This window comes from Zea mays, chromosome 6 (assembly GCF_902167145.1).
Source record: "Zea mays cultivar B73 chromosome 6, Zm-B73-REFERENCE-NAM-5.0, whole genome shotgun sequence".
In the NCBI taxonomy this organism is placed as follows: domain Eukaryota; kingdom Viridiplantae; phylum Streptophyta; class Magnoliopsida; order Poales; family Poaceae; genus Zea; species Zea mays.
In genome coordinates, this window is record NC_050101.1 from 139,833,484 (window position 1) to 139,905,572 (window position 72,089).

Below are 72,089 nucleotides of genomic sequence, written 5' to 3' on the forward strand. Positions count from 1 at the left end.
AGTAGTAGAATGGAGTGGAAGCCTTTGTCTTCGCCGAAGACTCCAATTCCCTTTCAATATACCTATGACTTGGTTTGAAAGACACTTGAAAACACATTAGTCATAGCATATATAAAAGAGACATGATCAAAGGTATACTTGTGTGCTATGTGTGCAAATTAGCAAAAGAAGTTCCTAGAATCAAGAATATTGAGCTCATGCCTAAGTCTAGTAAAAGATTGTTCATCAAGTGGCTTGGTAAAAATGTCGGCTAATTGATCTTTAGTGTCAATGTATGAAATCTCGATATCCCCCTTTTGTTGGTGATCCCTAAGAAAATGATACCGAATGGCTATGTGTTTAGTGCCGCTATGCTCAACGGGATTATCCGCCATGCGGATTGCACTCTCATTATCACATAGAAGAGGAACTTTGGTTAGTTTGTAACCGTAGTCCCGTAGGGTTTGCCTCATCCAAAGCAATTGCGCGCAACAATGGCCTGCGGCAATATACTCGGCTTCGACGGTAGAAAGAGCGACCGGATTTTGCTTCTTTGAAGCCCAAGACACCAAGGATCTTCCCAAGAACTGGCAAGTCCCCGATGTGCTCTTTCTATTAATCTTACACCCCGCCCAATCGGCATCCGAATAACCAATCAAATCAAATGTGGATCCCCGAGGGTACCAAAGCCCAAACTTAGGTGTATAAGCCAAATATCTCAAGATTCGTTTTACGGCCGTAAGGTGTGATTCCTTAGGGTCGGCTTGGAATCTTGCACACATGCAAACTGAAAGCATAATGTCCGGTCGAGATGCACATAAATAAAGCAATGAACCAATCATCGACCGGTATACCTTTTGATCGACGAATTTACCTCCCGTGTCGAGGTCGAGATGCCCATTGGTTCCCATGGGTGTCTTGATGGGCTTGGCATCCTTCATTCCAAACTTGGTTAGAATGTCTTGTGTATACTTAGTTTGACAAATGAAGGTGCCCTCTTGGAGTTGCTTGACTTGGAAAATCCTAGAAAATACTTCAACTCCTCCATCATAGACATCTCGAATTTCTGTGTCATGATCCTACTAAATTCTTCACATGTAGATTCGTTAGTAGATCCAAATATAATATCATCAACATAAATTTGGCATACAAACAAATCATTGTCAAGAGTCTTAGTGAATAAAGTAGGATCGGCCTTGCCGACTTTGAAGCCATTTGCAATAAGGAAATCTCTAAGGCATTCATACCATGCTCTTGGGGCTTGCTTGAGCCCATAAAGAGCCTTAGAGAGCCTATAAACATGGTTAGGATACTCACTATCTTCAAAGCCGGGAGGTTGCTCAACATAGACCTCCTCCTTGATTGGTCCGTTGAGGAAGGCACTCTTTACGTCCATTTGGTAGAGCTTGAAGCCATGGTAAGTAGCATAGGCCAATAATATATGAATTGACTCAAGCCTAGCTACGGGTGCATAGGTTTCACCAAAATCCAAACCTTCGACTTGTGAATACCCCTTGGCCACCAGTCGAGCTTTGTTCCTTGTCACCACACCATGCTCGTCTTGCTTGTTGCGGAAGACCCACTTGGTTCCTACAACATTTTGATTAGGACGTGGAACTAAATGCCATACCTCGTTCCTAGTGAAGTTGTTGAGCTCCTCTTGCATCGCCATCACCCAATCCGAATCTTGGAGCGCTTCCTCTACCCTGTGTGGCTCAATAGAGGAAACAAAAGAGTAATGCTCACAGAAATGTGCAACCCGAGATCGAGTAGTTACCCCCTTATGAATGTCGCCTAGGATGGTGTCGACGGGGTGATCTCGTTGTATTGCTTGGTGGACTCGTGGGTGTGGCGGCTTTGGTTGTTCATCCTCCTTGTCTTCATCATTTGCATCTCCCCCTTGATCATTGCCGTCATCTTGAGGTGGCTCATCTCTTTGATCTTTACCTTCATCAACTTGAGCCTCGTCCTCATTTTGGGTTGGTGGAGACGCTTGCGTTGAGGAGGATGGTTGATCTTGTGCATGTGGAGGCTCTTCGGATTCCCTAGGACACACATCCCCAATGGACATGTTCCTTAGCGCTATGCACGGAGCCTGTTCTTCACCTATCTCATCAAGATCAACTTGCTCTACTTGAGAGCCATTAGTTTCATCAAACACAACGTCACAAGAAACTTCAACAAGTCCTGAGGACTTGTTAAAGACTCTATATGCCCTTGTGTTTGAGTCATATCCTAGTAAAAAGCCTTCTACAGTTTTAGGAGCAAATTTAGATTTTCTACCTCTTTTAACAAGAATAAAGCATTTGCTACCAAAAACTCTAAAATATGAAATATTGGGCTTTTTACCGGTTAGGAGTTCATAGGATGTTTTCTTGAGGATTCAGTGTAGATATAACCGGTTGATGGCGTAGCAGGCTGTGTTGACAGCCTCGGCCCAAAACCGATCCGGTGTCTTGTACTCATCAAGCATAGTTCTTGCCATGTCCAATAGAGTTTGATTCTTCCTCTCCACTACACCATTTTGTTGTGGGGTGTAGGGAGAAGAGAACTCATGCTTGATGCCCTCCTCCTCAAGGAAGCCTTCAATTTGAGAGTTCTTGAACTCCGTCCCATTGTCGCTTCTAATTTTCTTGATCCTTAAGCCGAACTCATTTTGAGCCCGTCTCAAGAATCCCTTTAAGGTCTCTTGGGTATGAGATTTTTCCTGTAAAAAGAACACCCAAGTGAAGCGAGAATAATCATCCACAATAACTAGACAGTACTTACTCCCACCGATGCTTATGTAAGCGATCGGGCCGAATAAATCCATGTGTAGGAGCTCCAATGGCCTGTCACTAGTCATGATGTTCTTGTGTGGATGATGAGTCCCAACTTGCTTCCTGGCTTAGCATGCGCTACAAATCCTGTCTTTCTCAAAATGAACATTTGTTAGTCCTAAAATGTGCTCTCCCTTTAGAAGCTTATGAAGATTCTTCATCCCAACATGGGCTAGTCGGCGGTGCCAGAGCCAACCCAAGTTAGTCTTAGCAATTAAGCAAGTGTCGAGTTCAGCTCTATCAAAATCCACCAAGTATAGCTGACCCTCTAACACTCCCTTAAATGCTATTGAATCATCACTTCTTCTAAAGACGGTGACACCTCCATCAGTAAATAGACAGTTGTAGCCCATTTGACAAAGTTGCGAAACGGAAAGCAAATTGTAATATAAGGAATCTACAAGGAAAACATTGGAAATAGTATGGTCAGGTGATATAGCAATTTTACCCAATCCTTTGACCAAACCTTGATTTCCATCCCCGAATGTGATAGCTCGTTGGGGATCTTGGTTTTTCTCATATGAGGAGAACATCTTCTTCTCCCCTGTCATGTGGTTTGTGCACCCGCTGTCGAGTATCCAACTTGAGCCCCCGGATGCATAAACCTACAAAACAATTTTAGTTCTTGACTTTAGGTACCCAAACGGTTTTGGGTCCTTTGGCATTAGAAACAAGAACTTTGGGTACCCAAACACAAGTCTTGGAGCCCTTGTGTTTGCCCCCAACAAACTTGGCAACTACTTTGCCGGATTTGTTAGTCAAAACATAAGATGCATCAAAAGTTTTAAATGAAATGCTATGATCATTTGATGCAATAGGAGATCTCTTTCTAGGTAATTTGGCACGGGTTGGTTGCCTAGAGCTAGATGTCTCACCCTTATACATAAAAGCATGGTTAGGGCCAGAGTGAGACTTCCTAGAATGAGTTCTTCTAATTTTGCTCTCGGGATAATCGGCAAGGTACAAAATGTAACCCTCGTTATCCTGAGGCATGGGAGCCTTGCCCTTAACAAAGTTAGACAAGTTCTTAGGAGGGGCATTAAGTTTGACATTGTCTCCCCTTTGGAAGCCAATGCCATCCTTGATGCCAGGGCGTCTCCCATTATAGAGCATACTTCTAGCAAATTTAAACTTTTCATTTTCTAAGTTATGCTCGGCAATTTTAGCATCTAACATTGCTATATGATCATTTTGTTGTTTAATTAAAGCCATGTGATCATGAATAGCATTGATATCAACATCTCTACATCTAGTGCAAATAGAAGTGTGCTCAACAGTAGATGTAGAGGATTTGCAAGAATTAAGTTCAACAATCTTAGCACGCAAAATATCATTGTTATCTCTAAGATTGGAAATTGTAACATTGCAAACATCAAGATCTTTAGCCTTAGCAATCAAATTTTCATTTTCTACTCTAAGGCTAGCAAGAGAATCGTTCAATTCCTTAATCTTAGCAAGCAAATCATCATTATCATTTCTAAGATTGGGAATTGAAGCATCACAAACATGAGAATCAACCTTAGCAATTAATCTAGCATTTTCATTTCTAAGGTTGTCAATAATCTCACGGCAGGTGCTTAGCTCACTAGACAATTTTTCACATTTTTCAACTTGTAGAGCATAAATATTTTTGACCTTAACATGCTTTTTGTTTTCCTTAATAAGGAAGTCCTCTTGAGAGTCCAAGACATCATCCTTCTCATGAATAGCACTAATCAATTCATTTAATTTTTCCTTTTGTTGCATGTTTAGGTCGGCAAAAAGGGTACACAAATTATTTTCCTCATCACTAGCATTATCATCACTAGAGGATTCATATTTAGTGGAGGATTTAGATTTAACCTTCTTCCTTTTGCCGTCCTTTGCCATGAGGCACTTGTGGCCGACGTTGGGGAAGAGGAGTCCCTTGGTGACAGCGATGTTGGCGGCGTCCTCGTCGTCGAAGGATGAGTCGGTGGAGCTCTCGTCCGAGTCCCACTCCCGGCAAACATGGGCATCGCCGCCCTTCTTGTAGTACCTCTTCTTTTCTCTCCTCTTTCCCTTCTTGTCGTTGCCCCTGTCACTGTCACTAGATATAGGACATTTTGCAATGAAATGACCGGGCTTACCACACTTGTAGCAAACCTTCTTGGAACGGGATTTGTTGTCCTTCCCCTTTCGTTGCTTGAGGATTTGGCGAAAGCTTTTGATGATTAAAGTCATCTCCTCATTGTCGAGCTTGGAGGTGTCAATTGGTTGTCTACTCGGTGTAGACTCCTCCTTCTTCTCCTCTGTCGCCTTAAATGCCACCGGTTGTGCTTCGGACGTGGAGGGTTCGTCAAGCTCGTTGATCTTCTTTGAGCCCTTGATCATACATTCAAAGCTCACAAAATTCCCGATAACTTCCTCGGGGGTCATTAGTGTGTATCTAGGATTACCACGAATTAATTGAACTTGAGTGGGGTTAAGGAAAATGAGAGACCTTAGAATAACCTTAACCACCTCGTGGTCATCCCATTTCTTGCTCCCGAGGTTGCGCACTTGGTTCACCAAGGTTTTGAGCCGGTTGTACATATCGTGTGGCTCCTCCCCTTGGCGAAGACGAAAACGACCGAGCTCTCCCTCGATCGTTTCCCGCTTGGTGATCTTGGTGAGTTCATCACCCTCGTGCGCGGTCTTGAGAAGGTCCCAAATCTCCTTTTCATTCTTCAACCCTTGCACCTTGTTGTATTCCTCCTTGCTTAGAGAGGCGAGGAGTATGGTTGTAGCTTGAGAGTTGAAGTGCTCGATTTGGGCCACTTCGTCCGTATCGTAGTCTTCATCCCCTACGGATGGTACCTATGCTCCAAACTCAACAACATTCCATATACTTTTGTGGAGTGAGGTTAGATGAAATTTCATTAAATCACTCCACCTAGCATAATCTTCGCCATCAAAGGTTGGCGGTTTGCCTAATGGAACGGAAAGTAATGGAGTAGGTCTAGATGTACGAGGATAGTGTAAGGGGATCTTACTAAACTTCTTGCGCTCTTGGCGCTTAGAAGTTACGGACGGCGCATCGGAGTCGGAGGTCGATGTTGATGAAGTGTCGGTCTCGTAGTAGACCACCTTCCTCATTCTCTTGTGCTTGTCGCCTTTCCGATGCGACTTGTGGGAAGAAGATTTTTCCTTCTTCTCTTTGTGGTGAGAAGAAGAAGATCTTTTCTCCTTCCGTTTGGAGGAGTCCTTCTTCTTCTCCTTCCTCTTGGTGCGGGACTCTTCCGATGAAGTGCTTCCTTGGCTCGTAGTGGGCTTGTCGCCGGTCTCCATCTCCCTCTTGGTGTGATCTCCCGACATCACTTCGAGCGGTTAGGCTCTAATGAAGCACCAGGCTTTGATACCAATTGAAAGTCGCCTAGAGGGGGGGTGAATAGGGCGAAACTGAAATTCTCAAAAATAATCACAACTACAAGCCGGGTTAGCGTTAGAAATATAATAGAATCCACGAGAGAGGGTGCAAAAACAAATCGCAAGCAAATAATGAAGTGAGACACGCGGATTTGTTTTACCGAGGTTCGGTTCTCTCAAACCTACTCCCCGTTGAGGAGGCCACAAAGGCCGGGTCTCTTTCAACCCTTACCCTCTCTCAAACGGTCCCTCGGACCGATTGAGCTTTCTCTTCTCAATCACTTGGAACACAAAGTTCCCACAAGGACCACCACAAGATTGGTGTCTCTTGCCTCAGTTACAAGTGAGTTTTGATCGCAAGAAAGAATCAAGAAAGAAGAAAGCAATCCAAGCGCAAGAGCTCAAAAGAACACAAGCAAATCTCTCTCTCTAATCACTAGGGTGTTGTGTGGAATTTGGAGAGGATTTGATCTCTTTGGTGTGTCTAGAATTGAATGCTAGAGCTCTTGTAAGTAGTTGGGAAGTGGAAAACTTGGATGCCATGAATGGTGGGTGGTTGGGGGTATTTATAGCCCCAACCACCAAACTAGCCGTTTGGTGAGGCTGTCTATTCGATGGCGCACCGGACAGTCCGGTGCACACCGGACATGTCCGGTGCGACAGCCACGTCACCAAAGCCGTTGGGTTCCGACCGTTGGAGTTCTGACTTCTGGGCCCGCCTGGATGTCCGGTGGCGCACCGGACATGAACTGTAGATTGCCCGGTGCGCCAGCATGGGCGTGCCTGACCTCTGCGCGCGCAGCGCGCGCATTAAATGCGTCGCAGGTAGCCGTTGGCGCCGAAATAGCCGTTGCCCCGCTGTTACACCGGACAGTCCGGTGTACACCGGACAGTCCGGTGAATTATAGCGGAGCGGCTAGAACGAATTCCCGAGGCTGGCGAGTTCCGGAGGCCGCTCTTCCTTGGAGCACCGGACATGTCCGGTGTACACCGGACAGTCCGGTGAATTATAGCGGAGTGGCCTCTGGAAATTCCCGAAGGTGAGCAGTTTGGAGTTGGAGTCCTCTGGTGCACCGGACATGTCCGGTGGCACACCGGACAGTCCGGTGCGCCAGACCAGAGGTGCCTTCGGTTGTCCCTTGCTCCTTTGTTTGAACCCAATATTTGGTCTTTTTATTGGCTAAGTGTGAACCTTTGGCACCTGTATAACTTATACACTAGAGCAAACTAGTTAGTCCAATATTTGTGTTGGGCAATTCAACCACCAAAATTAATTAGGGACTAGGTGTAAGCCTAATTCCCTTTCAGGGGGGACCCCCTAGATCGACGTGGAAACATTCACGGCTCGGGCCGCAGTCCTCGTCGCCGAGGCTACGGCTACCGTCGGAACAGTCGGAAAAGCAGCAGTCGCATGCGGTCATGAGGTCCCGCATGGCACTGGGGTTGCCAAGTCTGGAGAAATCCCAACGGAAGCTGGGCTCGTCGTCTTCCTTGGACCCAGAGGGCCCATAGGTCGAGACGTCTGTCAGCCGGTCCCAAGGTGACCGCATACGAGACCCCAGAGGGTTCGGATTCACCTCTACGAAAGTGTCCGCCAAAGCAGAGCCGCCAGGCGGGTCGAGGCTAAATCCGAGAGGCGTGGGATGAGAATCGGTCGGTACCTCTTGGTCGATGGGCGGTGACAAGGTCGCGTCGGGGGCTGACTGCACCGTCGTCTCAGGTACGAGGGTGACACCCAGCAAGCCTTTCGCGAGCGTGCTGGCGTCGTCCGTTTGCTCGGGATTGACGTGTCGCGGGGGGACGGCGCTCGTCTTCGTCTCAAGCGCGAGGCCGATGCCCGGCGCGCCCCCCGTTGGAGTGCTGGCGTTGTCGACTCGCTCGACGGCCGACGAGGCGCCGCCTCCTGCTTGGCCTTGGTCGCCCCGCCTCCTCCTCCTCCGTCGACGGGGAAGAAGACGGGGCGAGCTCAAAGGTTGTTCTTCCACGACGCGGGGAAGACGTCGTCGATCCCGCCGCCGGCGGGAGGACTGTCGGTCGCCATTGTCGTTGTCGCCCGGCGGTGGAAAGAGTATCATGTCGTAGCTGCCGTCGAGGGACATGAACTCAAGGCTCCCGAAACGGAGCACCGTCCCAGGCCGGAAAGGTTGCTGGAGACTACCCATCTGGAGCTTGACGAGAAGCTGTTCGTCAACACGCAGCAGGCCCCTACCTGGCGCGCCAACTATCGGTGTTCCGAGACCGGGGGGTCCCTGAGCCGACGAGTGAAGTGTCGCTGCGTGCCCCAGCCCAGATGGGTCGACGCAAGGCAGAGCACGAAGGGGGGAAAGCGAGGTGGCCGGAGATGGGCGTGAGAGAGGTGGAAATCCCGCGGCCTTCGTGTTCGTCCCGCGCCCAGGTCGGGTGCGCTTGCAGTAGGGGGTTACAAGCGTCCACACGGGGGAAGGAGCAAGTGGCCTCACGCGAGCGCCCGTCTCGTCCTCGTCCCCGCGCGGCCAACCCTCTCTAAGAGGGCCCTGGTCCTTCCTTTTATAGGCGTAAGGAGAGGATCCAGGTGTACAATGGGGGGGTGTAGCAGAGTGCTATGTGTCTAGCGGAGGAGAGCTAGTGCCCTAAGTACACGCCATCGTGACGGCCGGAGAGATTTTGGTGCCTGGTTTGTGTGATGTCGTGGCCGTCGGAGTAGCGCTGGAGCCTGGCGGGGGGACAGCTGTCGGGGCCGTCGAGTCCTTGCTGACGTCCTCTTGCTTTCGTAAGGGGGCCGAGAGCCGCCATCGTTAGGGAGCGTGCGGGGCACCATCATCGCCTATCTGGCGGAGCGAGCCAGATGGGACGCCGGTCTTGTTCCCTGTAGCCTGGGTCAGCTTGGAGTAGGGTAATGATGGCGCCTCCTGTTGACGTGGCCGGTCCGCACCCTAGGTTGGGCGATGTGGAGGCTTCTCCGAGGTCGAGGTCGAGTCCGTCTTCTGTGGCCGAGGCCGAGTCTGAGCCTCGGGGTCGGGCGAGGCGGAGGCCGTTGGCTGAGGCCAGGGCGGAATTTGAGTCCCGGGGTCGGGCGAAGCGGAGTTCGTCGTCTTCTGGGGCTGAGCCCAAGTCCGAGCCCTGGGTCGGGCGGAGCGGAGTTCGTCGTCTTCCGGGGCTTTGCCCGAGTCTGAGCCCTGGGTCGGGCGGAGCGGAGTTCGCCGTCTTCCAGGGCTTTGCCCGAGTCCGAGCCCTTGGTCGGGCGGAGCGGAGTTCGCCGTCTTCCGGGGCTTAGCCTGAGTCCGAGCCCTAGGTCGGGCGGAGCGAAGTTCGCCGTCTTCCGGGGCTTAGCCCGAGTCCGAGCCCTGGGTCGGGCGGAGCGGTGTTTCCTATGGTGCGCGGCCGGACCTGACTGCCCGTCAGCCTCACTCTGTCAAGTGGCACTGCAGTCGGAGCGGCGCAGGCGGCGCTGTCTTTCTGACAGACCGGTCAGTGGAGCGGCGAAGTGACGGCGGTCACTTCGGCTCTGTCAGCTGAGGGGCATGTGTCAGGATATAGGTGTCAGGCCACCTTTGCATTAAATGCTCCTGCGATTTGGTCGGGCTTGCTTCTTGGCGAAGACAGGGCCTCGGGCGAGCCGGGAACGTGTTCGCCGCTGGAGGGGGACCTCGGGCGAGGCGGAGATCCTCCGGAGTCGGCTGCCCTTGTCCGAGGCTAGGCTCGGGCGAGGCGTGATCGAGTCCCTTGAATGGACTGATCTCTGACTTGATCGCACCCATCAGACCTTTGCAGCTTTGTGCTGATGGGGGTTACCAGCTGAGAATTAGGAGCCTTGAGGGTACCCCTAATTATGGTCCCCGACATTTACCTTCGCGTATTCTTTCCTAAATAGCACGCAACCCTTCGAACAAGCAAGTATCTGCTCATACATCATCTTGAGTGCACGAAGGAGTATATGTGCCTCGTACATGGTCTTTGGCAGAACGTGATCCTTTGGAAGCAGGCTGCTAATAACTGTCAACAAGACATTCGAATGCGTCTCGACTCATGTTGCACTGCGATTTGAACGCCATTGCACGCCCAATGGCATCCGGTTGAGAAACCTTTGTGTGGTCGTGAAGGGGCTTCTGTGCCGCATCAAACATGTCGTAGAACGCCTTTGCAGTCGGCTCTGGCTCGTCCTCCGTACATCCTCCGGCGAACTGTGGCTCGTGATAGTCGTTCAACATATCCGCTACTCCGGCATCAGCATCATAATCCTCGACGTGTTGTCTCACCACCTCCTCTCTCGTACGATGCGCTTCACCATGGAAGATCCACCGAGTATAGTTCGGTGTAAATCCATTCTTCCAAATATGTTCTGCCATGGCCTTCTTTGATTTTCTTTTTCGGTTGGCACATTTGCTGCATGGGCATGTGACTAGACTAGCTCCTTTAGCAGCTTCGCCATATGCCCGTTCTATAAAATCATCGGTCTTTCTAATCCATTCAGGGGTGACATCATTCCTTCCTACACGGCCCGTGTACATCCACTCACGGTCCTCCATCCTCTAACATATATAACCGAAGCCTATCAATAGAAAATTTCGGCAGCACCTCCCCTGCACGGGGAGGTTTCCAAAACCTGCAAATACTATCAGTACGATAGATGACATCCACGCATATTTCAACAACACGATGGCCGACAATCACATCTATATATATTCAATCCATGAGAGGCTACATAACTACATACAAACTACATTTATATTATATATACTATATGGAAACTACATTTATATGGAACATAAAGATTGATTCGCATGTGTGTTAAACATTTACATAACTACATTTATAGTATATATAATACATTAGTTTACATAACTACGTATAAACACGGGACAAAAAACGGGAGGAGAGACTCACGGACGTGTCGACGGCGAGGCGGGCGCGACGGCAGCGGCGGGGCGGCAGTGCGCGGGCGCGGGGAGGCACAAGCCGGGCAAGGCCACGATGGGGCGGTGACGGCGGGGGCGCGGGCGCGGAGGCGGTGAAGGCGGCGCAGCGTAAGAAAAACAATGAAGGTGGGCTGTACACAACACTATGTAAGTGTTCTTTGCTGAGTGCCCGTGATCCGGCACTCAGTAAAGATTTTTTTAATTTAAAAATATATTTTGTCGAGTGCCCTAGATCTAGAACTCGGCAAAGACGTCTTTATCGAGTGCCACTGACAAGCACTCGGCAAAGAGAGGTTTAATATTTTTAAATAAACTTTGTCGAGTGTCCCACGCTGGACACTCGACAAACAAGGCTTTGCCGAGTGCCATTTTGGACACTCGGCAAAGCATATTTTCATTTTTTTTCTTTTCCCAACCAAACTTTTTGTGGTATGTTCCTACACTATGTAGACTTACATGTTTTATTTTTGCACAATTATAAAAATGTTTGCTAATAACTATTAGATTTTGTTTGTTTAATTGAATTTCCTCAGATAATTCAGATTTGAATTGCAAGTCACTCGAAAAATGTAAAACTATGAATGCAAAAATAGTATCCATGTTATTTAACATAAGTTACGGTCGATTTAAGTAGCAGACCGGAATTTTCGAGCACCATACTCACTAAATATGACCGTGAACTTGCCATCCAGTTGTTTAAAAATTGTATAAAACACAAACAAAGTTAGAAAATTATGAAACTTCTCCACATGTCATGATATCATATGTAGAGGCTGTGATAAAAATTTGAGAATGTTTTGAGAAAGTTGTGACACACTGTGTGTAGAAATCTAAGTGGCCTACACATGAAATCATAGAGTTTCAATGTATATCGGCTAGTTTTCTATCCATGGTGCGTCATAACTTTTTCGAAACATTCTTAAATTTTTATCACAGTCTCTACATATGATATCATGACATGTGGAGGAGTTTCATGATTTTCTGACTTTTTTTGTGTTTTATACAATTTTTAAACAACTGGATGACAAGTTCACAGTCATGTTTAGTGAGCATGATGCTCGAAAATTCCGGTATGCTCCTTAAATCTGCTGTAACTTATATTAAATAACATGGATACCATTTTTGCATTCATGGTTTTACATTTTTTGAGTGACTTGCAGTTTAAATCTGAATTATCCGAGAAAATTCAATTAAACGAACAAAATCTAATAGTTATAGCAAACATTTTTATAATTGTGCAAAAATGAAACATGTAAGTCTACATAGTGTAGGAACATACAACAAAAAATTTGGTTAGGAAAAGAAAAGAAAAATATACTTTGTCGAGTGTCCAAGAATGGCACCTGGCAAAGCCTCAGGCTTGGGACACTCGGCAAAGATAACAGCCGTCAGCTATAGACGGCGGCTGACGGCCCTTTACCGAGTGTCACTGTTCGTCGAGTGTTTGGCACTCGGCAAAGCCGTCTTTGCCGAGTGTCTCCCTGTGCCGAGAGTCCCGCTCTCGGTAAACGTGGTCATTACCGAGAGTAGAACTTTACCGAGTGTGACACTCGACAAAGACTTCTTTGCCGAGTGCCTGACAAAAAGCACTCGGCAAAGCGCCAGATTCTGGTAGTGCGCCACCAGAATTATCCCAATGCGAGTTAGGTTTTTTGCTTCTGCTGTCTTCTGTGCCGTCGGTGTAGTCCTCTTCATCCTGAGCGCCGACGTGCATATGCGATCGGAAGAGCATGCCTTTGAAACCAGTTGCCTTCGAGATCCTGCACGAGGAGGCAAATATGGTTTTTGGGAAGTGTCTTCACGTGACTGCTCGTTATCTTCTCGTCGACCCTACCGCCGACGTCGTCGATCCTGCTACATCGACGCTGTCGACCATACTGCTTCAACCCACGTCGTCAAGCAGTATGTCTGATCAGTACGCATCATCTGATTTAACTTCATACTTCATTTATATATTATGATAGAGGTGTGCCGTATTTTTATGATTAGTCTGCCCGTTAGGTTACTTGTTAGGTAACAATCACCTAGATTATTTATTGTTGGCCATGGTTTATATTCTGAATTTAACCTGAAATATGTCTAATTACTCAACAGGAACACACTGAGAACAATGTTCATTATCTGGGAAACGCTGCAGCAATTTCCATCTTTGGCAAGACTTTGTCTGCATATTTTTAAAATAGAAATTTTCATCGTTGGGCTTATTATTATAATAATTTTACTTTCGAATATTTATCGTCTGATAGTTAATTTTTAAACTAAAACGCGATAAATAAAAAGTAGTTTTTTATGTGGTGGTCATGTTCTAGACTTTAGTACAAGGCCCCGAGTTTTGTCGGCACAGCCCTGATCACATGAGCAATATTCTATCTTCGCAAGAAACTTTTTAACATTCAGGATGCAGTAATCTGTCCTCCAATCTAGAACATTCTACCTTCACAAATCGGATATTTCATTTTCATATAAAAATTGAAGTTTTAAAAATTATATTCATATACTAGAAGTAAAAAAATAAGGAAAAAAAAATAAAAACTCACGCAACGCAACACTATGGCGAACATCAAATACAACAGTGCGGGTCGGGGCAAAATTAAATACAAAGATATTTTGGATGGAACTAGCAGCCCAAAATGCAGTTTAGAAAGAGAGCAGGTGGATGGGCCACTAGTCCACCAGTGGCCAGAATGATTCCCGAGCAGCGTTTCGTACCCCGTTGACACTTTTGATGTTGCGACATGGCGTCGTCATCGGTGGTTGCCGTCGCCTCAAAAGGTGAAGGAGACCCTGTTGGCGATGGTTGCGATAGTCTGCTACTCTGCCTGCCACTCTCTGGTGGTGCTGATTCCTATTTCCTGGTGTATCACCAGCTGTGCACACGGCCACACGCCCTTGTAACTTTAATTACTACTCTCTATGTTCTACTATTAAATTCATTTTAGCATTTGCTTTTTATCTTTATATTCAAATAGAAGATGATGAATATAAACATGTATATAAAACACATATATCAAATGTCGTATGAATCTATTAATTTTCTAAAACAAATTTTAATTTGGTACAGAGAAAGTATTTCATACTTAAAAATATTATATATCTTAATTTTATAAGAAATATTCTACATTATATGTGTATTTTATATCTTTACTTGTGATATTAAAACAAATAAACTTTCTTTGCGCACCGATACCCATGGTCATTACGTGATGGCGCCACTGTAGAGGACTCAGAGTGGCAAAGGTCTTCGAGTGAACCGTAGGCAACCGTAGAGTTGACTAGGGGTCTAAATTTGGAGTGAACTCAAGGTAGAAAGGGTGGGTTTTACTCCGAGTGAAGTGGAGGCAACCCGAAAGTTGACTTGGCCTCTAACTTAAGAGCGGACTCGAGCTAAGGAAGGTTAGTTTGATGGTTTAGACCAAGCCACCTTCTACATCTAGGCTCATAGGTTCCCTTAAGCATGTATCTAGTTTCCTCATCGAGCTTTTGTTTGTGATTTTCACTCAAGTCATACTTTAAGGGCTTCTTTGTACCTCAAGCACATTCAGAGTGTCCCTCTAGTCCACTTGGAGAGCTTTTGATGCAATCACTCATCACACCAAGGAGCCTTGAGACACCACCACTAGTTCCCTTAAGTATGTATCTAGTTCCCTCATCCAGCTTTTGTTTGTGATTTTCACTCAAGTCATACTCTAAGGGCTTCTTTGTACCTCAAGCACATTCAGAGTGTCCCTCTAGTCCACTCGGAGAGCTTGTGATGTAATCACTCATCACACCAAGGAGTCTTGAGACACCACCACTAGTTCCCTTAAGCATGTATCTAGTTCCCTCATACAACTTTTGTTTGTGATTTTCACTCAAGTCATACTCTGAGGGCTTCTTTATCCTAGAGCACATTCGGAGTGTCCCTCTAGTCCACTCGGAGAGCTTGTGTTGCAATCACTCATCACACCAAGGAGCCTGAGACACCGCCACTAGTACATGCGGTTGTGAATCTATTTGTACAAACGGTTGGGCTAAGAAAACCGTCAAGAGAAATCGATCCACTGGCGGTTCTCAGTTACACGCCTGCAAAATAATTATTTCTACTGGCCCCAACCGCTAGTAAAAATCCTTTGTAGGAAACATAAAAATGTGTTTTTAAAATAGTAAAAAAAATATTTTCATTAGGAGAGTCCTCGCGCAGGCCTCGCCTAACGGCTCTGTCAAAATCGCAAGTCGTGACATTTGTCGTGCAAAATTCGCAGCTACGCAACCCGTGGGAATCAAACCCCGAACCTCACTCTCGCATCTAACCCTCTCTACGACTCCATCTATCTTTTACTTCATGTCTATATTGCAGTTTTGTTGCTCACATATTAGAACAATCCGAGTATAAATTAACTATTTGAGGTTGTAAACAAATTCAAACGAACAAGTTGCCAACTACAAAGTTCCATAACTTTTGAAGTTTTACAACTTTTATTTTGGTACTTTCCTCATCTGAAATTATTTGTAAAATTTGCATTTTAAATTTAACAAATTGATATGCAATTTTTGAGAGCCGAAATGATTTCAAATAAAAAGTTGTCAACTATAACGTTTCATAAATTTTAGAGATTTACAACTTTTATGTTGGTGGTTTTTTTTCATATAAGGTCATTTGGAAAACTCAAACAATTCAGAATAAAAATGATTTTTTAGTGGCGGTTTCTTAAGAAACCATGTAAAAATCGATTTTTACAGGTCCGCCTCTAAAAATCATGGATTTCTAATGACTGTTTTCTTAATGAACTGTCTGTAGAAATATGATTTCTACATGTGGTTTTCTTAAGAAACCGTCACTAGAAATAACACTGGTGCTTGATAACCGAAGTTGCCTGTAAAAATTAAACCCCACTGTAGACGCAGAGATCTTTCCTACTAGTGCACGACCACGCCTAGCTTCTCATACTTAAACAAGTACTAGTCGAATGCCCGTGCGTTGCGACGGCTAACAACAATACCCACGTAAACTATCCACCAAAAAAATCTCAAGATTTTTTATTGATTATCCCCGTTCTCCGTATAATATTTTTTGATTTAGCTAACTGTTGTTATTGTTTACTCCATCCAATGTGTCTTGGTACAACACGACCAATGAAGTGAGTGATTAGAAGAAAGTTCACAACGACTGACTAAACGAACAGAGATTATATAATGACATAATTCCACCATACAAAGACCAAATAAGAGAAAGTTTGTGAGCTCAAGTTCTAAAATAAGTCATATGAACTCAAACTTATAAAAAAATAGATCAAAATATGGAGTGGTTGCTAAAGTCAGGCATCAATAAAAACTGGATGTGCTCTATATAAATTATGCTACTTCGTCCAACTCGGTGTCATTCCTCAGTGACTCAATCAAAGCTAGAACCGCAGATGACTCAAGCATCCAACCTAAGCTTTTCGGGTGTGTTGAGAGGTTGAACAATACCATGACTGTGTCTTTTTGTCCCTGGGTGTCCCTTTGGTCATCATAGACGCAAGCTCCTCCACAGCCCCTGGCTCATTCATTATTTTTTTCTTATAATCATGGACTATAGATAAACTGAATAGCATAGTTGTAGCATTCTCCTTGGCCTCTGTTGCTAAATCATTCTTCAACACACTGACGATAAAATGGAGTAATCATCTTGTTCCATAATCTGTCTTTGTTCGGCTCAAAGATTGATAGATTGAGCAAAGCAGACACTGTGTTCTCCTACGCCATCCAATCGGATGACAGCAGCAGCCTGCATAGCAATGGTATCGCGCCCAACTCAGCAAGGAACATCCGATTTTGCTTCTCAGTCTTTGCCAGCAACCGGATTTCCCTAGCTACGACTGGCTTTGCATGCATTATCGGATCCCTCCATCAGCGTCTTCACCAAAATCCTTGTTGTGGCTTTGTTTGCCTCAATTGATGCCTTGCTGCTGCACGACGTTTCAATCATCCTTTTCGTTGCTCTCATGCAAATCAAATAAAAATTAGGACTAATTTTTTTGTAAAGGGAAGCACATAGATAGAATGGGACATCTTGGTTATTTTCTCTGTAGAGGGCGATGTGGCCCTTTTATCTCTTATTCCTATGAAGTTTGCATCATCTAAAGTTTGAAACCTCTTACGACGTTTTTAGATTGGGTAATAGCTAACTCTTTTGTGGCAGTCCGAGTATGCATTGGTTTTGTTGTCTTAATATCTAAAATGATTTATTGTAAACACAGTTGAACATGAAAATTAGCAAATCAATAATGGTAGAGAGATAGATGCATTCAAGCATTCTTTCTTTCTTTTATTCAGATTGGCATACGTGTATTTTTTTTTGAAAAGCATGGAGGACCATACCAACAGTATTAAACTTAGTTATTTGTTGATATATGAAAATATCAAAGGTCAAACTAACCGAAGCATAACAAAAACAAACAAATGGAACCCATTTTGGTACAAAGGTTGGCCTTCTTAAGGTTAAGTGCAATGGAAACTTTCTTGACACCATGATTATTTGTGACAAAGAATAGGACGCACTTATTTCTTGAAGTGGGTCTCGATGTGTTTGCAAATAGTTGGATCACAGAGTCACTGCCATTCAGCACCAGTGGAACACCGGGCCCATAAGCACTCCATTCCTTGAATGATTCCCAAAGATCTTCGAGTCATAAAGAAAGTTGTGAATCCATAACAACAACACCTCGTCACATCCTTAGGCTTGTCTGTAGTGGAAAAAAATTGAAGCTAGTCAGCAACACAAAATCAAGCCGGTTCTCTAAAACAGGAATGATATTTCAACCAAAGAATAAAAATTGTCACGAATAAAGAATATAGTAGTACAAACATTATTACTGCATACATGATAAGAAACAAACAACATCATTCAAATCGTGGTTTATTATTTGACAGAGATCACTTCACATAAATATATAATCTAGAGAGTAGAGACAACAACAGATATGCATACAAGTAATTACATGGGAGTGCAAACACAGTTATAACAAGCAGTCAAGCACAACAATTAAGAATCTGACAATTATGGTAATCTTTGTTTTATACCAAAGGAAGATTTCAGGGTTTTCGATACATAACCAGTAGAGGAATCCAAGGTTGGTAGGTGTGTATGCACTTGTACTCGCTTCAGATCCGAATGCCGCTAAAACCAAAAACTTTGACTGCAACCTCCCGCTACTGACGGAATCAGTTATTGTTCATTTTGATCAGATCCAACAGAAGCTAGCACATAGCAGTCAATCACAAAACTTTGACTATAACCTTCCTCGACTGACGGAACTCAATGGCCTCGTAACTCACCACCATACAGCAGATGCTAGCACATATCAATCAATCGCAAAACAATAGCAAACTTGGATTGACATTTCATCGAACACCTAGACTACATGCAGCGACAACATAAAGCAACAAGCGGGATACTCTACCTTGATGTGGTTCTTGTAGTAGCCCATGACAATGGAGCTATTAAAGAAACATGGCCTCGTCGTAGATGGCAGGCGCCACCTGCAGCGGCGTGTCCCCACCGTCGTTGAACGCTCAGGTCTGCGCATGATCCCGGGTTGGCTATGGCTCCTCCACCGCCACAACACGTCCACGGGGTCGTCCTTCCCCACGTCCGCGCCACGTCCGCGCCGCCTAGATCGAGGAGGAGCGAAGGCAGGGAGTAGGCGACGCTAGGGCTAGCAGGTGGGCGCGAAGGTGGAGATGGAGCAGAGGCTGTGGGAGATTGCAAGGGAGGCGTGTGGGTCTAGGCGATGTGTGGCAGTTGTGGGATGCGTGGGACGGCGGCGATGACTGCGGGAGAAGAATCTACTCACTTCTAATCAAACTTGCAAATCTCCTCGACAATCCTCCCACACATCTTAGTTAGCAGTGCGGCGACCAGCGACTCAAACAGTGTCACCGTATCTGGAGATCCAAAACAATCAAATCACATCAGGAGCCACGCATCGGAGGAAGAGGGGGAGAGGAGAGGAACTTCATACATATTGGAGCTCAACACGTCACCGGCGCATCGGAGGAAGAGGGGGAGAGAAGAGGATCTCCATACCTATTGGAGCTCAACGCGCTACTGGCCCGCGGGGCTGGCTCAATGCGGCAGGTGTGGGGCGAGGGAGCCTGGGTTGATGGCGTGGTGGCTGTGCGCGGGGATCAGCGAGAGAGGAGGTATGGCGTGAGAGAGGCTAGGGTTTTGCGTGCGGTTGAGATAAGGAGGGAGGCGTGGGATGAGGGACTGCGGGTTAACCCGAGAAAAACTGAGGGTGATTTTTGTAAAAAAATGACGCACGACAACCGTTGAAACTGGTGCTTTAAGTATAGTATAGATATAGTGTGTGTGATTTCAGAATTATTGAATCTAAATTGTATACTTAAACAAGTTTAGGGTATGATTTAAGAGTTTGTGGATCTAAATGCCATACTTACACAGGTTTAGAGTTCGTGGACATAATGGCATAATTAAGCTACTTTGGAGAGCCTAATATACGATTTAAGAGTTAATGGATCTGTCTAGTACCACCTCACAAGTTTGAATGCCGGCCATGCATTTGACTCAAAAAAATAGTTATCATTCATGTTGTGATTTGTTTCATCACTAAAGTAAGTTTGGTCATGACATATATTTTCATACATTTGCATAAATTTGTTGAACAAGACAAATAATTAATGTTTCTAGAAAAAGTCAACCATGACGTATATTAAAAACCAAAGAGAATATGGGGGTGTTTGGCACTGCTCTAGATACACTATCGGAATCCGGCTCTTTGTCGAGTGCTCGGAGCTTTGCCGAGTGTCTTTTGTCGGGCACTCGACAAAGACTTCTTTACCGAGGGCCACATTCGGCAAAGAAAGACTCTCGGTAACGACAACCTTTACTGATGATAGCACACTTGGCATAGTCAGACACTCGGCAAAGACTTCTTTGTTGAGAGTCAATCACTTGGCGAATGGTGACGCTCGGCAAAGGACCGTCAGCAGCCGTCTATAGCTGACAGTCGTTATCTTTGCCGAGCGCCAGACTCTGACACTCGGCAAAGATAAAAGTGTTTTCTATACATATTAGACTTATATGTTCCATTTTTGTCTACACTGAAGTTCTATGATTTCATGTGTAGCTCGTGTAGGTTTCTACACATAGTGCGTGACAGCTTTCTCGAAACATTCTCAAATTTTTATTATAGGCTCTACATATGATATCATGATATGTCGACAAGTTTCATAATTTTCTGACTTTATTTGTGTTTTACACAATTTTTAAACAACTTGATCGTAAGTTCACGGCCATGTTTCGTGAGCACGGTGCTCGAAAATTCTGGTCTATTCCTGAAATAGACCGTAACTTGTGCTAAATAATATGGATATCATTTTTGCATTCACCATTTTCCATTTTTCGAGTGACTTGAAGTTCAAATCTGAATTATCCGAAGAAATTTAATTAAACAAACTAAATCAAATAGCTATAGCAAACACTTTGATAATTGTGCTAAAAATTGAAACTTGTAGGTCTATATACTGTAGAAAAACACCGCAAAAAATTTGGTGAAAAAAAGAAAAAAATGCAAATATTTTTTGCCGAGTGTCAAGGAAGGACACTCGTCAAAGTATATTGTGCCGAGTGTCAACAGGTGGGCATTTGGCACAGTTTTTTTAAAAATTAAAATAATCTCTGTCGAGTGCCTGCGATCTGGCGCTCGGCAATCTAACCCAGGACATTTGGCAAAGTGTATTTTAAAATTAAAAAAATCTTTGTCGAGTGCCAGATCGCGGGCACTCGGCAAATATATTGTACATATCGGAATCCAACCTCTTTTCTGTCACACACTCTCTCACTTCTCTCTTCTCTCTCACGCCGCGCCGCCGCCGCCTCTCACCTCCGCCGCCGTTGCCCGAGCGTGCCGCTGGCCCGCCCTCGCGCCGCCGCCGGCCGCCCTCATGCCACCGTCGACCGCCCTCGTGCCGTCGGTCGCCATTCGCCGTCACCAGCCGGTGAGCACATAAGTAATAATATTTGCATATAACTATTGTTTCTAGGGAGATAAGTACATTGGTTAAGAGCCTAATGCATTAGATTTGTTTAAGGAGTGTCATTACAATAGGAAAAAGAAATGCTACACATCTACCGTGCTTTATGAGAAGAAATGATGACATATCTATTAGGAGCAGTTCTAATCTCAAGTACGTATGCCTAGGCCAAGTGTTACACTTGACAATAGGCTTTTTGCCAAGTGTCAAGGTCATAGCACTCGACAAAGAAGACACACCTAGACACCGGTAAAGTCGGCACTCGGCAAAGAAGCAAATTTTACCGAGTGCCTCCTAGTGCACTCGGCAAAAAGAACTGACAAAGGGGCCGCCAGCGATCTCTTTGCCGAGTGCTAGTCCGCCGGGCACTCGGCAAAGAGGGAGTCTTTGCCGAGTGCCACCCAATACGCTCAGCAAAGGACCTGGTAAAGGGGCCCACGAGGAGCTTTTTTGTCGAGTGTCACAGTGGACACTCGGCAAAGAGTGAGCATTTGCCGATTGTCATAAAGTGACACTCGGCACAGGCTCCGTCGCCGTTACCTGACGCCGTGATGGCAACTTCTTTGTCGAGTACTTAGTGACACTCGACAAAGACTTTGCCGAGTGCCCGATAAAAAGTACTTGACAAATAAGTTGTTGCCGATGTACAGTTCACTGAGCTTTATTTGCGGATTGTCACACTTGGCAAAACCTTCGCCGAGTGTTTTCCAGGCTTTGCCGAGTGCTTCAGACACTCGGCAAAGAAGCTGATTCGGATAGTGATACCAGCTTCGATCGCGCGTGAAATTGTAGTTTATAATACAAATTTAAATAGGTTTAAAAGTTATTTGTAATCTATATGAGAAATAAAATGATTTATCTAAGAGTTCGTAACTTGAATTTCACGATTTTCTAAAGCTTTTAAATAGATTTAAAAAATATTTGTAATCTATATGAGAAATAAAATAATTTATCTAAAAGTTCGTAACTTGAATTTCACCATTTTCGAAAGCTTCTAATAATCTGTTTCACCAACTTAACTAGATTTTGTGAAGCCCCATCAGCATAGTGGACCGCGAAATATTCCTCAGCATCTTTCCGTACCCCCTTGGCACCTTGGACCATTGCGGTTGTAGCCCTGCAACATATAGCACATATCTCAAAAGCCAAGGTAAAGGAGACCCTGTTGGTGGTGGTGGTCGTCGTAGGTGACTCAGGTGGGATAGATTCCCTGGTGTGTGTGGTGGCCGTGCAAATTATTGATCGCTCACGGTCCCAAACACAATCATGCAAAGAGAGATGTGATCCTCTCCAAGAAATGCCATGCATGCCCACCATCTCACTGCTGATGGCACACACATATATATCGTCGTCGATCTGCAACCTTAGCTTCAACCAAAGGTACGGTAGTAGTTTCCCTGCTGCAACAGCTTGGCATGGCGCCCAAGCTTCCTGTGCTACGACGAGCAAGGTCGCTGCCGCTGCTTTTTCTTGCCAACTTTGTTGTGCTGCAGTTACAATGCTCCTATGGGCTTCCGCTCCAGAATGAACCGAGACAAGTAAGCTAGCTCTGTTTTTTTTTCCCTTTTCTTGTGATCTTGGTTTGGTCACCTTCATGCATCTTGGTACTACCGCCGGCAAAATGCCATGCTTCAGCACCCCCACTCCAAAAAAGTAACGCTAAAGTAACGGAAGCCATTTTTGACGGCATCACGGACGACTAGGCCTCTGACCGTGGCGGCGCGTGCACACGAAACAGAGAGAGAGAGGGGAAGAGTTATTTTTCGGTGGCTAGAGTTAGGATTGCCGAAAATTACATCTATTTTTGGTGGCGAGAGGACAGCCGTAAAAAATAACAAAAGCCACCGAAAATAACCAAAGTCATTGAAAATAACATACTATTTTCGATAGCAGTTCTCTGGCCGCCGAAAATGACTGTCGCTCTTGTTGGGCTAATAAGGTGGAAAGAAAAACATCTTTTGATTCTTTTACCAGTTTTGTTACTAATTTTAGGGTAGTGGGAATTGATGTGCGTTGGCCGGTCCCTTACCTCAAATCAAGCAGTGGGACGAAAAATACAAAGTATACTATATAGACTGGTGGGTATTAAAAAACAAAAAGATAAATATATTTAAAAATAAAGAAGTCACAACAACTACTGGAATCCGGCTATTTGTCCAGTGCTTTCTATCGGGTAAAGAAGTTTTTGCCGAGATTCGCACTCAGCAAAGTTCTACTCTTGGTAACGATCATGTTTACCGAGAGCAGGACTCTCGACACAGAGAAACACTCAGCAAAAAACGATTTGCAGAGTGCCGAACACTCGGCAAACGGAGACAATGTACAATTCGCCGAGCTTTTTTGCCGAGTGTCAGCCTTCACCGAATATTTTGCAGACTTCAGACACTCGGCAAAAAAGTTGTTTCGGGTAGTGAAGGCGATTACATTATATCAATTGGTTTCTCTATTGTCTACCACCTGGGAAACACTTTTTCAGCTCCATTCTGTGCAAAAGTAGATCAAAGAGCTCCATGAAATCATTGTAGCAGTTTTGAACCGATTGTTCAAGTCACAAGTACAATAATATACATGGCCAAAGGCACACCCAATTTAGCTTTAATTTATAAAAATCGCCTGAGTAGTATGGACGTGGATAGCACCAGTTTTTCTAATTTGTAGGGAAAAATATAAACTAACAGCCAAGAAATTAATTCATATGAGCATCTTTCGACGACTATCTTGACTCTTGAGTAGTTTCTAGGGACTGTCACTTAGCTACTATTTTTTTTCATGCAACCAGGTAAAACGGAGAATATATACACCACAAATTATTTGATAAAATGAACCTATGTCCAAGAAGCAATAAAATATGTGGAGTTATTTCTTACATGATTAACTTAATTACTTTTGATATGTTTAACTCTAAAAAATTACTTCTATGTGTGATTATTAGCTAACTTACGTGATGGAAACATGCACATACCGAACAGATATACTTCCATGTGTCACGTTTTTAAGAACCAGAGTAGATAGAAATAATTATTTTTACAGATGAGTAAATTAGAATCGTTAGTGGAAATCGATTTTCACTGATATAATAAAACTTTCAATAATAATATTTTTTAGGATTCATAAGCGAGGTTTTAAAATGGCAAAAAAAATATTATAATTACGGGAAGCCTCACCCACCAAGTTTGGTCCGTCGAAGTTGAAAGTCACGGAATTTTTCGCGTGCTACGTGGTAGGTGGGAATCAAACTTGTGACCTTAGCCTCACATATACCGTACTTTACCACTCTACTCATCAATTACTTCATGTTTATATGGTAGTTTTGTTGGGCACATATTATAATCAATTGTGTGTAAATTTATTATTTCAGGCTGTAAAGAAATTTAAACAAAAAAATTGTCAACTACAAAGTTAAATAACTTTTGAAGTTTCAACAAGTTTTATTTTGGTACTTTTCATATTTGAGGTCGTTTGCAAAATTTCTATTTTAATTTTGGCAAATTTAGATGCACTTTTTGAAAACCCAAAATGATTTCAAATAAAAAAGTAGTCAACTACAAAGTTTTATAACTTTTAGAGATCTACAACTTTTATTTCGATAGTTTTCCCATACGAGGTCATTTGGAAATAACAAAAAATTCAGGATATAAATGATTTGTAGTAGCTGTTACTTAAGTAATTCGTCTATAAGATCATGGATTTTTAACGAAAACCGCAAGTAAAAATGATTTCTAAAGACAATTTTCTAGTACAAGCATTACTGGTGTTTAATATCCGAAACCGCCGTGTGAGAGTCACCGAATTCATCAAAAAAAATTATGCATTCCATGGCGACAGAATCAACAAATTGCGTTTAATATCCAACCAGCTTGTCTATACCGCGAGGGGGTTGATGGTGTGTGTGTGTTTCAGATATACATCATCTACCTTGGTGGGCGACAAAGTGACGATGCTGATCTTGTCACTGCTTCCCACCATGATCTCCTTGCGTCTGTTGTCGGCAGGTAATTAACTCTATATACAAATTGAAATCAACCCAATTAGTTTTAATGCATATAAACTACTTGTCTGTACGTGCATTCTGAAGCAAGCAAGAAGCGGTAGAGTCGATTATCTACAGCTATAGACATGGATTCTCCGGCTTCGCTGCTTTGCTCACGAAATCACAGTCTACAAAGATTGCAGGTACACACAACCGTTAAATTGCAAGTACTGATAAATATATAAAAAAAGATATATATTTCCTACACATATCATCATGTTTAATGTTTTCTGCTGGCAGGTCTGCCTGGCGTAGTTAGTGTAACGAAAAACCGAGTCCACCACACACGCACAACTCGAAGCTGGGACTTTGTGGGGCTGCACTACAACGACGATCAGCCAAACGGTTTGCTCGCAAAGGCGGCTAAATACGGAGACGACGTCATTGTCGGCGTCATCGACTCAGGCTTCTGGCCAGAGTCGCCTAGCTACGCTGACCACGGCTACGGCCCCCCTCCTTCGCGATGGAAGGGAGTCTGCCAGGGCGGCGACGACGGCTCGTTCGGCCCGAACAACTGCAACCGCAAGGTCATAGGGGCGCGGTGGTACGCTGCCGGCGTGAGCGACGACAAGGAGAGGCTCAAGGGCGAGTACATGTCCCCCAGGGACGCCGAAGGCCACGGAACCCACACCTCCTCCACGGCGGCCGGCAACGTCGTCGGCAACGTCAGCTTCCACGGGCTGGCGGCCGGCGCGGCGCGAGGCGGCGCGCCTCGCGCCAGGCTCGCTATTTACAAGGCCTGCTGGGGCGCGCCCCCGTTGTCGGGCTCGTGCGACGACGCCGATGTGATGAAGGCCATGGACGATGCCGTCCACGATGGCGTTGACGTCCTCTCGGTCTCTATCGGCGGGCCCTCTGAGACGCCGGGCACGTTGCATGTCGTCGCGAGTGGGGTCACGGTTGTCTACGCCGCTGGGAATGATGGGCCTGTCGCCCAGATGGTGGAGAACTCGTCCCCGTGGCTGTTCACCGTCGCCGCAACGACTGTGGATAGGATGTTCCCCACAGCCATCACCCTGGGAAACAACCAGATTGTGCATGGTACGTGCATACACTAGCTAGATTCTATGATGATTGTCTTAGGAGTTTGTCCATATTTGACAACCAATTAACATCGCGCACAAGTCGCTGATGATTTTTTTTAAGGTCAATCCTTATACGTGGGGACGCAAGGGAGAGAAGATCATTTCCACGAGGTCGTGCCCTTGGTGAACTCAGGGTATATATATATGATTGATTCGTACACTAACCAATGTCAATTATTCACCAACGAATATGCATGTGTTAAATAAAACTGAGAATAATATGGCAACGAATATTTGGCGTACATATAATAATGAGTATTAAAACGTCGGTGTATATACATACAGTTGTGATCCAGAGTACGTAAACAGCAGCGATGTGAAGGGGAAGATTGTCTTCTGCATCACACCGGACAGCTTGTATCCATCTGCTACAGTTACTGCTGTTGCACAGCTAGTGTTGGACAATGGAGGGAAAGGGTTTATATTCACGGGATATAACAGGGACAATATCGTTCGGTGGGAACCTGTTACAAGCAAAATGATACCATTCATTTTAATCGATCTTGAGGTCGCCTACCACATCTTGCAGTACTGCATGTACGTACGTAAACACTGATCGATTAACATATATTATATCGATGCTGGTTATATCACACACTAATCCTCTGAAGCAGCTCAACTGACGGTACCCCAAGAGCAAAGATCTCTTTGGCTCAAACAACTTTTGGAACTGGGGTTCCTGCCCCCAAGGTAGCAGTGTTCTCGTCTAGAGGACCTAGTGCCGTCTATCCAGGCGTTCTTAAGGTACCTTAGCTACCTTCTATATATAATTCTCTGTCTTGTCATTCATCCCATCCATTTCTTCTACAACAGTCCTCTTCAAACTAACATTATTGTTTCCATGCATACACATGAATAATATTCAACAGCCTGATATAGCTGCACCTGGGGTGAACATCTTAGCTGCCGCCCCACAAATTCCTTATTACAAAGAGCAGCTGGGTGGCGTCCTGTACCATTTTGAGTCTGGAACATCCATGGCTACCCCTCATGTGTCTGGTATCGTCGCCCTGCTTAAATCATTGCATCCTGACTGGTCACCTGCGGCCCTCAAATCGGCGCTCATGACAACTGGTATGTGTATTAAATAATCTCGCCTTGCTAGCTTAAACAACCATGTCCAATACAAGAATTGTCTTAAACAACATTGTTATTGTCCCCCTGCATGCAGCACTTACCACCGACAACAACGGGATCCCGATACAAGCAGATGGAAACCCAGTAAAGATCGCCGACGCTTTCGATTACGGAGCAGGGTTTGTCAACCCAACCAAGGCTGACGATCCCGGTCTCATATACGACATCCAACCGTCAGATTACCTCAGGTTCTTCGACTGCACGGGAGGGTTGGGTACCAACGACAACTGCACGGCACCTAGGGCATCTGTTGTAGACCTCAACCTTCCGTCGATCGCAATCCCTAGTCTCAAGGCGCCCCAAACCGTCACGCGCACCGTCACCAACGTTGGGCGCCAGACTAACGCAGTGTACAGAGCAGTCCTCCAGCCGCCTCCGGGCGTGGAGATGTCCGTTGAACCGTCGGTCTTGGTCTTCGATGCCAAGAGGAAAGCACAGAGCTTCAAGGTGGCCTTCAAGGCGACGCGTCGGTTCCAGGGCGACTACACCTTCGGTAGCTTGGCATGGCACGACGGAGGCAGCCACTGGGTTCGGATCCCGGTTGCGGTCCGCATCGTAATCCAGGATCTGTATTCGACCGTCTCTTGAATCGATCCCATTGCGGAACTCGTCTAGAAAAAGAAATAATGTTACATGAAGCTAGCGAGTGTTTCCATAAGGAACCCTCGCTCGTGGTGCCAAGACCGTATTTGGTGCATATATATGAAAAATATATATCCTTAATTTTGCTTGGGTTGGTTATTTGTTTTGATTTCTCTAAGGTTCTTCGTTCTTGAGATTGATTTCAGTGATCGATGTCTCAGATACGGTACAACATTACCGAATTATAGCAAACTAGCTAGGCTCTAAAATGGTTAACACACAAATATCTTGAAACTATAAGATCCGGTCAACGTGCCCACACAACCGGAAACAACTTCTTTGCCAAATGTCTGAAGCAATCGGTAAAGCCTGAAAAACACTCGACGAATGCTTTGCCAAGTGTGACACACGATAAAGAATGCTCGGTGAACTGTACATCGATAACGGTTTCTTTGCCGAGTACTTTTTATCGGGCACTTTGCCGAGTGCCACTCGGTACTACGCAAAGAAATGTCGTCGTCACGGCGCCAGGTGACGACGTCGTAGCCTACGTTGAGTGTCCACCGAGTGGCATACGGCAAAGGCACACTCTTTGCCGAGTGTCCACTGTACTGACTCCCCGTGAGCCCCTTTGCTAGTTTCTTTGCCGAGCGTATTAGGTGGTACTCGGCAAAGGCTCCCTCTTTGTCGAGCGCTCGCCAGACTAGCACATGACAAAGGGATCACCAGTGGGCCCCTTTGTTAGTTCCTTTACCGAGTGCACTAGGATGCACTCGGCAAAGGGATCACCAGCGGGCCCCTTTGTCAGTTCCTTTGCCAAGTCCACTAGGAGGCACTTAACAAAGGTTGCTTCTTTGTGTAAGTGCAATCAACCCTAATTGAGGGTTTTGGTGATTAAATGACAAAACAAACAGAGATTCTAACAAGTTTGCTCCTAGCATGTACGCAGTAATTCTACAGACAGGAGAAGTACAGATCTTACGAGCATAAAAATAAAAAGCACAGCAGATTTAAAATTCCACATCAAATGGCGTGCTCCAAGTGCTTTGAAACAACGGCGGTACTCATTTTACAGTTCTTGAGTTATAGGAATCTCCGTACAATTAAGAGGGATCCGCAATGGTTAAGTAAGTTATGCAATGAGCTAAGTTCAAAACCCTTTGAAAACATCCTTGAGAATATTTTTCCAGATCATGAATGCCCTTGAGAAAGACCAATTTTACTTCCCACAAAAACTCCACTTTTGTCCTCCTTAAAACACTCAAAATTTGGTTTCAGCCCTGGAAACCGGTTCAACCGGTCCTGAAACCGGTTCAACCGGTTTTGGGACTGTTCCTCTGCCACCCCTGCTCTGACCTGTCTGACAGTCAGAGCTATCAGAAAAAGTCGCTGCAGATTTTTTGGGAAAACCGGTTCAACCGGATTTTTCCCTTACTCAACCGGTTTTGAAACCGGTCGAGTCTCCGGCTGAGTAGGTTAGTGAACCGGGATCCCCCTGGTAGAAACCGGTTCAACCGGTCTGAAAACCGGTTCAACCGGTTTTTACTCTTTTTCTCCCAACGGCTGCCAGCTTTTGGGGGATCCTTTATATACCCCCTCACTCTCTCTCTCATTTACTTCAGCTCCTCCCACGAAATCTTGGCTGACCAAACTCTCAACAAGTGCATTCATTTCACCTTTCACACCCGCAATCACATCTCCTTCAATTGCTTGAAGGATCCTTGGTGTGAGGTGAACTCGATCTAACACGCTGTCATTTTCATCTCGATTCTCATATTCTCTTTGTTCTTGAGCTCGTTGCAAACTTAACCTTGTGCGGATTTGTTACTCTTGGAACCTCGTGTTACTTGACAGTTAGAGGTTGCTTGGGAGTCTCCAAATTTGTGGACGACCCCAAGAAGTTTGTATCACCCGCTCTCTGAGCATATTTGAGAAGAGATTGCCTTGACCTTTGTGGTCGGCTTGTGGAGGATTAGGGTTGGAAAAGACCCGGCCCTTTGTGGGCTCCTCAACGAGGAGTAGGACACCTTTGTGGTGGTTGCCGAACCTCGGGTTATATCGCGTGTTCTTGTGTGTTCTTGTTAAGCACTTTAAATTTGTTGGTTGGTTCATATTATCTATTCGAGTAGATCTTGCGTAGGGCAAGTCATTAGCAAAATCTTTCACTACTTCGTAATATTTGTTTATCTAAGTTGAGCAGGTTCAAACTTGTTCAGTTGTGAACAAAATCAACTGAACCGGTTTGCACCAGTGCAACTTTAATTTAACCTTTCTCGAAGTTTTTAGTGAAAAATTTCAGGTGTAGCCTATTCACCCCCCCCCTCTAGGCTACTTTCAATTGGTATCAGAACATCGTACCTCGTTTTACGCTTAACCGCGTGAGGAAACGATCATGTCTACTCAACGGGACCATGTGGATCCTATCCTCGAGGATATTCCCATCACATCCTCCGGTGAGGAAGTGGACCCCAAGGTCCTCGACCTCGCCATGAAGATCGCCGAGAGGATGTTCCTCAAGATGAAAGAGGAAGATGCTAAGAAAAAGGCCGAAGAAGAAGAATCAAGAAGAAAGGCCGAAGAAGACAAAGGTAAAGAAAAATTTGATTACAATGACGACCTAGTGGATCTTTTGGTGTCGAAGGTGTTGAGCAAGGTAAGTCTCAACACCGAAGAATCATCTACCAAAAGCAAAGGTAACGAGTTTAGTAAAGTTCAATTCAATTACTCTAGAAATTTTATTCCCAACTTCTCTTCCGCCCCACTTGGAAAGTTACCAACTCTTAGTGAGTTGAACTATGACGAGTGGGCCGATAAGATGAAGTCGCATTTAATCGGTGTACATCCTAGTCTTTGGGAGATTGTTAATGTAGGTATGTATAAGCCTGCCCAAGGAGAAGAGATGACTCCAGAAATGATGCAAGAGATTCATCGCAATGCTCAAGCAGTGAGCATAATTAAAGGAAGTCTTTGTCCGGAAGAATACCGGAAAGTTCAAGGAAGAGAAGATGCCCGTGACATTTGGAACATTCTTAAAATGTCACATGAAGGAGAGCCCAAAGCTAAGAGACATAGAGTTGAAGCTTTGGAGAGTGAGCTTGCTAGATATGATTGGATCAAGGGTGAGTCGCTTCAATCACTCTTTGATCGATTGATGGTGTTAGTAAACAAGATAAGAGTACTTGGAAGTGAAGATTGGAGTGACTCCAAGGTCACAAGACTATTCATGAGAGCATACAAAGAAAAGGATAAGAGTCTAGCAAGGATGATAAGGGATCGTGATGACTATGAGGATATGACGCCTCATCAATTATTTGCAAAGATTCAACAACACGAGTCCGAAGAAGCCCCCATCAAGACAAGAGACTCTCATGCCTTGATCACAAATGAACAAGACACCCCCAAGAAGAACAAAGACCACAAGGCAAAGAAAGTGGTCGAGAGGTCAAGTGATGAAGATAGCTCAAGTGATGAAGACACAGCTATGTTCATCAAAACATTCAAGAAATTTGTAAGGAAAAATGACAAGTTTCAAAGGAAAGGAAAGAAGAGGGCATGCTATGAATGTGGCCAAACCGGTCATTTCATAGCGGATTGTCCTAACAAAAAGGAACAAGAAGCCAAGAAGGAATACAAGAAGGACAAGTTCAAAAGGGAGGCAAGACCAAGGGACATTTCAAGAAGAAGAAATATGGTCAAGCCCATATTGGTGAAGAATGGAACTCCGATGAAGAGAGTTCTAGCTCCGAAGAAGAGGAAGTGGTGGCAAATGTTGCCATCCAATCTACTTCAAGCTCGCAACTCTTCACCAACCTACAAGACGACTCCTACACTCCAACTTGCCTCATGGCAAAAGGAGATAAGGTAACTTTATTTAGTAATGATTTTCAAAATGATGATGATGATGAACAAATTGCTATGAAAAATAAAATGATTAAGGAATTTGGCCTGAATGGATATAATGTTATCATCAAATTGATGGAGAAGCTAGATAAAAGAAAAGCAACTCTTGATGCTCAAGAAGACTTGCTTATCCTTGAAAAGGAAAGAAACCTAGAGCTTCAAGGATTGCTACTTAATAAAGATGAAATGCTAGATGCCTTGACTAAGGAAGTATCTTTAGTCAAGATAACTATAGAGGATAAAGAAAAGGAAGTAATCAATATGAAAACCTCTATAGCTAGTCTTGCAAATGAAAAGGATGCACTTGAATCAAGCATATTAAGCTTGAATGTCCAAAATCAAGAACTTCAAGTGCAACTTGAAAATTGCAAGAATATCAATGCTTCATCTTTATTGATTGAATCTAAGTCTAGCTCCTCAAATAATACCTTTTGCAAACATTGTGCCAAATACCATGCTTCTTGTTGTCTAACTAACCATGCAAGGAAAAAGAGCCCACAGGTGAAGGTCAAAGAAATATTAAAAAGATGCTCTAGCAATGATGGGTTAAAGAAAGTTGAACCCAAGTACAAGTCCCTAAAGCCCAACAATGGAAGAAGGGGGCTTGGGTTCAACTCAACCAAGGAAAACCCTAGCACAGTGCATAAGGGGTGGAGATCCCCCAAGTTCATAGAGGGAACCACCCTATATGATGCCTTGGGGAGGATTCACTCCTCAAATGACAAGTCAACTCAAGTAAAGGTAAACTTGAGTTCCACAAAGAGTAAGATGAAGGAAGCGGCATCAACAAGTGGAGAAAAATTTAATGCTCCCATTTCTCACTCTTATCTTTGTGATTACATGTTGACTTGGGATTTAGGGAAATTGGTTGTTAAATATGTGGGTGCCTACACTAAAAGAAAAGTCATGAAAAGAAGTGTGTGGGTACCCAAGGCTATAACTAACACTACAGGACCCAACTCAATTTGGGTACCTAAAAGCATAGCCTAAATTTGTTTTGCAGGTCTACTCCTCTGGTGGGTCAAGTTGGGTGCTTGATAATGGATGCACAAATCACATGCCCGGGGAGGAAGACATGTTTCATTCCTTGCAACTAACTCAAGAAGCACAAGAAATTGTGTTTGGAGATAGTGGCAAGAGTAAGATGATTGGTATTAGTAAAATTCCTATCTCTGACCAACAATCACTTTCAAATGTTTTATTAGTAGATTCTTTAAGCTACAATTTGATGTCCGTTTCACAACTTTGTGGAATGGGTTATAATTGCTTATTTTCTGACTAGGTAAGTGCCCGTGCGTTGCAACGGAAACATATAATACCATGGTAACTTATATACAAAATATGTCTTATATTGTTATAAGAAAATGTTTCATAATACATTTGTGATCCTGGCCATACATAATTTTTGTTATTTTAATTTAGCCGTTTCACTACTACATTTCAACCATCATTATTATGCAGACTTCGATATATACCACAATTTGCATTGTCTCATCATTGCAGAGTACGTGTCACACCTGCCGGTAGAAGTTCCCTCGTACATCGTCAGTCTCAGGCACGCACCACCATACACGCTTGATGACATTGTTGGCACGAGAGTCCAACAAATAAAATACAACAACTCGACAGCGATGACCAGGAAAGAACGCAAAAGAAAACACGAGAAGCCAACACAATCCCACAGCTAATCTCGCCTCTCTAGTTCCCTTCATGCAGCCTCCTGTATATCCAGCTGCAGGCCACGCCACTTCGCTCACTTGTACTCCAGGATCATGTTGTTCTCTGGGGCCAAGCCAACGCAGGCCCTCATGATGTTCTCCAGCATCGCCCTCTGCTTTGCCAGAGCGTTCACCACCGGTGTGCCGGGCGGAACCTGTCGTTCAGGTTTTGTAAGAGAAGATTAGCGATTGGATTGGAGCAAGATGCGGTGCAGCGATGCCAGAATTAATGCAGGCGAAAAGGCTTACTAGTGGTGCCTTGGTGAGGTAGCTAAGGATGGTGGCCACCGAGTGGAAGGAGTGGAACTTGTCTTGCATAATGAGAGACATTAGATGATGGTGCTGAAGTGCTGAAGCGCTGAATCACCTAGCATGCTTCGGGTTATTCACTTGGTGGGCTCTTACCGTTCCCTCAGGTTTTAGCTAGATCCTGGTGCTAAGCTCAGCCAGAAGCACCAGATCAAGGATGATCGGTGCGGTGAGGAGCGAGTCCTCGCAGGTGTTGTGCAGCATGATGGTGTTCTTGCTGCCCATAAAGATCTCTGATGTGTACTCGTCCATAGCCCTCTTACTATCTCCCACGTACGGCACATACTGCATGCAACAAATGAGTGGCAAGTTTCAATGTAAATCTACGTTTAAACTGCTGCATGTGCCATCTTTTTAAAGAGGTGGAAGTTCAGCTAACAGACCTTGATGACAACAACATGATCGGGATGCTCGCCGGGCCCATAGAGAATGGCATTGCTTGAGACAATGTCATCCACCACGTTGCTCTTGGAGATCTCCTTGGACCTGAATGTTTGAGGGGCAGACAGGTTCATGCCGTTGTTGTTTCCCAAGTGGTTGTAGCTCACAATCGAGGTGGGCTGCATGAACATATACAAGAATTATTGTAAGTATGACGTCTGCCAAAAACATTTCGAAGGGGGGATATCAGGTTTCATTGATAAATTGTACCTTTATTCTAGCACCAACAAGGAAATCAACCAGGACTGATTTCATCTTGGTCTGCCACTCTTGAAGTCGTCAACACCGATCAGGCAGTTGTTCTTGATAGCAAGATCAATCAGCCCTACAAACATGCAACAAGTATAATAAGTCTTTGAACAGAAATGCAACACCATAAAACTTTGCAAACACACCAAACTAAACACACCAGGCACAAAAGTGTTCTGGGGGCTCCCATTGATGAACGACACCCCCTCTGTGACACAGGCAATGGCATATAGTGTTGATGGCGAGATCTCCGCCTCGTTCTTGTCCACAGATGCCAGTAGATTCTCCATTGTGTCGTTGAGACAAGCGCATACATTGTTGTACCTTTCAGTGTTTGCAGTCCACAGCACGACTACCTTGTCCACTTTGTTCTTCTCCTTAAACTTCCTGTTTCATTGGCTACATATAAGCCATAGCTTCTATAACGGATTACTTATACCAGTGAGCCATGTTGCTTCAACCATGTTAATCTAGATTCCCAAACCATGTCCACCGAAATACATCATTAATCGTGGATAGTTTGTTAACTTTTAAGTAGTTTCAGTTCTTTGTGGAGTCCTCATGGAAGTGTGAGTGGTTACTGTATACAATGTCAAATTGTTTAACATACCATAGAGACCTCTACATGCACCAGTGAAACAATATGTTCTGATATGTATGTATATGTACTAAATTCATAGCGGTATTTCTTTGTTTTAGGTTGCAATGAGGACACTTCTTTAATTGCACAAAGGCATGTTAGGTTGCACTGAGGACACTTCTTTAATTGCACAAGGGCATGTTAGCATCCATGTCCGAATACCTGATATCCTTGATGATCTGCTCCAGTAAGGATAGAAATGGATAAAAAAGAGGCATTAAGAAATCAACAAAAATAAGTGTAGGAAAACAAGCAGTTGTTTGTTCACAGTAACCTGTACAGTTGCGGTCATTATTCCATCCAATAAGATTGAGGTCACCTCCAGACTATATTTTTTCGAGCTGCAAAAATAGCAAACAGTTCAAATTATTTGAGAGCATAATCTTTAATATATTAAACAAATCTTGGAGTGCAGCAATTGGCCAGAATTAGAAAGATGAAAAAGCAGCGCCTTAAGTGCTAGACATAGCAATCGTTCCAAAGTTCTTAATAAGATCTTCCTTGGTTTATTGCTACTATCCAGAATGGAGATAATCTTCTTTTTGTCCAGCTTAATTTGTATAAGCATAGACCGAATGACTTGAGGCCTAATTCTAAAGCAAATATATTACTCCTAGCTAGTAGCAGTAAACCAATCAATCACTGATGACGTATATGTCGAAGAAGATCTGCAGTCGGCCGTCAAAGTTAGTGCGGGAGCCAAGGGTGAAGTAATTGCAGCAATGGTCGGCATTCTGTTCCAGCAAGTAGATCCATTAGTAACAGTCTTAAGTGCACACGTTTACAAAAAAAGATAAATTATTTAGACAAGGGAAACTATTACCTTGTCAAAATGAGTTGTTTTGGAAGTTTTCCTAGCTCTTGAATGACAATCTACCAGCCTAAAGATAAATTGTTAGTGTTGCCTATTTATATCTGCTTGCAACAAGAGACATGATTCTCACATAAAGGAAGTTGTAGGTGCAGTTCTAAAAATTCAGTTCTAAAACAAAAGAAATGTGTGTGCACCTCAAAAAAACATTTCTGTAAATTCCGTTCACAAGCTGCTCTCAACTTTTGCCGTATGCAATGGCACCTCTCCATAGAGTAAATTCTAGCAAGCAACCAAAAAGTGAAATGTGTGTGCTCTGTAATAAATTCAGTTTTGTATTAGTTCTGAAATGTCGTGCTCCGGAACTATTAAATATGTGTGCTCTTCACTAAAAATTCAGTTCTAAAACAAAAGAAATTCAATTCTGAAATAAAATAAATGTGTGTGCACCTCCAAAATTCAGTTCTGAAACAAAAGAAATGTGTGTGCAACTCAAAAATTTAGTTCTAAAATGTGTGCTCCTAACAATTTCAATTATGTAACAAAACTCCTGAACCTCTGAAAATGTGTTTATTCCTCACACATTGCGAAAATGAAATGTTCCTGACAAACAAGACCCAACCAAAGAGAAGCAGACCAGCTGATGTTGCAAAGAAAACAGACAAGTCCTTTTTGTTGCAGTGTCTATTGAATGCTCAGATAGAAGAGGCATGGTTCTATATAGTTACCCATGTTTGGTCAGGAATATCCACATCAAATCTGTAACCTTGCTTATATCTGAGAGATTCTAGATTGCCTCCATTTGGATTCCTTGACCACCTACAAATTTAGTGATATGGGGTTCAATAAAAAATGACCAATAGAAGAGAAACAGTATCCTACCATGAATGAAAAAATTATGAATCAGCATTTAATTAACATAAAAAGTCGAATGAATCAAATAGGCAAAACTAAAGAAACATTATGACTGATAAGAGCACAGTTCTATTAACATTGCCCCACTATTGGTTAAACCAGGTAGCGAGAATGGTTGACTCGGAGATAGTTCAATTTCAGTGCTTCCATGTTACGCCTAAAGTTGTAAACAGAAAGCAAGATATGCAAAGCTAAAATAAAGTTTCGGCATAAAAAACAATACAAGTAGGCCATATGACTGAATAAACATTTTTACGCTAATCCAAACGAAATAACATTTCTTACCTACAATAGCGTACCAAGATATTTGTCCTGTGATATGCCACAGTGAGGTTAGTGTAGGAAGGTGAAGCCACGGTCTGCCCTAGAAGGACGTCATTGCGAACCTCACCATCGACTCCCCTGAACATGCAGACACATGAGCCCCTCTTCGCTACCCGCTGCTAGAGTAGAGATATCTGATTGAAAAATAAAGTATTAACAATTACAACAATGAATTCTAATTGAACTTAGGATAAAACAATGTTATGTAATGCAAACAAGAAATTATGCCATCAACACCTTTGGAAGAGGTATGTGTAGAGCTGCACGTGGAAAACTAATTTTCACCTCTACAAACAAAAGGCAGCAGTAGTATTAAAATCACATTACCACCAGAGAAACAAATCAAGTGAATAAGAACACTAAAAACAGTTAAAAGAAGCAGCTATATGAAGCATGTTTATTTTATTTGGGATGAACAGTTATATGATCTTGAGGTTCTTATCCCTTCTTCCTGCTGAAACTATGCAAGCATATAATAAGTCAAAATAACAATAGGGGTTGTTACATCCATCTATCAGAGTAGAATAATTAAAAAGAAAAATAACCAAAGATGATAATAGCTAGCATGAACATAACAAAAAAATAGACATATGGCGTATAGGATAGGGAAACATATAACGCTAATTCTAACTCCACATGTTACATTCAACCATCTTATTGCAAATGCAACAGTGAAACAATTTTACCTCATGGAGCATTCTATATCAATTGTACCAACTGGAGACCACTTTGCTTGAACCTTTCCAACTCCCTTAACAACATATGCCTGAAGGTCAATAACCTTCAAAGGAACAAATTAATTTATTGAGTACAATTACCCAAAATGGAAACAGCAGATCGCTCGAGGAAAGAGAAATATAATGGACATGCTATAATTGTAAAGCTTAAATCTTACATGCACGCCAAAAAGCACAATAGATTCACCGATGGAGCTTATTTCTATCCTCCAAGTTAAAGTAAATCTATTGTGTGCACATTAGAACTCTTAACTTCCATTTAACTGGAATTCCATTTTACCACATGTTGTTGGTCACGTGTCAAAGTGTCTTAACCCAAAGACGTCATTCAATGATCCATATTATTTTCAGAAACCTTTCTGTGGTAACAAAGGATCGTCAACGTACTCGCGGAATAACAAAATGGACAGTAACAGACAGGGTGTGCCTATATTAATTAGTGGAAGGGTCCCAATCCCACATGATGGTCTCCACTACTTCAGTATGAAATGCAGAAGTACCTTTTTCTTAGGTAAGGTTTTAGCAAATGCTGAGCAATGAGTGTGCCTAGCTTGCTGAGGTCATGGAAAGCTAGGAACTTTGCCAAAGGGTTTCACTGAACCAAAATCAGGTGAATGGCCCAACGAGAATCTATCCATCTTCATCACAGCCTGGTAGGAGGACAACTAAATTTTCATTGTTAAGAAAGCAACTATTTCAGGTACACATGTTTGCAGACAACACAATACAATCCAATTTATAGTTCTAATTTTAGTACTTCCCATACACCATACCTTTGTAGTCACTCAGGCTACAACTAGACTCAATTGATCACATACAGGTAAACACAATAAATCACAAAAATAAAATGTAGCAAAGTGGGTGCATAGTCTTGATCTATAATCAACAATAAAACACATTTACTTGTTTTGTGTTATGTTCTACCCAATTTGGTTTAGACACTGCATTCTGGACTACCAAAAAACTTCTGCTAAAAAACAACAGCATGCCATGATGTTCGGGGGCATATCCATTGCCCCCTTTTGATACTAAATATCATTTCTTATATGTTTTTTGTGTAGTCAATTGAATGCAGCAAAGTGGATCCTTAGTATTGATCTGTAATCACCATTAGAATATATTTACTTGTTTTGTGTTATGTTTTACTAATTTTTTGTGTTATGTTTCACTTTTTGGGGGCTCTACTGATCAAAATATGAGCTGCATTTTGGGCAAGCATGCCTTTTTCTATGGGACATGGTTTTTGATCTTCTTGGTTGATGGCACATAAGTTTCTAATAGGCCGTCATAACAAAAAATTAGTAAAACATAACACAAAACAAGTAAATATGTTCTAATGGTGATTACATTTTATTTTTGTGATTTATTGTGATTTATTGTATGTGATCAATTGAGTCTAGCTGTAGCCTGAGTGACTACAAAGGTATGGTGTATGGGTCTGCTAGAACTGAAATTCTGTCAAGTAACAGAACTAAAATTATGTCATAAATTTTCATTATAGAACGCTACAAACTGACCAGCTACTAAGCCCTGGTCATGTTCAGACAAATGCACCACCAAAGCATCCCCATTTTCTTCGGTACCCTCATTTACCAAAGTGCAATCATGAAATTCAGGGCTATGTCGCACCTGATGTTCAGAAATTTTATATTAGCACAGAAACAAAAGGTAATTTTACACAGGAAAACACTGCAGATCTCAACATATAAAACTCTGAAACATGATTTCAATTTATTAAGAAAGAAACAATGGACACCCAGTCAACAAGACTTCAAATCGTGGGCTGAGGAGTTGACAACATCTTCGTTCTACTGATTGAGCAAGCACTCTATAGTTCATACATTCATTTACTACTAATCTAAGTTCTGTTGTTTGTACTTGATATACTACTACATTTAAATATGGAGTCAAAACAGAACTTATTTGGAGCACAAGACAGACAGACACATTTAGCTAAGCAGCGGCACATGTGAATCGCATTCTAAACTTCAATATAACTAAAACAAATGTATATTGTTCTCTGAATAACTAAAACAAAACTTGGTCCTGGTGGCTCCCTTAACACCTAAAACATAATGCATTTCCTACATCCAGGATATTCCATAATGTCTAGTTCAAATATTGGTGAATCATAGAAACTTATGTGCCATCAACCAAGAAGATCAAAAACCATGTCCCATAGAAAAAAAAGCATGCTTGCCCAAAATGCAACTCAAATTTTGATCAGTAGAGCCCCCAAAAAGTGAAAAATAAAAGAGAAGCAGTATGAATATGACATGCATCTCATGACGTACAACTTCTCAGATTCGATGGGTCTGCTAGAAACATTCAGGAAGTGCACATAAGATCCAAACCTCGCCTATGGAGAGCAGCTTCCTAAACTGTGTGGTGGCCTTGAGCTGCACAGTGGGCTCGTTGGAGAGGACGACCTGTACCATCGCTGGCAAGCCATCAAGCTGCATAAAAAGGCAAGGAGAAAATCAAATCCGAATCCGCCAGATCGAGTATCACTCCATCACCCAAACCCTAACCAACAAGGCGGATCAGATCAGAGCTAGAAAGAGCGAGCAAGGGGTGTCACACCTTCTGCTGGAAAGCGATGGAGTGGCCCATCGGCGGCACGATGTCAGCGGTAGAGGCGAGGAATCCATCGTGACGCTTCTTTTGGAGGCTTTCCTCGCGTTTGGCCTTGCAGATGTCGAGCATCTGGCCCTCGCGGTGGCGGCGACTCTCCTACATCATCACCATTGCAAAGTACGGGCCAACAAAACACAACAAGACGATCTGGATCGGGCACACCGCACACAGGGATCTCTGAAGCTTACCCGATGGAGAAGGTGGTCATGGAGCTATCCTCCGTCGTCGGTGTAGAGCGTCACGCTGTGGGTCGTGAAGACCCGGGAATCGAGGGGGTCATCGCGAGCGGCGTCAGGCAGGTGGATGACGGCAGCTGTCTCGCAGGCGGGTAGGCAAGGGGGACGGGTGCGGCGGTCCCTGAGGGGATGACGATGCATGCGGGGGTTGAGAAGACAGATGGGCGCGGCGTTTCGGGGGAGGAAGGAGGCGCGTTGATGGGGCGGGGCGGGGGCTGGGGGTAGTGACGACACAGGCATCCTGAGGCGGGATGCGAGGGCATGGTGTCCGAGGAAGGGGCGCGTAATCCGAGGATGCACGGCGCGTGGTGGCCTTCCATAGACGGAGCGGATGTGAGATCTCGGGGCACAGGGGCGCGGAATCCATCACTGGCCGCATGAGGGCGAGGAGGAGGAGGAGGTGGCGGAATCCGAGGATGGCTGGGCATGGCGCGTGGTGGCCTTCCATAGACGGAGCGAATGCGAGATCTCGGGGGCACAGGGGTTGGCGGGTGTGTGGGCTGCGGGCAGGATTCCCGGCGGTGATGGCTGGCGCGCGTCCGGCATGTTGGATGCGAGGAAGGAAGACAACGCGGGTGGGGGCGGGATTGCAGGAAGGAAGACGGCGTGGGCAGGGGCGGGATTGCAGGAAGGAAGACGGCGCGGCGCGGGGGGCTGGAGCGGGGGCACGGTGAGGTTGGTGGACGCCCTCGCTCCAGCCTTAAGGTGTAGTAGAGATGTGGATGTGAAGATCCTTAGAAGGGAGGATTCCTCTGTTGCCTTTACAGGTCGCTTGAAGGGCAAACTCTATCTTGTTGATTTCACAACAAGTAGAGTGACGCCTGAGACTTGTTTAGTGGCAAAATCTGACAGGGGTTGGCTTTGGCATCGCCGGCTAGCTCATGTTGGCATGAGGAACTTGGCCAAACTTTAAAAGGAGGGTCACATTATTGGACTAACAAATGTTGTGTTTGAGAAAGATAGGGTTTGTGGCGCATGCCAAGCAGGAAAGCAACATGGAGTCCCACATCAATCAAACAATGTGGTTACAACAAAAAGGCCACTGGAGCTTCTTCACATGGACCTCTTCGGACCTGTGGCTTACATCAGCATTGGTGGTAGTAAGTATGGTTTAGTCATTGTTGATGATTATTCTCGTTTCACCTGGGTTTTCTTTTTAAGTGATAAAGGTGAAACTCAAGAAACTTTGAAGAAATTCATGAGAAGGGCTCAAAATGAGTTTGAGCTCAAAATCAAGAAAGTGAGGAGTGATAATGGGACGGAATTCAAGAACACAGGTGTTGAAGAATTCTTAGGTGAAGAAGGAATCAAACATGAGTTCTCGGTTCCTTATACTCCACAACAAAATGGTATTGTGGAAAGAAAGAACCGAACTCTAATTGAAGCAGCTAGAACTATGTTAGATGAGTACAAGACACCTGACAACTTTTGGGCAGAAGCGGTCAACACCGCCTGTCATGCAATCAACCGTCTCTATCTTCATAAGATCTACAAGAAGACAGCTTATGAACTTCTCACTGGTAACAAACCTAAAGTTGATTATTTTAGAGTATTTGGTTGTAAATGTTTTATTCTTAACAAGAAAGTCAAGAGCTCAAAGTTTGCTCCTAGAGTGGACGAGGGTTTCTTGCTTGGTTATGCATCAAATGCGCATGGATATCGCGTTTTCAACAATACCACCGGTCTTGTTGAAATAGCGATAGACGTGACATTTGATGAGTCTAATGGCTCGCAAGGGCACGTTTCTAATGGCACTGCAGGAAATGAAGAACCACCTTGTGAGGCTATAAAGAGACTTGCAATAGGTGAGGTAAGACCTCAAGAGAACGATGATGATGAAGGAACTTTATGGATGACCAATGAGGTTTTTGATGTGGGTGCAAAGGTGGTGGATGACAAATCCTCCACCCAAGCAAACCCATCAACCTCAAGTCATCCAAATCTTGAAGAAAATCATCAACCCCAAAGGATGCCAACGGTGGTAGAAGATGAACATGAAAGTATTGATGGTGAAGTGGCTATTGATCAAGTAGATGATGAGGAGGAACAAATTCAAAGACAACCATCAGTGCCTCATCCTCGAGTTCATCACACTATTCAAAGAGATCATCCGGTGGACAACATCCTGGGTAGCATCAGGAGAGGGGTAACAACTCGATCTCGTCTAGCAAATTTTTGTGAATTTTACTCGTTTGTTTCCTCTCTTGAGCCACTTAAGGTTGAAGAAGCGTTGGGTGATCCGGATTGGATAATTGCCATGCAAGAGGAATTGAACAACTTCACCCGGAATGAAGTCTAGTCCTTGGTTCCAAGACCCAAGCAAAATGTGATTGGGACAAAATGGGTCTTTAGGAACAAACAAGATGAGCATGGCGTGGTTACAAGAAATAAAGCATGGTTGGTTGCTCAAGGCTACACTCAAGTGGAAGGACTTGATTTTGGTGAAACATATGCGCCGGTAGCAAGGTTAGAGTCAATAAGAATATTAATTGCCTATGCTACTAACCATGATTTCAAGTTATATCAAATGGACGACAAGAGCGCGTTTCTAAATGGTCCACTAGAAGAGAGGGTCTATGTGGAGCAACCACCGGGCTTTGAAGACCCAAGGAAGCCAAATCATGTCTATCTACTTCACAAGGCACTCTACGGGCTTAAACAAGCCCCTAGAGCTTGCTATGATCGCCTTAAAGATTTTTTAATTAAGAATGGGTTTACAATAGGAAAAACTGACTCTACATTATTTACTCGCAAAGTTGACAATGAATTATTTGTGTGCCAAATATATGTCGATGACATTATATTTGGTAGTACTAATGAAAAATTTTGTGAAGAGTTTAGCAAAGTAATGACGAACAGGTTTGAGATGTCTATGATGGGTGAGCTTAAATACTTCCTGGGATTTCAAGTCAAACAACTCAAGGAAGGTACTTTTCTATGCCAAACTAACTATACGCAAGATATGCTCAAGAAGTTTGGTATGGAAAAGGCAAAGCACGCCAAGACTCCAATGTCATCAAATGGACACCTCGACCTAAATGAAGAAGGTAAACCTGTAGATCAAAAGTTATATAGATCAATGATAGGGTCTCTACTTTATTTGTGTGCATCTAGACCTGATATAATGTTGAGTGTTTGCATGTGTGCTCGCTTTCAAGCTAATCCTAAAGATTGCCATCTTGTTGCCGTTAAGAGAATCCTAAGATACTTAGTGCACACCCAAAATCTAGGCTTATGGTACCCTAAAGGCTCCCTTTTCAATTTGCTTGGCTACTCTGACTCAGATTATGCCGGTTGCAAAGTAGATCGAAAAAGCACTACTGGGACTTGCCAATTCCTTGGGCGGTCCTTAGTGTCATGGAGTTCCAAGAAACAAAATTGTGTTGCACTTTCCACTACAAAAGCTGAGTACATAGCAGCTGGGGCATGTTGTGCACAATTGTTATGGATGAAGCAAACCCTGAGAGATTTTAGTTGTGAGTTTAACAAGATTCCACTATTGTGTGACAATGAGAGTGCCATAAAACTTGCAAACAATCCAGTGCAACACTCTAGAACCAAACATATTGACATTAGACATCATTTCTTGAGAGACCACGAAGCCAAAGGAGATATCGAATTGTTTCATGTGAGCACCGAAAATCAACTAGCCGATATCTTCACAAAACCCCTTGATGAGACTAGGTTTTGCTTTCTTAGGAGTGAACTAAATATCTTGGATTCTCGAAACGTGTCTTAAAAACTAAAATTTTGATCAAATTTGACGGATATAAATTGATTGTTTGCGCAATATGTCATGAGAAATACTATTTGTTTCATTAAAATTACTCATGTCATTTTTGCTAAGTGCTATTATAGCCTTTTCAGGCAATATCTGAAAACTGGTTGAGTAAATCGGCTGAGTAGGTCACTCAACCGGTTTTCCTCTGGTGGAAACCGGTTGAACCGGTATAAAAACCGGTTGAACCGGTTTTGCCCTCCTCCGCGTTCGTGCTGTCAGTCAGCGCCGCAGTCTGCGCCGTCAGTCTTGCAGACTGCGCTGTCAGTCTGCCACGGAATCCGCGCAGTCAATACCTTTTTCTGCACGCTTTTACTGCGCAGACTGACCAGAAACCGGTTGAACCGGTTTTATAACCGGTTGAACCGGTTTTCTGTCAGTTGACCGGCCGGCCCCTCCCCTATTTCTCTCCCCTTCCTCTCTTATCTTCTTCTCAGTTTCTTATTCCAGCCGACGCCGCCTACTCCTTCCTCTCTCTCTACTCCACACTTTCACCTCTCCAAAACCCACTTGTGCCATCCAATCTTCGAAAGTTTGTTGGAAATCTGTTCATCTCGGCATTCTCCATCATCTCCCTCGATCTTGTTGGAATTTCTTGATTCAAACTCCGGATCGAGGTATTGCTCTAGTTCATCTCTTTTTACTCAATCGCATCCATTCTTGATTATCTAGTGTATCATTCGTTGGGTACATTTTAGTCTAAGTGCTTGTAACACTTAGATTATCCTCATTTGTCACGAACATTGTTTGAGTTTAGCGGTTTGATATTATTTGTTGTAGTTGAACCGCTCGCATGAACGGTTGAAGTGCATGCTCAATATCATACACGTCTCTACTCAAGCGTGGTTGTTAAGATCCTTGCTCATCATAGGTTCTATCTTCTTTTTTTAAGGATGGTGCGTAGAAGGAATCCTTCTGTGGTTGAATCCGACTCCTCTGATGACCAAGAGATCCATGGAGATACTCCCCCACGCGCCAGATCCAAGCGTGGGCGAGGAAGTGGCAACGTCATGCAGGTTGGTGAGGCCTCCGGGTCTCATGGTGGTCGTGGTCGGATGCCCCGGAATCCATCCGGTCGATCCCGACCCACGACAAACCCTCATGCATGGGAAGCAACAAGTGATGATGAGGGTGGGAAAGATGATGAGGTTGATCTTCCCCGTGCCCATGCCCCTGTTATTCGAGGTTTGGTCCTCCACCAGGCGGAGGCCCGTCGCGCTGGCAATGAGCTAGTGACTGATTTCACTGCCAGTGGAGGTTCTGCTCTTCTGCAGGACATCTGTTTCCAGAATCCTGCATTACGCCTTCGTGATGCCAGGATTGATGGGAACCGTTTTTGGATGCTTCATCATGTGGATTTTTACAGCACTGTGATCCTCCCCAAGAAACATCAACCCATCCTACATCAACGCTATATCAACTGGGAAGGATGTGAGGCAATTGGGGACCCAGAGATGACACAGGCATTGAGGGCCTGTGAAAGAAAGAAAATGAAGGAGATAATGACATTCCAATATGATTGGAATGATGAAGTGATTGCCCAGTTTTACTCAACTCTGTGGGTTAAGCTGGCGGATGAGGATAGTCCATACAACTATCCTTATCTTAACTTCTACATTGAGGGAAGCTGGTACAAGGTGAGCTACCGTCGGTTTGCTCACATTCTTGGATTCACTGACAATGATATTTCTGGGGATAAGATAAAGATTCATGATTTCCACCAACCTACTAGAGATGAAGCCAGAGACCTTCATCTCTCTGAGTCTGGGAAATTTTGGGAGTCCACCAACGTACACAAGTATTATAGATACACCAACTCCCTCAGCCGGATGACCCTCATTCCAAAAGGGGGTAATCAGATGAATATTCTTGGCGAGAGCAAGGTTTTGCTCTCTTTCATGAAGCCCAGCAGCTCAGAGAGTATCAACGTCTTTGATATGATCTGGTAGGAAATCATTCATGCTGCCTGCTTTCCATTGAAGGGATGTCTTCATGCTCCTTTTATCATGAAGATGATTAAGTTGTGACCCAGTTTCGATATGATAAAAGCACAAGACATCAGTCATATACCCCTTTCTGGATTGACCCCAACAATCCAGCAGGGCGCTTAAGGAAAGCCCCTTCCAGCTCATGTGCTCATACCTCTGCTGGTCCGTCTGCTGGTCCTGCTGCTGCTGCTCCTGCCGGTGCCTCGCGTCCCTCCCCTGGCCACGGATCTCCCATGCCACGTGGTCGTGGCCGTGGTCGAGGTCGTGGCCGAGGGATGGGTGCCCGCTTAGCACACGGGATTGTGGCATTTTTCTCCATGTGCCGGAACATCTCTGCGGATGTACATGAGCTGGCAAGGCGTCAGCGGGAGACGGACGACAATCTTCGTCGTCAAGCTTCTTCCATGGGTATGCCCTTTGCCCCTCGCTCGCCTGACGTGCCTCTCCATCCTCCTCCCCCGGAGATAAATGAGTGGCACCAGCAGACCTATGGGGTGCCCTTCATGTCAGCAGAAGACGAAGAAGAAGAAGAAACCTACTTCGATGACCGCGAGCAGTTTGCCCCGCCTCCCTACTATGGGGATCTGGGTCAATCATCCTCTCACCCTCCGCCCCAGGATCCTTCTGGAAGTGCTCCTCCCCCGGATCAGTCTGGGGAAGAACACTTCGCATCTCACCTGGCGCACCACTTCTTTGCTCCTCATCAGCCTCCTCCAAACTGGTGATCTTGTGTTGATGGCTCTCTCCTCTTTTGGTTCTTGTTGCCAAAAAGGGGGAGAAGGTTTCTTATCATGGCAGTACCTTCTATTTATGTAACGAACATTGGTTTGTAATAATTTGTGATGCATGCATGGCTCTGTAGCCATAAACTTTTTATGATGTGATGCGATATGATATCATTATTGTAATAGCAGTAGTAACTTTTCATATCATATGCTATGCAATAATGAGTTTGTATGTGTAATTTTACTCTTTCTATCATCACAATCTATAATTATGTTTCATCCCTCATTGTTTTGTGTATGATATTGATTGTTCACTCTCTCTAAATATGTTGCAGATTGACATATCAAGTCAATGTTAATATCATAAAACTCATGCACATATTTAGGGGGAGCTACACATACACAAATGCTTTTATCTCGCAAGTACTCATAGTTTTTAATGTTTATCTCTACTCTAGTTTGTTTTGGCATCAATCACCAAAAAGGGGGAGATTGTAAGTGCAATCAACCCTAATTGAGGGTTTTGGTGATTAAATGACAAAACAAACAGAGATTCTAACAAGTTTGCTCCTAGCATGTACGCAGTAATTCTACAGACAGGAGAAGCACAGATCTTACGAACATAAAAATAAAAAGCACAGCAGATTTAAAATTCCACATCAAATAGCGTGCTCCAAGTGCTTTGAAACAACGGCGGTACTCATTTTACAGTTCTTGAGTTATAGGAATCGCCGTACAATTAAGAGGGATCCACATGGTTAAGTAAGTTATGCAATGAGCTAAGTTCAAAACCCTTTGAAAACATCCTTGAGAATATTTTTCCAGATCATGAATGCCCTTGAGAAAGACCAATTTTACTTCCCACAAAAACTCCACTTTTGTCCTCCTCAAAACACTCAAAATTTGGTTTCAGCCCTAGAAACCGGTTCAACCGGTCCTGAAACCGGTTCAAACGGTTTTGGGACTTTTCCTCTGCCACCCCTGCTCTGACCTGTCTGACAGTCAGAGCTGTCAGAAAAAGTCGCTGCAGATTTTTTGGGAAAACCGGTTCAACCGGATTTTTCCTTACTCAACCGGTTTTGAAACCGGTCGAGTCTCCGGCTGAGTAGGTTAGTGAACCGGGATCCCCTGGTAGAAACCGGTTCAACCGGTCTGAAAACCGGTTCAACCGGTTTTTACTCTTTTTCTCCCAACGGCTGCCAGCTTTTGGGGGATCCTTTATATACCCCCTCACACTCTCTCTCTCATTTACTTCAGCTCCTCCCACGAAATCTTGGCTGACCAAACTCTCAACAAGTGCATTCATTTCACCTTTCACACCCACAATCACATCTCCTTCAATTGCTTGAAGGATCCTTGGTGTGAGGTGAACTCGATCTAACTCGCTGTCATTTTCATCTCGATTCTCATATTCTCTTTGTTCTTGAGCTCGTTGCAAACTTAACCTTGTGCGGATTTGTTACTCTTGGAACCTCGTGTTCCTTGACGGTTAGAGGTTGCTTGGGAGTCTCCAAATTTATGGACGACCCCAAGAAGTTTGTATCACCAGCTCTCTAAGCATATTTGAGAAGAGATTGCCTTGACCTTTGTGGTCGGCTTGTGGAGGATTAGGGTTGGAAAAGACCCGGCCCTTTGTGGGCTCCTCAACGAGGAGTAGGACACCTTTGTGGTGGTTGCCGAACCTCAGGTTATATCGCGTGTTCTTGTGTGTTCTTGTTAAGCACTTTAAATTTGTTGGTTGGTTCATATTATCTATTCGAGTAGATCTTGCGTAGGGCAAGTCATTAGCAAAATCTTTCACTACTTCGTAATATTTGTTTATCTAAGTTGAACAGGTTCAAACTTGTTCAGTTGTGAACAAAATCAACTGAACCGATTTGCACCAGTGCAACTTTAATTTAACCTTTCTCGAAGTTTTTAGTGAAAAATTTCAGGTGTAGCCTATTCACCCCCCCTCTAGGCTACTTTCACTTTGCCGAGTGCCAAGGCTACAACACTCAGCAAAGAAGCTTTATCGGTGCCTAAGTGTACCTTCTTTGGCGAGTGCTATGACCTTGACACTCGGCAAAGAGCCGGATTCCGATAGTGAGCATTGAGGTAAATGGTGCTATAAAATCATAACACCATTTTTTGGAGGTGTACTGTTTCTTATAGATTTACTGTAGCATTTGGCTTGCTGGCTACACAGCTACAACAATCGATAGCAGAAATAAGTAGGTTCAATATATCATAGGTTTTTAAATACCACATGCCCTAGCCACACTACAGCCAAATTTCCCTAGCTACGACAGCGAGTCAGGTCCCCTTCCATGACTGAATAAGTGTGAAACTTACTTCCGGGGCATGAACACTATGGCCGAGGAAAAAGTATGGCTTGCATCGCTAGACCTAGATTGCGTCGCCAATGAGTGGTGTTGTGCCCTAGAGCGCGACCACGACGTCCTATCATTAGCACGCTATGTCGACTACATCAACATGCGGCCGCCTGATACACCTAGCCCAGGTAGGATTGGTCGAGGTTCAATAGTTTATTAAGTACACCCAACTTAGGGAAAGACCCAGTCGCCCCAAAAGGCTACTCCGATGGGGAAAGGGTGGCTCTCCATTTTAAGGTGGCTTCCTCATCGCAAGTTAAACGAGATGGGATAATTCTGAGGCTCACACGGTTGCTGTCCAACTATAATTGGGCCAATTACGTCTTTGCCAACGGGTAATAGTGGAGGATGTTCTCATCATTCATACCTTCTTAAAATGGGCCCTAGTGAAAGGGAAATGTGTCCTTATACAATTTCTATAAATGTTTTAGTGATTAGATGCTCAACACATATTGATTTTAAAGGTGATGTGCACTAAGTGTTGAAGAGATGCAAAGCAAAAATCAAGGTATGACTCTAGCCTTAGTGAATTGTTTTTGATACTAACATATTTCTCTAAGTGCTAGGAACATTGATAAATAAACTGAGATTGGTTTGAAGATGGTTGGCCAAAACCAGCCAGGATGCACCAGCCTGCGGTGCACCGGACTGTCTGGTGTGCACCCGACAGTGTCCGGTGCCTAGGATGGCTCGGCGATGAACTCGTCGCTCTCGGGAAATCGTCACGGGCGTCGTGGCTAAAATTCACTAGACTGTCCGGTGAGCCAACAACGCTCACGCCAACGGTCGGCAGCGCAATCAGCAGATGACACGTGGCCAGGGCCAATGGTCACTTGGTGGCACCGGACTATCTGGTGCGCACCGGACAGTGTCCGGTGTGCCAAGGGGACCAAGGGCTCAACCGTCGGCTTCGCCAGAAAAGGAAAGAGACCGTGCACTGTTCATGTCCGGTGGTGCACCGGACTGTCCGGTGCGCCAATCGGTAGAAGGCAAGAATTGCCTACCAAATGGAGATCCAATGGCTCCTAGCTGCCTTGGGGCTATAAAAAGGACCCCTAGGCGCATGGAGCAGTACAACCAAGCCTCCATTGAACATCCTAAGACGCCTAGACTCCGCAAACACGCATCTGAATCATCGTGATTGAGATTTGAGCACTTTGTGAGCTGTAGACTTGTTGCGTTGTTTTTGTGTGCTCTCTTCTTGACTTGTGTGCATGGGATTACTGTGACTCTCTCTTGCGTGTGTTTCTTTCCCTCCCTTACTCTTATGCTTTTGTTATGATCAACATTGTAAGGGTGAGAGACTCCAACTTGTAGAGATTCCTCACAAACGAGAAACAACTATAAGGAAGAAAACCGTGGTATTCAAATAGATCATTGGATCACTTGAAAGGTGTTGAGTGCAACCCTCATCCACTGGGACGCCACAACATGGAAGTAAGCAAGTGTTATACTTGGCCGAACCACGGGATAAAATCACCGTGTCTCTTGTGTCTCTTTTTGTTGTGATTGGTTTCTTCTCTAAAGTTCTCGCTCAATCACTTGTGCTATTGTTCCAAAGTTCAATGCTCTTTCTAAAGGAACAATCAAGTGAAGAGTTCTCGCTATAGCACCTTGTTTTTAATCTCACTAACATTTCATAACCAAGTTTGGACTATTTAGTGTTTGTTTTTACAGGATCACCTATTCACCCCCCTATAGGTGCTCTCACCTAGCTGTGACCAAAAGATACACCCAACCCAGGTGGGGTTGGCCGAGGCCCAATGAATTAGGGTTGCCCAGAGCCCAACAGTTTATTAAGCACACCCAACTCAGGGAAAGGTCTAATGGCCCCAAAAGACTAGTCCGATGGGGGAAGGGTGGCTCTCCCTTTTAAGGTGGCTTCCTCCTCCCAAGTTAAGTGAGGTGGGATAATTTTGAGGTTCACATGGTCGTCGTCTGACTTAAATTGGGCCAACTAGGCCAATTGCGTCTTTGCTAACGAGTAATAGGGGAGGATGTCCTCATCACCGCCCATTCGCACCAACAGTTTGGTAGAGATGAAGGCCCTATACAGAACTAACGGAACTGTAGAAGAGTATTAGCGACAGTTTTACATGCTGCTCTATCTTTGCATAGATCTAACGATGCGGCATGAGGTAAATTTGCTTATCATAGGGCTAGGAGAGCCCCTAAATATCGATGTTGAGTTGTAATGCCCCACCAATCTGCAGACAACGATGAGTTTGTCCTGAGCATTCGAGCGATGTTTGGAGGTGGTTGCAGGAGATTGGAGCACAGCCAGATGCCTTGCTAGTCGACCCAAGCCTAGGGTTCAAGCACAACAACACCCACGAAGTCCTGGTTCCGGTGACTGACCCCTGGCGAAATGGTAGCGAAACAGGCAAATGGGGAATGATACCATTGCCCAGAGAATTATACACCTGATCACAAGTGCACGGGCAAGTGGTGTTTTGATAGAATTGGACGAAGATCAAAATGTGGAAGAGGTAGACCAGGCTTTAGGTGTCTCGCTACACGCGCAACCATGAAGCTAAAGATCTGCATAAACAACACCCCACTGGTGGCCCTCATTGACTCCGGCTCCACACATACATTCATAGAAGAGAAGGTGGCCTCCTAGCTGGGCTTGCTCGTCACCACATGAAGGACTCTCCGTCAAAGTCGACAATGGCTATCGTGTCACCAGCAAGGGTGTCACACACTGACAGCGCGTCCACATCGACTCGGAGGGATTTGGCATCAACTGCTTCGTCCTTCCCCTCTCGGGTTTGGACGTCATCCTAGGGGTACAATGGCTCCGCTCCTTTGGGGCCATAATGTGGAACTTTGATGCATTGTAGATTACATTTTGGTGCGATGGTTGTGCCATTACGTGGACTGGGATGGGTGCCCCTGGACCACACAACATGGCGGCATCAGCAGCAAATGATTTTCTTTAGACCCTATTGGACTTTTATGGCACAACATGACAGCAAATGGTTTGTGGGGGATAGATATCCCTCGGGTCCTCACGAACACAGAAACATGTCATGGGCCACCTGATGGGCCTCTCGACGGTTTGCCTTGCGGGACGGGTCATCGGGCCACACCCAAGGCAGGTAAACTCAATCCAGGAAGACGAAGATCGGGCGTCAGGGTTATGCGTAGACCGAAATGCTGATATCTTGGGCGAAGAGGTTGTGCACACCTAAAGGGCTAAACACTCAGCGTTAACTCGGCTGAGGAGGTGATTGAACCCCGGATAAGCAGGACTATATGCCGCGATAAAGGAGAAATCAGGTAGAATAGATGGTGATCATAACTTGTAAAGGGATAACCCTCTGGTCATCTATATAAGGCCGAGTGGGTACCCCAACGAAAACCTCTCATCTCACACCATCCCTCATCAACCACACCTTAGGACCACCATAACTCATTTGTAATCCATATACTCCAGTGCAGTTGCAATATACAACCTCAACAGGAAGTAGGGTGTTACGCATTCTAGCGGTGCAAACCTGTATAAATCCTTGTGCAAGTCCGACGTGTTCCTGCACATACTATCGAGTCACAGTCAATGACGTCGCCCTACTCAAAAGCATCACGTGGGGAACCCCATGGTGCACGGTCGGGTCATAAACACCGACAGTAAGTGATAGGTGGAGTGGTATTGTGGGCTACGCGCGAAGGTGAGGTCAGAGTTTGATTCCCATTGGTCGCGTGCCATGTGATTCTTGCGCGAAAAATGCTGCGAATAATGCGAGGCGCTGGCCTGGGTGAGGCCTACCCTAATTAAAATATTTTTTTTGCTATTTTTAAAACCTATTTTATGTTTCCTGGAAAAGTTTTTAATTGACGGTTTTATTAACTCAATCGCTAGTAAAAATCGATTTCCACTGACGGTTTTCTTAGCCCAACTGACAGCGAAAATCGCTTTCCATTGCGGTTCTTAGTTATCCACATGTACAAATAATTATTGCTATTGGCCCCTACCACTGACGGTTCTGAAAACGTAGTATAAATAGGTTCACAACTGACTCTATAGAGCTTCTCTATACTAGTGATGTTTAGTCACCAAAATGACATCCTGTGCGAAATAATCGGTGGAGTATGAAGGTTAATAATGCAATATGCTTGCAGTTTTAGCAGCTGTTTTTCGTGTCCACGATCATCACCAGTTTATGTATCTTCACTAGGAACGGGTCACTATTTACAAATTGTTTTCCAGAGGTTAATGACCACCGTACCCGGGCGCAGTTGGAATGCGTCGCTATTTTCCGCTGTTGTCATCATGGTGGAAGGACTAATTCATATAATTGTGTAATGTTACTCCATATGTTTAATTTAATATGTCCTCAGACTAATATGAAATCATTTAGACAGGAAAAAATTACTTCTTACTCTGGTTTTTAATTTAATAAAGCCATTGATATGACTTGTATTTGTTTTATTGAAAACCTTTATGTAAAGATACAAAATTGTACGCGGTGCTTAATAATTTTTAAATAAAGTAAGCCACAACAAAATAGATAATTTATCTAAGAAGTTAACAATAGTTTTAAAATGGATTTAGTATTTACTCTGTCGAAAGCAATGGCTGGTTATAATTTTGTCGATCTCATCAAGTGTTGGTCTAGTGTTCAGAAAGGATAAGTATATACCTGTCATGGTTGTCTATATATGTGTCCGGGTACACGTATCAACATCCAGAAGCAGCTTAAATTTCTTTTACGAAGTCCGGTGAAAGAACTAGAAACAGAAGTGGAAAATTGAGCTGGCCCACATTTTGGTTATCGTGTCAGTTGTGTCGTCAAAGTGCACCTTGGCAACCAAAAGCGCTCTCTCTTACTATCATATTCTTATATATAAAATATGTATATGTATCCCTCCCTGAGCAACGTCGATATGTGAAGAACCATTCTATACTAAAGCAACGCATTATCGCGATACCGATCGAGGAGAAGAGAACGTAAGGTAGGCGACGTCATGTCGTTCGGTCGCCGTTCATGGCAAATCCTCGCCCTATCCATGGTGCTCCTCTCCACCGCTGCCACGGCCGTGTCCAAGCGGACCGGCGAGCTAACGGTGTTCTGGGGCCGGAACAAGGAGGAGGGCACTCTGCGAGAGGCTTGCGACACAGGGCTGTACAACACGGTCATCATCTCCTTCTACAGCGTCCTCGGCCGTGGAAGCTACGGGGTAGACCTCTCAGGCCATCCGCTGGACGGCGTCGGCACCGACATCAAGCGCTGCCAGTCCAAGGGAATCCCGGTCTTCCTCTCCATCGGCAGCGGCGGCGGAGGCAACGGCTACTCCCTCTCGTCCTCCGAGTCGGCGGTAGCCGTCGCGGACAACCTCTGGAACGCGTACCTCGGCGGCGGCCGCAGCGACGTGCCCCGCCCATTCGGCGACACCGTGGTCGACGGCATCGATTTCTACATCGACAACCACCAGGGTGCCCCCGACGACCTCTACGACGAGCTTGCCAGACGCCTCGACGGCTACAACAGCCAAGCCAGCGTGAGGAAGCGGGTGAGGCTGACGGCGACGCCGCGGTGCGCGTTGCCGCAAGGGCGCCTGGAGACGGCGATGCAGACGGGATTGTTCGAGCGCATCCACGTCCGCTTCTACGGCGACGACGAGTGCACCCACAGCAACGGTGCCGTCGACAAGCACTGGGACAAGTGGGCGGCGAGGTACCCCGCCAGCCAGCTGTACGTGGGGCTCGCCGCGGCGGAGAGCGGCGTGCCGGAAGGCGCGGCGCCGCCCGTCGAGGTCTACCTCAAATACCTCTACTACAGTCTGCTGCCCAAGGTGCAGTCGGCGCCCAACTATGGTGGCATCATGATCTGGGACAGGTTCAGTGACAAGAGAACCAGCTACAGCGGGGCTGTCAAGGGCTGGGCGTCATGCAGCTATGCTGGGTGTGTTTAATTATTTGACAGCTTTTGCACGAATCTATATCTAAAAGATCTAATCCTTTTTATGTTCAACACAACAGTTAGATTTAGTTTTTACTAAGACTGTAAAGTCGTCGGTAGCCGGCAAGAACAGATAAACTCGTGAGTATAGATAGCTAAATAGAACATGCCTCGTGGACCCACTACCGAAATCAACCTCTTCGCCGAGTGCCGGAAGCACTCGGCGAAGCCTTAAAAACACTCGGCAAATGCTTTGCCGAGTGTAACACTCGGCAAAGAAGGCTCGGCAAACAGTACATCGGCAAAGACTTCTTTGCCGAGTACTTTTTTTCGGGCACTCGGCAAAGATCTTTGCCGAGTGTCAGGGTGCACTCGGCAAAGAAAAGCGACCGTTACGGCGCCGGTTGACGAAGACGGCGGCTTTGCCGAGTGTCAACGGTGACACTCGGCAACGAAGATATCTTTGCCGAGTGTCCTCCTGGCAGCACTCGGCAAAGCCGCCTTCTTTGCCGAGTGCCACTTGGGACACTCGGCAAAGAGCCCGCCAGGGAGGGTCCCCATGTCAGGCTCTTTGCCGAGTGTCCCAACTGGCACTCGGCAAAGCCGACCTCTTTGCCGAGTGCCAGCGACACAACACTCGGCAAAGAACCTAAGCCGGTGCCCAGGTCTGTGCTCTTTGCCGAGTGTTTTGACCCAGACACTCGGCAAAGAGCCTCTTTGCCGAGTGTTACACTCGGCAAAGTGACCAGTATGTACCTTTTTTATTTGTTTTTTGTTTTCCATCCACACAAACAGAAGATATCACATATATATCACATATATACATCACAGATATCATCACATACATAAATAGCCAACACAAACATAAAACCGTGACCACAAACATAAATATCCATCACAAACATAAGTGTTCAACACAAACATAAGTCTCAAACGTCGCAAGCTCTCACATAAGTATCAAACAGAAACATAAGTATTATACATAAGTTGTGAAGTCTAAAACAACGACTCATGGAGGTGGGCGGTTTGGCCGGGGTTGCGTTGGGCTGAACCCTTCCGGAGGGTTGTTGGATGCCGCCCCAGATTGGCCCTGCACAAAGAAGAGATAGCATGTGTTATACCAGATGCATTACAAACATCTAACTACAATTTTGGTACTCACAGGAGTGTGGAAGAGAGTAGGGTCAACTGGGGGGAACAATGGAGGTGGCGGAGCGATGCCCTGTGCGGCGCCAAGGCTCTGCATGTACTGGAACATCTCCGCCATCCTCTGATCAGCCGCCGCCCGCTCCGCCATTATCCTCGCCTCCATCTCTTCTAGTTGGGTCTGTAATATTACAAGCCAACGTTATAGTAACTCAAAGACTAGGTATATAACTAAAGGAAGGACGAGTTACAGAAGCACTAACCTCGAGTTGTGAAATGCGATGCTGTGAGCTGTCGTGCCGAGGTCGAATGGCTGGGCTCGAGCCAGTGCTCCTTGCTCTCACCTGAGACAGAGTGGGAGTGGAGGACGAGTCGATTGCCCCGTCGGCAATCCAGTACCGCCCATGTCTCTTGCCTCCTCCGACCCTCATGAGCACATCGGGGTCGATAGGCTCGGTGCTCGGATCATAGTCTGAGCCATGGACCTCCTGCGCCATGGCGGTGTAGTCATGGAGGCGGCTGTAGACGGCGGGGTTGGTGTAGGCCTCGGGCCCGTCATCCGGGTTGTAGGTGACGTCGGACGTCGCCTTACCCTTATGGGCCATAGCATAGGCCGAGAAGGTGGAACAAGGCCTGCCACCATGTGACGCCGACTGCAACGAAAACCAACGAGATAGTTAGAAATAATATCTAACTTAGTGCTATATATCGAAATAAAAAGGTGGCGTACCCATGCTTCGGCATATTGGCCCAGGCTCCGGCTGCCTTGGTGGTGCGAGGGCCCTTGCATCTGCAAACGCCGTTCCCGGCTAGCTGTGTGCACCTCGTCCCACTCAGCCGAACACCACCTATCCACCATCTGCTCCCAGCAGAGAGGATGTGCGGCGCACCAATGTGGAATCACCTGCAAAGTAAACACATAAAGTGCATATCAGAAGATAAAATAAAATTCATGCATGGAGTACTGGTACCAAACATGCATGACTTTACCTGCATGTACTGCTCCCTGGTCAACGACATGGTTCGGGCTTGAGGTTTGGTCACCTTCTCCCCAAGGACGGAGCCGTGGTAGGTGATGATGGCCTGGATGCGGGCCTCATAGTGCATGTCCACGACGAGCTTCTTACAGCACGTGGTGGCCACCACATCCGCCCTAGCCTCGTATCCAGCATCGCATCTGAAGAAATCCTGCATACAAAAACGATGTATCCATACATTATTTCAAGAATTTGCAACAAATGTGACATATTTTATATTATACTAAGACTTACCCACAGCTCTTGCTTCACCCGCTCCGCCTTGTTATTGAATTCCCTGCCGTCCCGGTCTACTGCATCGGGGGCGACGGCGTAGTGGTCGAAGGTGAAGGCTGGGCCCGTCACTCCGGCGTACTCCACAAGTCCAGGGAAGTGTTCCCTGCACAGCAGGCCGAGGATGTTGTTGGGGGGGGCGACGATGACCCCCAGCATAATCCAAAACCGTCCAAGACCTGTCCAAGTGATAAATAAAAAGTATTAGTTTATATTATGATTTTGAACACATAATATGAACAAGAATGAAGAACATAAAGTTACATACCTCTCCCCTTCCGGCCGAATCAACGGCCGTCTGTCCCGAAGTATGGGACGCGGCGGGAGACTCGCGGGGCCTCGCAGGTAGATGCTCCTCGAACTAGAGCCGCCTGAACCTGAGGCGTCCTGCTGCTGGTCGTCGTCGTCCTGCTGGTCGTCGTCGTCCTGAGGCGCCGGCTGCTGCTGCGCTGCCTGCTCTGCCTCCTGCTGCTGCGCTGCCTGCTCTGCATCGTCCGCCGTCCTACTCCTCCTCCCCCTCCTCCTCCTCAGGAAACCGCCCACCATATTTGTCCAACAACCTGCAATTAAGAGTAAACAAATAAGCACATATAAAAAGATGTATTTAAAAACAGGTGCGAAATAAAAAGTCATATAGCATTACATCGATTAAAAATAATCTTCATATGTGTCGGGGTTAGCCGGATCAAAACTCTCATCATCACTATCAAGCATTTCAATCTCAACACCATCGGAAGACGCAACCTCATCATTGCCTTCAAGGATTACTAAGTCATTATCATTTTGCACCTCATCATCCTCCTCATCAACAACCATTTCAATATCTACGTCCATTCCGATAGCTTCTGTTAAGTCTATCTCAAATCGCCCTTCTAGCCCATCTTCTTGGAAGAACTCTCCATCATATGTGTCCGGGTCTAAGTTGTAATCTTCATCGTTAGGAACAGGTAACCTCCCATGCGGCGATACCTTATACACAACATCCCAACCCTTAAGATGTTCTTTCGTTTGACACGCATATGGGAGATAATACACTTGTGTGGCCTGTTGGGCCACGATATAGACATCGTCTCCTGCTAAGGTGGAATCTTGTCGAATTTCGACTATCCCAAGATTAGAATGTGTCCGTCTCGTCACTTGAGGGTCAAACCAATGACATTTGAATATCACTGGAGTAAGAGGTTTGGAACCATAAAAATTGAGCTCATATATTTCTTCAATTCGTCCAAAATAATCGACATTGTCAAGCCCCGGCGTAAAGACTCCAGAACACGTTGTTTTCCGATTGGGCCGACTTTGGTCGTAGTGTGTTGTGCGAAAACGGTATCCATTGACGTCATACCCAGAATATTTCTTGACCCTATAAGCAAAGCCGTTGGCTACTTGTCTCAACTCGGCACTCATAGACGGATCTCTTTGGCCCTGCAAGTATTCGCAAGTTAAAAGATGCTAAATTGAGTTCAAAGACGTATCTCTTTTACAAACTAAGCACGTACCTTACGTTTGAACCAGGAAATGAAATCGGGCAACCCATTTCGCGCACCCTTTCTAAGAAGAGCGTCATATTCCTGTGGAGTGGGGTCCCTTGATCGACGCCAGAATTCATGAAGAAATTGTTCCATGTATGGCGTCACCTCTTCAAGGTTGGTCAATACGTATAGCATGATATGTCGCCACTCGTCATGATTCAGGGTCTTGGTGGTCGAGCCACTTGCGCTTCCGAGTTGGCCTCGAAATATGCTAAGGTTCGATTCATTGTCGCCATCATTGTAACGAGGGGGTGGATTATGCACGCTCGGCAGTTTGTCACCATAATAAGTTGTTGTGAAGTTTGAGACCTCCTCTAGAATGTATGCCTCTGCAATGGAAGCCTCGATTTTGCATTTATTTCTACATTTCTTTCGAATAGTCTTTAGACATCTCTCGATTGGATAGCACCAACGTCCCTGCACGGGGCCCCCCATTCGTGCCTCATAGGGGAGATGAAGAATCAAATGCTGCATTGGATTGAAGAAGCCGGGTGGAAATATCTTCTCAAGCTTACACAGTAACACGAGGGCCAATCTTTCCAAGTCTGCAACCACGGTCCGAGATAACTCTTTTGCACAAAGCTGACGGAAGAAATAGCTCAACTCTGAAAGCGTTAGCCAGACATGCTCAGGGACATAGCCTCGAACCATCGCAGGAAGAATCCGTTCAATCCATATGTGGAAGTCATGACTCTTCATCCCTAAGACTCGCATAGTAGATAAGTTCACCCCCTACTCAGGTTAGCTGCATACCCATTAGGGAACATCAACATCTTGATCCACTGAAGTACTTCCTTCCTCTGGGCCCTGCTTAGGACGAAATCGGCCTTAGGCCTTCTCCATGTCTCTCCGCCACTTGGCGGCTTCATCTCTAGTTTTGGTCTATCACATAACGCTGCCAGATCCACTCTTGCCTTCACATTATCCTTTGACTTATCAGGAATGTCCATAATTGTTGCCCACAGTGCCTCGACAACATTTTTTCAGTGTGCATCACGTCAATGTTGTGTGGAAGGAGCAGGTCGTCATAATAGGGGAGCCGAGTCAAGCCAGACTTATGTGTCCACATATGCTGCTCACCATATCCCACAAAACCACCTTCTGTATTGGCCACGAGCCCATCTATCTGTTGACGAATTTCGGCACCAGTCATCGCTGCAGGTGGGCGGTCTGTCACTACGACACCTTTCGTAAAGTTCTTGATGTCTAGGCGGAATGGATGGTCAGCAGGAAGAAATTGTCGATGTTTATCGAAGGACGAATATTTGCCACCCTTTTTCAACCAAATGAACCTGAGAGCTTCCTTGCAAACTGGGCATGGGAACTTACCGTGAACACACCAGGCACAGAATAGCCCATAGGCCGGTAAGTCATGCATGGAGTACTGGTACCAAACATGCATTCTGAAGTTTGTCTTCGTAGCTCGGTCAAACGTCCATACCCCTTCCTTCCAGGCACGTACCAATTCATCGATCAAAGGCTCCATGTACACGCCCATTTTGTTCCCCGGGTGTCCGGGAATTATCAACGACACGAATATATTCTGCCTTTGAAAGCACACACCAGGGGGGAGATTGATTGGGATAACAAACACGGGCCAACATGTGTACGGGGCAGCGCTCATTCCATAGGGATTGAACCCATCTGTGGCCAACGCAACACGTACATTACGAGCCTCTTCGGCTTTCTCACGGTGAATGTCATCAAAGTGTTTCCATGCTTCACCATCTGATGCGTGCACCATCTTGTCAGGATTGTATCGTTTTCCATTTTTGTGCCAAGTCATCTGTTTCGCGGATTCCTCTGTCATGTACAGACGCTGGATCCTCGGTACGAACGGAAGGTGTCGTAGGATTGTCAAGGGGATGTCGAGCTGCCTCTTTTGTCCATCACCAGAGTCTACCTCCATAAACCTAGACGAATTACACTTGGGACAGTACTTTGCCTCCGCGTATTCTTTCCTAAATAGCACGCAGCCCTTCGGACAAGCATGAATCTGCTCATACGTCATCTTGAGTGCACGAAGTAGTTTCTGTGCCTCGTACATGCTCTTTGGCAGAACGTGATCATCCGGAAGCAGACTCCCAATAACCGTCAACAAGCCATCGAATGCGTCTCTACTCATGCTGTACTGCGACTTGAACGCCATTACACGCCCAATGGCATCCAGTTGAGAAACCTTTGTCTGGCCGTGAAGGGGCTTCTGTGCCGCGTCGAACATGTCGTAGAACACCTTTGCAGTCGGCTCTGGCTCGTCATCCATACATCCTCCCGTGTACTGTGCCTCCTGATAGTCGTTCAACATATCTGCTACCCCCGCATCCGCGTCATAATCCTCGACACGTTGTCTCAGCACCTCCTCTCTCGTACGATGCGCTTCACCATGAAATATCCACCGAGTATAGCCCGACGTAAATCCATTCTTCCAAATATGTTCTACCATGGTCTTCTTTGGTTTTCTTTTCCGGTTGTCACATTTGTTGCACGGGCATGGGACTAGACTCGCTCCTTTAGCAGCTTCGCCATATGCCCGTTCCACGAAATCATCGGTCTTTCTAATCCATTCAGTGGTGACATCGTTCCTTCCTCTACGGCCCGTGTACATCCACTCACGGTCCTCCATCCCCTAACAGAAGCCTAGCAACAGAAAATTTCGGCAGCACCTCCCCTGCACGGGGAGGTTTCGAAATCCTGCAAATAAAACTATCAGCACGATGGCTGTCTTCCACGCATAATTCAACGGCACGATGGCCAGCAATCACATATATATATATATATATATTCAATCTATGCATGTTTTAGAGTTTGGCATTCTTTTTTTAATCTACTAGAAACAAGGTTATCCACACAATGGAAATTCTAAGTACAGAATGGTTAGATATAATATAGCTCTAACTATCCATCACATTATCAATCATATGCTCAACAAAAATAAAAAATGATTTACCGGCGGCGTGGTGCCGGGCGCGACGGCGGTTGAGGGCGAGGCGTGGGGACGACGGTTGAGGCCGGGTCGCGGCGGTGGCGGTGACGGGGCGCAGCGGCGGTGTCGGAGGGTGGGCGGGCGAGGGAGAGGGAGAGGGGCGCGGCGGCGTCGGCGGGCGGGCGGCGTCGGCGAGGGGGGCGGCGCACGGCGGGCGAGGGGCGGCGCACGGCGGGCGAGGGGCGGGCGAGGGGCGGCGCACGGCGAGGCGAGGCGAGCGGCGGCGCACGGCGAGCAGCGGTGACAGAGAAGAGTGAGAGGAGAGGAAGGAGAAAGGAGAAGGCGCGCGGGGCGTTTATTTCGCCTCTTTGCCGAGTGCCCGCGATCTGGCACTCGGCAAAGATTTTTTTTTAATTTTAAAATACGTTTTGCCGAGTGCCAGATCGCTGGCACTCGGCAAAGGCGGCTTTGCCGAGTGTCAACTGACAGGCACTCGGCAAAGAGTTTTTCTATGTTCTTTGCCGAGTGTCAACCGACTGACACTCGGTAAAGCTATCTTTACCGAGTGTCATAATTTAACACTCGGCAAAATACATTTAAATTTTTTAAATTTTGTCTCCCAAACTTTTTGTGGTATGTTCCTACACTATGTAGACCTACATGTATCATTTGTGGATAATTATAACATAGTTTCCATAGTTAGTAGATTTAGTTCGTTTATTTGAATTTCTTCGGAAAATTCAAATTTGAACTGCAGGTCACTCGAAACTTGGAAAACCGTGCATGAAAAAATGATATTCATGTTACTTAGCATAAGTTACGACCGATTGCAGAAGCGTACCGGAAACTTCGAGCAACATGCTCACTAAACATGGCCGTGAACTTGGCATCCACATGTTTAAAAATTGTATAAAACACAAACAAAGTCAGAAAATCATGAAACTTGTCCACGTGTCATGATATCATATGTATAGGCTGTGATAAAAATTTTAGAATGTTTGGAGAAAGTTGTGCGACACTATGTGTAGAAACCTAAGAGATCCACATGAAATCTAAGAGTTATTTCATGTGGATCTCTTAGGTTTCTACACATAGTGTCTCACAACTTTCTCCAAACATTCTAAAATTTTTATCACAGCCTATACATATGATATCATGACACGTGGACAAGTTTCATGATGTTCTGACTTTGTTTGTGTTTTATACAATTTTTAAACATGTGGATGCCAAGTTCACGGCCATGTTTAGTGAGCATGTTGCTCGAAGTTTCCGGTACGCTTCTGCAATCGGTCGTAACTTATGCTAAGTAACATGAATATCATTTTTTCATGCACGGTTTTCCAAGTTTCGAGTGACCTGCAGTTCAAATTTGAATTTTCCGAAGAAATTCAAATAAACGAACTAAATCTACTAACTATGGAAACTATGTTATAATTGTCCACAAATGATACATGTAGGTCTACATAGTGTAGGAACATACCACAAAAAGTTTGGGAGACAAAATAAAAAAAATGAAAATACACTTTGCCGAGTGTCTAGGTATGACACTCGGCAAAGAGGGCTTTGCCGAGTGTCTATTACGTAGCACTCGGCAAAGAAGCCTCTTTGCCGAGTGCCAGCCGTTGGCTCTCGGCAAAGACTGACGGCCGTCAGCTCTGGGACGGCCGCTGACGGCCCTTTGCCGAGAGCCCCGTTTGCCGAGTGCGTTACACTCGGCAAACTTGTCTTTGCCGAGTGCCTACCTGTGCCAAGTGTTTAGCACTCGGTAAAGGAGCTCTTTGCCGAGAGCCTAACTTTACCGAGTGCGACACTCGGCAAAGCCTTCTTTGCCGAGTGCCCGACAAAAGGCACTCGGCAAAGAATACAACACTCGGCAAAGCCTCGGATTCCGGTAGTGACCGGTGTAAGAGCAACTCCAGTAGTTCTCTAAAATACTCCCTAAATCAATAATTTAGATAGTTAACCTAAAAACTCATCTCCAACAGCTCTCTAAATGAACTTCCTAAATTTAGTCACTTCTCATCTAACCTTATTTCCTACCTACATTTAGCAACCACTTACCAACTCCCGAAACATAAAATCTGGCACACTTCTTTTATTTGGACGTCTTTTCCACATTCTGAGCCCACGCGTCGGCTGTCGGTGATGCACAATTGCAGCACCTAGTAAGTTAGAGATTAAACAATTAATAATGTAACAGTTGCACATGCACAGGTCGAGAATAAACAATTGTGGCAACAAATCAAAAGGACAACACAACTCACCATGTTGAATCAGTTTGTTGACGAGGTCACAATTTTGAGATCGAGTTGCAGAAGGGAGATGAAAACAAAAGGAAAAATGGCTAATCCCACTCAAATTGGTGATATGACAAGTTTTAACATATTTAGGAAGTAATATATAGAGAACTGTTGGAGGAGATAAGTTTTTTTTGTTTCTTATATTATTTGAGGACTTGCTAAATCTCAGATTTAGGTAGTAGAAATATACATAACTATTGGAGCTGCTCTAAGGCATGGTCGATTTAATAGTGTCTCGGCCGGCTTGGCAAGATGGTAGTATCGTGCTTGGGCCACTGCCTCAACATATAGTGCCGGCCGCCGAGCTATATTTTTCATTTTACAAGAAAGCAGTATATATATTTATAATTTATATTTAGTGTAATCGAGCGTGTGTTCTACTGGTTAGCCGGTAGATGTTGGTGGTATGCTTTGTCGCCGAAGATCCTGTAAGAAGAAACACCTTCAGCAGATCCTCTCAAAAGCAGTACCGAAGCTATCATCTGTAAAGCTTTGGCATAGTGGCATGTCTCAAGACGAAGGATTGCACCGACTTAAAGATGAAATGACCGATTGATCCATGAGAGTATGTGTCATAATCATAATCTTTTGTAAAGGGCATGAATGTAATATCTCACAGGTTGTGTCCTATGCCTATAAATAGATGAATAGTGCCCCCCGTACTGTAGACGATATCCTGTAATTGCCTGTAATTGCCCGCGTGTCACACTTGGATCTTTGCCTTCTGTCAAGTCGAAGGTACAAATGTAATTAAATATTATATTTAATGTCCAAATTTATATAATGATAATATATGAATAACATTATATGTCTGTTCATATAATCTTTCATTTTTCATATGTTTCATTTTTCATTATCTTATAACCGTGATGATGAAGGTTTATCCTTCATGACCTTCGTCCGAAGATCGTTATATCCTAAGAGAAATAATGCTTCGAAGGACGAAGGACTTTAACATTTAACTCTTTGTATTGCCTTGTTCTTGATTCATAGCATTTGAACCCCTCCATCAACGTTTTTTTGTTGGTTTTCATTGATTTAACTAAATCGTCTAACGGGCTAACGGACCGACCCGACACGGTCAACAGGTCGGCATGTCGTGCCTGGGCGGGGCTATGGCACATGGGCTGATCCGTCACGACCCAGTTACTAGGCGGGCGGTGGGCGTAGCGGGCCCGATTTGAGTCCCTGTTTGGGCATGGAAGTCTGGGTGTTTTATGGCTTTCCACAATAATTCTTTTCTATCTTCCATATTAAAGCACCAGTTTGGATTGTCGTTATGGGTCATCCCTTTTATAAAAAATCCTTGTACTTATTTTAATCTAACTTGTAGTCCTACGTATGGTCCGGTGTGCTAAATCCATGATGTGTGTCTCCACCCAGTATTCACCCATCCTTCTTCCTTCCGGATATGACGTGACATGTTGGCACTTGGGGTAGCATCGTCGGCATCGGTGATGGCACCGATGGTGGCGATGCGCCGCCGAAGCAGGTGCCTCAGGCGAGGGAGCGGCTTGGCCGTACACCTGGACACATTCACAGTCATCGTCGCCACACGTTCCCGCGTGCCCAGGGCGCCACCTCTCTTGTCCACCAGCCTTCCTCTCTCGGGCTAGGCGGCGCCCCTCAATGGCTGCTACTGCTCGTCACCACCCACCTCCCGCTGTGGGGCCTCGCGCGCAATCCGCTGTCACAACTGTAACCCGGTTCCGAAGCCAGCAGGAGCGTCGCAGTTAGGCAGCGACAGGTGGGAGGGGACTTGTCCGGGCTTGGGCCGAGACTTCCTCTAGTGATGGAGGCGTGGGGAGGAGGGCCCCATGGCACCGCCTGACAATGTCCTTATCACCGACTCCATGAAAGAGTGTCACAACCATTCCGAAGATGCCAACGCGTCCTGTGCGCTAGGAGTCGGAGCAGAATCAGAGGAGCCATCAGTTGATCTGATCCCTCCCTGTTGGAATTAGGCCCACTAGTGTGTGGCCCAATTCAATAAGGAAGCCAAGGTGGTGTGTAGAGATGGCATGGCACTTTAGTCCCATATTGCCCATCTAGGTAGGAGAGAACCAACTTATATGTGGGAGTGTTCCTTACTCTTCACATGAGACAAATCTTATATGTGGGAGTGTTCTCTACACTTCACATGAGACAAATAAAGGGCTATGGAGGCTGCCACACGTGCGCGAGCGCTCGCTCACGTTTCGCGTGACTTGTGACTTGCGATGATGCGTGATCACATCGTGACGTGTTCGAAACGACATTTTATTTTTTGCCTTTTGTTTATTTGGTTATCAAATATCACACTTAGACTGCCACGTCAACCAGGAGTAATGGGCATGCACGTTATGTGCCACTACGGGAGCTACAGTCATTTTCGGCGGCCAGAAACTGCCGAAAATAAGGCCTTTGCCGCCGAAAATAAGCTATTTTCGGCGGCCTTAGGCTTATTTTCGGCGGTTCCTGGCCGCCAGAAAAAATAAGCCAAAAATAAGCTATTTTTGGCGTCCGCCGGAACACCCGCCGAAAATAAGGGTTGACTTTCGGCGGCTGCCGCGTGGTCGCCGAAAACAACTTATTTTCGGCGGCCAGGTTTTTGGTCGCCGAAAATAAAGGTCTTCCGAAAATAGTACTTCTTATTTTCGGCGGCCAATTGTGGCCGCCGAAAATTACTAATTTCAGAGATTTATTTTGAAAAATGCAAAAATAACAGCAAATTCATCAACAATATAATCACAATAAAATGACAGAAACATTAAATCCACAATTGCACAATTCACAAATAGTCCATAATATAAAGTTGGAGTCCATTACAACATCCGAGTTCACAAATAGTCCATACAACATAAAGTTCACAAATAGTCCATTACAACACACAATTCAGCACAAAACTAAACCATCACATATCGGGGTCGTTGGAGTTGTGACCACTACCTCCAGAAGCGAAACACTCGTTGACGAAGTTGTGTAACGAGTTTGGATTCTAAAGAAAAAAGAAGACATTAATAACGGCAGTGTTTACATGCATGACCACTATTCAAACAAATTGTTTGTCAAACTAACCTCTCCTAGAGTAGTTCCCTTCCCTGCATAAGCTCCTCCTGGTGCTGGTATCATCGGTGGTGGCGTGTTGTGGCCCATGACCCCGGATCCCTACAAAATCAAGTTTAGTAAAGATTTGAAATTTGGTTGATACAAACGACAAGACTTAACTAAATTGAAGCACCTGAGGTGGAGGTGGCGGAGCATGTAATCCCCACTTAGGCATCAGCGGCTAAAATTGAGGGAAAACAAATGGTTGTTGTTGTGCCTGCTATGGAAACCAAGACTGTTGCAAATATAATATATTAGTTATAGAACCAATATCGAGCGTGTTGAGAATAAATAAGACACTCACGTTCAATGCTTGTTGCGCCTGTGCGTTGTAAGCAGCCATGTACTCTGATTGCTGTTGGAGGAATGCCATTTGTTGTTGCCGCAGCTCTTCACGAAACTTTTCTTGCTGCTCCCTCAAAGCGTCCTCCATGCTAGATACAGAGCGTCGACTATGGCTGCTACTACCACAGCCCGCCTGCGACGAAGAGCCGCCACGAGAACGCAACTCCGTCGAGTCGATCACACCGGTAAACATAGAATATCTTGAAAACAAGAAAATTAGCTATTCGGTCATAGTTCCAATATTATTGAAAAAATTTACAAGTTAATACCGTCCATGCACCTTTCCTCCAATAGAATGCACAACTTCAGCGTCGATGGTAGGCGCTCCTCGCCAATCGTAGTCTTCTTCATACTTCCTAACCATTTCCTGCCCGTATGTCTCCTGCAATACAATATGAAGGTTCAGCACACATGTAATTTATAGCTATATGGCAAGAAAACATTAATCCTAACAACAACTAACCATACACTCAACGACCGCTTGACTACATAGATCATCGGAGATTTCACTGTTTTTCGCTCTATGCCCTCTCCTATAAACATCGATTGGGCTCGGGACAACTCCAGTTTGAGCCTCCTGCAAATATATGAGTTTAATCTAGTTTCATTTCCGAGTAAAACAGAATACTTCATACTCACCATTCGTTTCGCCAACCGAATGTGTCCATCAGCCCCATAGGTATGGTTGACTACGACCTCATATGGAAGTTATGGCTCTTTAACCTAGTTAGTTTTCCCGTTTTCAAATTCACATCTCTTTTCAAGCCCGCAGCATAACCATCGGGAAATTTAATTTTTTTCATCCATCTCATTACCTCGATCTTGTCTTTAGAGGTAAGACGGAACAAGGCACGTGGCGGCTTACCGTTGTCATTGAGCACTTGGGTTGGTCGGTCACAAAGCATCGCTAGATCTCTTCGAGCTTTCAGATTGTCCTTTGTTTTTTCAAAATGCATGCAGGTGTGTATGAGGGCTTCAACAACATTACTTTCTTGGTGCATGACATCAATGTTGTGCACAAGAATCAATGACGACATATAAGGGAGCTCCCAGAGACCACATATATGTGTCCAGTTGTGGTACACTTCGAATCCTTCGTACTTGTCCCCCTTTTCATTTAGGACAAGGTTGTTCAGCTGAGCATATATTTCTGCTACGTTAAGACGTTTAGATGGTCCTTTGGTGACCACAGTGTTCTTTATAAAGTTTTTCTTATCGCTCCTAAAGGGGTGTTTCCTGGGCAACCAACGTCGATGACAATCGAAGTAAGTGATCTTTCCACCATGAGCAAGACAGAAGCAATCTGTATCTGAACCACAATATGGACATGTCAATCTACCATGTGTACTCCAACCGGTAAAAATAGCATACGTCGTGAAGTCATGCACCGACCACAAATACGCAACTCGAAGTTTGAATATCTGTTTTTTAAAAACATCGTATGCTTCAACACCTTTCCAAAGCTCCTTCAACTCTTCAATCAAGGGTTTAACATGACATTGAGGTTCTTTCCAGGATAGTCTGGGCTAGGAATGATTAAGCAAAGAAATATAAATTCATATTTCATACAAAGAGAAGGTGGAAGGTTGTATGGAATAACAAAGACACGCCAACATGAGTATGATGATGCCATTTGACCAAAAGGTGTGAAGCCATCGGTCGCGAGGCCGATTCGAACATTCCTCGGATCAGCTGCAAAGTCGGGATCAAACATGTCGAGAGCCTTCCATGCATCCCCATCTGAAGGGTGCATGATTAGGTCATCGTTATCACGGACACCTTCTTTGTGCCATCGCATGTGCATAACGTTTTTTAGATAGAAACATCTGTTTCACTCGAGGAGTTAGTGGCAAGTAGCGGAGCTGCTTATGTGCAACATCTGTCATCACCTTGTCACCCTCATCATTAACAACTTCCACAAATCTAAATTGTCCACATTTCAGACATTTTTTCTCTTTCGCATGCTCCTTCATGAAAAGTATACAATTATTTTTGCACACATCAATCTTCTCATAATCCATACCGAGACCTTTGATAATTGTCTTTGAATGGTACATGTCTTTAGGCAACTTATTGGGCTTTGGGAGCACATCTCCTAATAACTTTAAAATCTCATTGTAACAATTGTTCGAGAAAAAGTACTTGGACTTAATGGCCATGAGCCGAGTAACAAAAGCGAGTATACTCACATCTGTGTGTTCATGCAACGGCTCTTCAGAGTCATTTAGTAGTTTGAAAAATTTGGAAACCTCTGGTGTGGCAGGATCCTCGGAGCTTAGGTTTAATTCTGGACGTAGCGAATCTAGCATCTCATGCATCGCATCATCGCCAGCCCAATCATTGTTCTCCTCCTCTTCTATATTTTGGTTGGGTACTACCTCACCATGATGTTCCCACACCTCATATCCGGGCATAAATCCAAACTGACAAAGATCTAGACTAACTCTTTCCTTATTAAGAAATATACTGTTTTCGTGTCGCCTACAAGGGCATCTGACAGTACCGGTTAAGGACAAGGAGAATACGTGGTCCACGAAATCTTTGGTTTTGGCTACCCAATCATCAGAATGACGTCCATTTCTACTCCAGCCATTGTACATCCATGCACGATCGTCAGCCATGCCTGAGACTATTAAACCGAACCATATCGTGAAAACATTATTCAACTTCGTTAAGGGTTCGGTCCTATATGTATAGGCAAGGATAGGTTCTAAACCCACAGCAAGCTAGCAGGACCAAAAAAATTTCGGCAGCATAACCTCGCTGTCACTAAACAATATATTACGTATATATAAAACATAGAATGATATACTATTAATCAAATCAAACTAACTACCACATACCATAATAATGCAACAATTCTACGTACCAATATAATGTACTTGTAAAACTAATAATATAATATTAATATAAAATTAATGACACAAATACAATATGCCACTAATACCTAATTAAACCACATATACCACTAATATATTAATGAAATCAAATTAAACAATAACACTAAACAAACACACAAATCAAACAAACATAATTACAAATATATACTAATTTCGGCGGCAATTAAATAATGGCCGCCGAAATATGAAATAAAATACGCAAAAAAATTTACCTTTAGATGGCGAAGAGCTTGGCGACAACGGCGGAGTGGTGGAAGGAGTAGGCGCGAGCGGTCGACGGTAGCGGAGGACGACAGCGGACGACGGTGGCGGCGGGCGGCGCGGCAGGTGGGTCGGCGCGCGGGCAGGGGCCGACAGGGCTGGGGCCCGGCGCGCGGCGCGGTGGCCGGCGTCGGGTGGCGCGCGGCAGGAGGCGGCGTCGAGGAGAGCGAGCGGCGCGGGTGAGAAAGAGACAGAGAGAAGAGAGGAGTCGAGGAGCCATTTTAAAAACTGATTTTTCGGCGGCCAGGGTAGGGCCACCGAAAATAAACTTATTTTCGGTGGCTGTGTCAGAGGCCGCCAAAAATTAGCTTATTTTCGACGGTCAAGCTATGCCACCGAAAATATTAACTTATTTTCGGCGGCCCGACCCTGGCCGTCGAAAATAATTGTGGCTGTCGAAAATCGTGCACAGTGCTGTTGTGTGTGAGATCTCCGGGTGGTTGTACATAGAGATATTCCAGGGGATGGTTCCTGGAATTTAGCAGATCGAATCAAGGAGGTTGCAGTGACCCCTCTATAAAGGGCAGACGTCCTTCAGTCAGAGGACGGACACGAATAGCAACTGACTCGTCCTATTCTTCTCAATTTTCTGCATCACCGCTTCTCTGTCCTGCCGTCGCTTCTTCTGCCGCGCGACAGATCAAGGGAGAGCGGTGTCTTCGAACCACCGCCGGCGTTGTGACGACCTGCAC

General features: G+C 45.0%; 2 protein-coding genes, 2 long non-coding RNA genes and 1 pseudogene across 5 annotated transcripts; 2 read left to right on the plus strand and 3 right to left on the minus strand.

The window, feature by feature from the left end:
* Positions 1–17,403: 17,403 nt before the first annotated feature.
* LOC103630088 (uncharacterized) lies at positions 17,404–19,373 on the minus strand. The gene is made up of 3 exons (XR_554823.2): positions 19,107–19,373; positions 18,481–18,964; positions 17,404–17,763 (listed from the first exon to the last, which is right to left on the minus strand). It is a non-coding gene; the product is annotated as an uncharacterized lncRNA (long non-coding RNA).
* Positions 19,374–22,474: 3,101 nt separating this feature from the next.
* LOC100191892 (putative subtilase family protein) lies at positions 22,475–28,068 on the plus strand. Its single transcript, NM_001137316.1, has 9 exons — positions 22,475–22,614; positions 24,977–25,068; positions 25,152–25,249; positions 25,347–26,147; positions 26,253–26,325; positions 26,477–26,728; positions 26,806–26,935; positions 27,061–27,265; positions 27,363–28,068. The coding sequence occupies exons 1-9, from the start codon at positions 22,492–22,494 to the stop codon at positions 27,914–27,916; spliced, it is 2,328 nt and encodes a 775-aa protein (NP_001130788.1). The 5' UTR covers positions 22,475–22,491; the 3' UTR covers positions 27,917–28,068.
* A 5,495-nt stretch (positions 28,069–33,563) lies between these two features.
* Positions 33,564–35,459, minus strand: LOC103630089 (inositol-3-phosphate synthase-like; annotated as a pseudogene).
* Positions 35,460–35,821: 362 nt separating this feature from the next.
* LOC109940211 (uncharacterized) lies at positions 35,822–40,410 on the minus strand. 2 transcript variants are annotated; one of them, XR_002262845.2, is made up of 7 exons: positions 40,309–40,410; positions 37,904–37,998; positions 37,455–37,504; positions 37,179–37,351; positions 36,707–36,797; positions 35,991–36,048; positions 35,822–35,901 (listed from the first exon to the last, which is right to left on the minus strand). It is a non-coding gene; the product is annotated as an uncharacterized lncRNA (long non-coding RNA). The 2 variants fall into 2 exon arrangements; XR_004850320.1 differs by having other exon boundaries at positions 36,176–36,797.
* Positions 40,411–54,579: 14,169 nt separating this feature from the next.
* On the plus strand, positions 54,580–55,648 carry LOC103640665 (xylanase inhibitor protein 1). The gene has a single exon (XM_008664153.2). The coding sequence runs from the start codon at positions 54,662–54,664 to the stop codon at positions 55,607–55,609; it is 948 nt and encodes a 315-aa protein (XP_008662375.1). The 5' UTR covers positions 54,580–54,661; the 3' UTR covers positions 55,610–55,648.
* Positions 55,649–72,089: the final 16,441 nt, after the last annotated feature.

Bases quoted from the DNA above. Each gene is read 5' to 3' on its own strand.
- LOC100191892 (NM_001137316.1), top strand. From the start codon at position 22,492: ATGGCGCCCAAGCTTCCTGTGCTACGACGAGCAAGGTCGCTGCCGCTG. The intron at 25,069-25,151 runs GTAATTAACTCT...TGCATTCTGAAG, and splicing joins CTTGCGTCTGTTGTCGGCAG to CAAGCAAGAAGCGGTAGAGT. The intron at 26,729-26,805 runs GTACGTACGTAA...CCTCTGAAGCAG, and splicing joins CACATCTTGCAGTACTGCAT to CTCAACTGACGGTACCCCAA.
- LOC103640665 (XM_008664153.2), top strand. From the start codon at position 54,662: ATGTCGTTCGGTCGCCGTTCATGGCAAATCCTCGCCCTATCCATGGTG.